General features: G+C 48.4%; 2 protein-coding genes across 4 annotated transcripts in view; one reads left to right on the forward strand and one right to left on the reverse strand.

The window, feature by feature from the left end:
• Positions 1 to 27,536: 27,536 nt before the first annotated feature.
• PHGDH (phosphoglycerate dehydrogenase) lies at positions 27,537 to 59,121 on the forward strand. The gene is made up of 12 exons (XM_021689956.1): positions 27,537 to 27,815; positions 35,603 to 35,754; positions 37,732 to 37,797; positions 42,005 to 42,059; positions 42,154 to 42,252; positions 50,277 to 50,409; positions 50,865 to 51,013; positions 52,508 to 52,660; positions 55,562 to 55,694; positions 56,652 to 56,782; positions 57,684 to 57,921; positions 58,816 to 59,121. Exons 1-12 carry the CDS (start codon positions 27,678 to 27,680, stop codon positions 58,968 to 58,970), a joined length of 1,602 nt encoding a protein of 533 aa, XP_021545631.1. The 5' UTR covers positions 27,537 to 27,677; the 3' UTR covers positions 58,971 to 59,121.
• Positions 59,122 to 62,088: 2,967 nt separating this feature from the next.
• HMGCS2 (3-hydroxy-3-methylglutaryl-CoA synthase 2) overlaps positions 62,089 to 70,612 on the reverse strand; it is a 16,821-nt gene continuing 8,297 nt past the window's right edge. For 2 of the 3 annotated variants that reach the window (XM_021690019.2, XM_044914120.1), the window contains 5 exons: positions 69,995 to 70,160; positions 68,215 to 68,385; positions 67,104 to 67,210; positions 66,361 to 66,486; positions 64,377 to 64,978 (listed from right to left, as the gene is read on the reverse strand). In XM_021690019.2, coding sequence (XP_021545694.1) covers positions 64,872 to 64,978; positions 66,361 to 66,486; positions 67,104 to 67,210; positions 68,215 to 68,385; positions 69,995 to 70,160 — 677 coding nt within the window. In that variant the 3' untranslated portion in view covers positions 64,377 to 64,871. Of the gene's footprint in view, positions 63,026 to 64,376; positions 64,979 to 66,360; positions 66,487 to 67,103; positions 67,211 to 68,214; positions 68,386 to 69,994; positions 70,161 to 70,612 lie in introns of those variants that run through there. The other variant, XM_044914119.1, reaches the window with a different exon arrangement.

Below are 70,612 nucleotides of genomic sequence, written 5' to 3' on the forward strand. Positions count from 1 at the left end.
AATGGACTCTTTAATAGTTGCTTTAATCATTAACACTTCTAGTTATTTATGGTGATTACCCACACCAGCCCACGAAATGGGAAATTCTTTCCTGGCATGGTTGTGTCTTACGTGTTTTGATCCTACCTGCATGTTCTCCTGCCTGGAACAGAATCTGTAACTCTAGAGATGAAATAGTGTGGGTTTTTTTTTTTTTTTTCCTGTGAGATTCTACTCATGGTCATTTGCTTTGGCTATTGAACATAAACAAACCAATTTAACAGCTTTAAAAGGTCAGCTGAAAAAGGAACCAGTCAATCTATGTACACATTAAAAATAAATGGAAGAGTTATGGAGAGTTATTATATATCTTATGTCAAGACTTTTTTTTTTGGAGGGCGAGTGGAATGCAATGCCAGGTGGGAGGTGGACAGTCCATTGGGATTGTGCCTTGAGACACATCTGTTGGGATATTTGGGTTGACTCCGTTTAAAGACGCCAGAAAATCAGAACAAGGGTGTGTGCCAGGCTGGGGTCTCGAAGTTAAAGATTATGTGAAAGGTTTTGAAGGCATAGAAACCAGGAGAATAACTATTCTAAGAATTCAGACAGTTACATATAGAATGCAGTCTTAACTAGAAGCCAGGGATAAAACCTCACAGTCACCAGAAAACACCTGATGGTTCCAAGGACCATATTGAAAAATTGTCTGACCGAGTACAGAGGGAAAGAGACAGAAGCTGTGAAGCCAGAGTTCAGTGAATCAGGCTGGATTAAATGCCCATGGTTAATACCAGTAGCTTCTCCATCTGTGTATTGCTTACATCAACCCAATTCCTCATCCTACAGTAGAGTCAGTTTTTATATCTGAAATCTCAAGTGTGTTCTGGACCAATAAACAGCTGAGGAGGTGTAGCGAAGAAAGGAATAGGTGGTGGGACTAACCTCCAGCCCCAAGGTAACAATAGAGCAAAAATGAGTTGCTGGATTCTCTTGGAGGTGGCAGATGAAGGAACCTATTGTTACCAGAGGGAGTTTCCTACCCAAGAGACCCTGAGGCATTACACCAGCAGACTAGGACGCATGACTGTTTCTCAACTCTGTCTCCAGTTTGAAACCACATGTCTGCTGTAAATGGTGTTTGGAGAGAAGGGGACGAGATGAAATATCTGTTTTTCTGCTTCCTGTGTCTCTATAAAAATACAGGTGCTGTGGGTAGGGTATTCATCATCTACTTTCTTGGTAACCCCTCAGATCGCCGTGGGCCACTTTGTGGTGCTGATGACACGGTCAGGGAGGATGGTTCACGCATAGCAGTGGGTGGACAGGGCCCAGTCGGTCCTAAATGTTTAGATCTGGTGCCCACCTCGGGACAGAGCTTTGGAAAATAATGGCCGGTGATTATTAAGAGCTTCATATGTGTGAGAGACTGTGCTAAGATATATCTTTAAAAGTATCTCCTCATCTACTCCTCACAACAAACCAATTAGGCATGACTGTTTTTTCTATTGTAAATGTGAGAACATGGAAGCTCAGAGAGGCTCAGTAACTTGCCCAAGGTCACAGAGCCGGTAAGTAATAGAGTTAGATTTCAAATCCAGGTCTGACTCCAGATCTCAGCAGCTAATCACTGTGTTGTCCTAGGAAAGGCACCTGAAAGGAAATCTAATAATGCAGTCCTAGATTTAAAAAATAAGGGAAAGATGCTTATTTCTCTGCAACTTCCCCCCTCCCCAGTTTTCTTCATTTGATCCCATTTTACACCCCATATCCAGATGGACCAAGATCATGCTTTCATTTGCATGCTGAGTTGTGTAGAAGGGTGAACAGAGTTTGTTTCCATGCAAGAATGCTCATCAGGCAAATGGACCTGCCATTCCATAGTATCAACGTGGATGACACAGTCTACCCGGGTGTGGAGCGCGGTGCAGACAATCCTCACGCTCAGGAAGTTTACAACCTCCTGTAGAAGATAAGACGTGCATATCTAAAAGATCATCCAAGGCAGCATACGATAAACGCTAAATCAACAGGAAGGAGAACTGCTCTCCAGGATGGAGGGGGGAGAGATCACTTCTGAATGTGCAGTCCAGGCAGGATTCCTGGAGACAGGAGCTGAAGAGCGAGGGAGGATATTTACCTGGAGGCAGTGATATAAAAAAATGGAGGCATGGAGTGAGGAAGCGACAGGTGTGTTTGCGAGCAGTGGGAGCACCTGCTCTACTCTCGCTACACTCACCAGGTAGGAGCAGGAGGAAGACAGGAAAGGCCAGCTGAAATTAGATTGTGTAGAGTCCCCGAAACAGTGCCAAGTAGTTTGGGTTTATTATAAGAAATGAGATCCACAAGATAAAACACCAAACCCATGTGGGCACTTGATAAACTGGGAGGTTGTTGTACACTTAGTGCAGAAAAGGCAAGGGATTTGGAAAGAAAGTTACCTCTGAGTCAAGGTCTAGGTGTGCCACTTACTAGTAGTATGACTTTGGCTAGTTACTTAATTTTTCTGAGTTTCCATTTATTCATCAGTGAAATGCAAATAGTCCCCATATCCTATGGCTATAGAGCAGGAATCAGCAAGCCCTTTCTGTTATGAGTCAGATTGTAAATCCTTGAGACAATATACGCCATATGGTCACTGCTATTGTCCGGTGAAGACACAGAGCAATACGTAGACAGTTGAGTGTGGCCGTGTTCCAGTAAAATCTTACTTACAAAAACAGTCAGTCAGTCAAATCTGACATGTGGGTCATAGTTTGCTAACCCCTGTTATTGAGGATTAAGTGAAATAATATCTGTAAAACATCTAAAACAAGATAGATTTTAAATAACCGTTCCCGCATCTGCCAATTACTTTTGCCCCCCAGAGTGTCTTGTCCCCCCCCATTACCACACTCTGATGTAGTTGATACATACGTATATATTCTTGATCAGTTCTTTTTCTGTAGTGCGGACCACAACATTTTCCCATAAAAATGGACTTCAAAACTAATTGATTATTTAGGGTATTATTTGCTAAGAGCATAAAGGAAAGGGATCTTTCTGGTCCTAATCATAAATGATAGCCATGTCCAGTCGCTAGGCTGAGAGGGCATGAGGTAGCACCCTCCCTTTTCTTGCCACTCAAGGCTAAGAAAAAAAAGCACTGAATTCCACCTGCTGAATTCGGAATAGAACTGCATGGAGAATTTGGAATAAACGGGTGCCCCCTGATGGAGATTTACAGAACTTGGTGGATTCTGTTTGACTATTCCAACTAGGATTAACCAAGGTGAAAGTACCTTGTAAGCAGTCTACTCTTTACATATCCCTGCACATATGACCTCATTTGATCAGCAACTGTGTTGTGGGATGATTCTGCTCCAGAGGAAACTGAAAAAGAAGTGGTTAAGGACTGGGCTAAGGTCACACTCCATGAGGTGGAACAGTAGAGAGACAGAGAGGTTAGGTGGTAGGGATGGACCCAGAGGAGGCTTACCAGAGCACATAGTGGGAGATTTGCCCACCCCCACAGTTGTACCAATTGCCAACACGGTGACAAATTGAACTACAGTTAGAAACCTTCAGCCCACCTCCCTGAAACCCATCCCACTGCAAAAGAATTCTAACTGAGCTTGATATGCTCTAGGCTAAGGAGCCTTCCAGCTGATAAGCCCAACTACACCACAGGGATGACCTTGGGTTCGTTACCCAAGTCATCAGTTGGAGTCAAGAGACACTCATTGCAGCTGGCTCATTATCCCCTTCCCTCCTTGACGACAAGTCACTTTCTTAGTTGCTGAGTGAGGTTTGTTGGCTGTGGGACCAAGTTACGGTCACCCCCGAGTCCTCAGGTAGTCACCCAGGAAAGGACTAGAAGCACAAGGTGCAAGAAGTAAGCAGGACCATGTTAAAGGGAGAGAAACCAGCTCTGTTCCCTACAGTAAAATCTCAATAAATTGCACATCTGATTCATCTTTGAACTATTTGAATAACAGGATTTGCAAGGTAAATGAAAAGCAAAACCAAGATTGTGGTAGAAAATGTTTAACTTAAGAAAACAGGTCTGGAAAAAAAACAAAACAAAAAAACAGGTCTGAAGCAAGTTGAAAACAAATCCCAAGGAGTCTTTTTTTTTTTTTTAAAGATTTTATTTATTTATTTGAGAGAGAGAATGAGATAGAGAGAGCATGAGAGGGGGGAGGGTCAGAGGGAGAAGCAGACTCCCTGCCAAGCAGGGAGCCCGATGCGGGACTCCATCCCAGGACTCCAGGATCATGACCTGAGCCAAAGGCAGTCGCTTAACCAACTGAGCCACCCAGGCGCCCTCAAGGAGTCTTATTTGTTCCTTAAAGTAGTGGTTCTCAAATTCAGCTCCTACTTTTTCCATAAACAGGAAGGTCTTTTGAACTGACTTTGAACCAAATGTTGCCATTTCCCCAGAAAAAAAAAAAATTAATGGGAAAATTCTCGATTCTACCCATAATTGTTTATCTTTCACTTATACTAGAATCTAGTATCAGCACAAAAGTATTCCAGGAGTGAATATTTAATATAGCAGTATATTATGTTTTTGTGGGGAGAGGGTGGTTTTTCACTGTTACTATTGTTTTCGGTTTTGGTGAAGAGTACTTTGACTTCAGGCTGTTCCTCGCCTGGGTATATTTAAGGATCACTGCTTAAAATCAACACGCTCCCAGTGTGTTATCTGAGAACAATGTGCTAGTTACTGTTTTCTTAATCTTGAGCCTTGTCTAATGACAAGGAGTCTCCCAATTGAATGCACTTTAGCCAATTCAACCTCTTGTTTACTTCACTCTGAAGCTAATGGAATGAGAATTTTCTCTGCTTGGTTGATACCCATTGTAAAGATTTGGGCCTTCCATCTGATCCCAGGATCTTTGCTGACGGAACACCAGAAAGCTCAAGCTGTCCACAGCCAATGTCCAATCACCTCTCTTTGGTGATGATCTGTGGCTCACTTTCTGATCATCTGGCTCATTTCCTGTGAGTCTTGCCTTTATGAATGTGACCTGGTGTGGAAAGTCAGCAGACTCTCCAGCTTTGGACTCTTCAAGAATTAGCTAGACATGTTTCCTGTTGGCCAGGAAGAATTGGGTCTGCCAAGTTTAGGACAGACTCTTCAGTTGACTGTGGGTCCAAGTTTCTTTTAATTCTCAATTTCTCAATTTTCTTGTCAAGATCTAGCCAATAGGCTTGCTTGTAGAGATAAGCAAAAGTGTCCTCGAAAGGTCCTGTGTGTGCTCTGGGCGGATCAGCTTCTTCTTCTTCTTCTTTTTTTTTAAGATTTATTTGACAAAGAAAGACAGCAACAGAGTGAACACAAGCAGGGGGAGTGGGAGAGGGAGAAGCAGGCTTCCCACGGAGCAGGGAGCCCAATGCGGGACTCGATCCCAGGACCCTGGGATCATGACCTGAGCAGACGCCTAACAGACTGAGCCACCCACGTGCCCCCAGATCAGCTTCTTACTTGCCATGGAAAATCGGGGGAAAATTAAGACGGATGTCCAGCTGTCTCTGGCAGAGCCCATTCTGGGTCCCAGGAGCCAGGTTGGCAGGGTGACCAATCATCTTGGTTTGCCTGGGACTGAGGAGGCTTTGGCAACATGGGACTTTCCATGCTAAAACTGGGAAAATCTTGGGCACACTGGGATTACCTACTGGTTGGAAGGAACTAGAACCTTGTCTGTAACTGGGGTTCAAAAACATACAGACTGGGCGCCTGGGTGGCTCAGTTGGTTAAGCGACTGCCTTCGGCTCAGGTCATGATCCTGGAGTCCCGGGATCGAGTCCCGCATCGGGCTCCCTGCTCGGCAGGGAGTCTGCTTCTCCCTCTGACCCTCCTCCTTCTCATGCTCTCTGTCTCTCATTCTCTCTGTCTCAAATAAATAAATAAATAAAAATCTCAAAAAAAAAAAAAAAAAAAAAAAACATACAGACTATCTAGGGAACTGGAGAATCCTGACGGAGGCAGAACAGTAGGGACTCTCATCCAGCCCCTAGAAACAAATGACCTAGAATAAGGAAGTATGTCTAGGATGGGGTCTGAGCAGTAGCATCTGGAGTTACAAGGAGCAGCTGTTCCAGCCATCATATAGAACAGTTATTTCTACCCTCCTCCCAGTCCCTCAACATTCCTAGGGTACCTGTGAGTCCTAAGAGGGTAGACATGCTAGGATTGTATATCTAAGGGCTCACAGAGTGCAACTGTGGGGGTCTTCCTAAAAGAACTGGACATGTGGATGTCCTGGCCAGAGAGACAAGAGCATAGAAGACTGGGACAAAGAGACTCTGATGTCCAGAGAAGGACAGCAGTGGCAAGACCAGGACCCAGAGGTGATCAAGGTGACAGTAGACAACAGAGGAGAAGGTCAGCAGGGGCTTTGATGATATATGAGGTGATGGTCTGACTTCTAGAAATCTCAGAGGGATTGACCACCAAAACCTGGTGATTCCGCTAAAGTTCTACATTTCTGGGGAATTCTCAGACAGAGTTGGAAAAATGAACAGTGAAAAAAACAAAAGCCTTCCAGCTAGTCAGCAGTGGTGGGCATTAAGGATCAAGATTTCAATTATTGGGCGCCTGGGTGGTTCAGTCGGTTAAGCGACTGCCTTCGGCTCAGGTCATGATCCCAGGGTCCTGGGATCGAGTCCCGCATCGGGCTCCCTGCTCTGCAGGGAGCCTGCTTCTCCCTCTCCCACTCCCCCTGCTTGTGTTCCCTCTCTTGCTGTGTCTCTCTCTGTCAAATAAATAAATAAAATCTTAAAAAAAAAAAGATTTCAATTATTACTATAAATGGGACCCTGGGCTATAATTACATAAAACTGCCTAATAAAGCTTGGGAGATACAGACTATAATTACGTTATATTTCTTTTTAAAAGTAAACTCTCCATTGAAGTGCATGTACTTACAGAAAACACACTCATCACAGGGGTACAGCCCAGTGAGTTTTCCTAAAGAGAACACATCTGTGCAGTCAAAATCCAGATTAAGAAACAAAATGTTATTAGCATCCCAGAAGCCCACCTTGTGCCCCCTCCCAGTCACTGCCCCCCTCCTGAGAGTAACTGCTATCCTGACTTCTAACACCATACATTAAATCTGTGTGTCCGTGAATTTTATGTAATTGGAAGTGCCCGTAACTCTTTTGTTTTCCTTCTTTCACCCAACATTACATGTATGAGGTCCACCCATGTTGTTTTGTGGAGGTTGTGGTTTATTTATTGTCATTGCTGTATGGAATTTTGTTACAAATATACCACTATTTATTTATCCATTCTACCTCTGTTGGGCATTTGGGTTATTTCCAGTTTGAGGCTGTTATGAATAGGGCTGCCATGGTCTTTCTACTACATGTATTTCTACTACATGCATGTAAATATATGATGCATTTCTTCTGAGTATTCACCTAAGAGGGGCTGCTAGGTCATTGGGTGTATATGTATGCTCAGTCTTTGAAGATACTCTCAAAACAGTTTTCCAAAGTGATCATGCAATTGACACTCTTCCAAACAATGTTTGAGAGTTCCAGTCACTTTATATCCTTTGCTGCACCGTTTTGGTTTTTTGTTTTTGTTTCGTTTCATTTTGGCCATTCTGGTGGGTGTGAAGTGTACATAAAACTTCGAGTTCCATTTTCAGATCTGGCAGATTCCCTGGACTGTGCCTCCCAATTATCAAGATTTTTCTGGAATTTGGCCAAATGGAGTCCTCACTATAAAGATCCAAATGACTCTCTGAGATATTCTCTTTCTGCATATGTCTGTAGAACATTTGGCTTATAGGAAAAACATGTCCTCGTTTTCAAGGCTTTAGGTCCTTTCACCTTCTTAATGCAAGAGCAAAACCAAAAGAGAACAAAACCAGGGGCAGATGGAAGGGTCGTCCTGGAAGAACTTTTCCTTTCCTTCCTGAGCTAGTTTTTTAATAAGACACCTGTAGGAGGGCTCAGTGCTAACACTTTCACTAGAGTGCACATCATCTCTTTAGATGTTAGGCTGCTATGGCATAACATATGGACCTTTCATTTAGTCTACACATCTCAGAGCGGAGAAGATTATTGCTAGAGACCTACAGCCAGTATTAGCTGAAGAGCCGCAGGCTTTCCTTGTAACTGATCTTGAAAGGAAAGACTGTTTTCTCATAGACCATATTTCTCCAGGGGCAGCTGTGTTAATTTAAGTGGAAAGCATCTGTTAGGACCAAATTGCAGACAATAAAACACGTCTGGGGTGGCATGGGGATTTCATGAGTCTACTCTAGAGATCAATATATAAAATGTGCATGTTTGGCTTTCTGTGTTTGTTACCATCTTTGGCCTAGGGAGTTTGAATTCTGCCAAACTGTTTTCCCCTTTACATTAATCACTGATTTAGCTGTCTCCAAAGTATTAGCATACTTGGGCTGGTATATTAGAGCATTGACAAGACTGGAAGGGAATGGGGCCTAAGAATAATATGTTGGGTTTTTTTAATAAATTGAAACCAGATTTATGCCTTTGTGCAAAATGGGCTTCACTCTTCCAGGCTAGTAACAAGGACAGTTAAGAAACTGTAAGCAAGGGGCGCCGGGGTGGCTCAGTCAGTTAAGCGGCTGGCTCTTGATTTTGGCTGGGGTCATGAGATCAAGCCCCACATCGGGCTCCATGCTAGGTGTGGATCCTGCTTAAGATTATTTCTCTCCCTCTCCCTCTGCCCCCCTCCCCAAAAAAACTGCAAACAAGAACAAGTGTTGGTGAGGATGTGGAGAAAGGGGAACTCTCTTGCACTGTTGGGAATGCAAACTGGTACAGCCACTGTGGAAAACGGTATAGAGGTTCCTCAAAAAGTTAAAAATAGATCTACCCTATGATCCAGTAATTTCACTACTGGGTATTTACCCAAAAAATAGAAAAACATGAATGCTGTTTATAGCAGCATTATCTACAATAGCCAAATTATAGAAGTAGGTAGCCCAAGCATCCATCCATAGATGACTGGATAAAGAAGGCATGGTGTATATATATTCAATGGAATATTATTCAGCCATAGAAAGAATGAAATCTCGCCATTTGTCACAACACGGATGGAGCTAGAGAGTATAATGCTAAGCAAAGTAAGCCAGCCAGAGAAAAATAAATACCACATGATTTCACTCATATGTGGAATTTAAGAAATAAAACTAACAAGCAACGGGGAAAAAGAGAGAGAGAAAGGGACAAACCAAGAAACAGACTCTTACCTCTAGAGAACACACTGATGGTTACCAGGGGGGAGGTGGGTGGGAGGAATGGCTGAAACAGGTGATGGGGATTAAGGAGGGCACTTGTGATGAGCATCAGGTGATGTCTGGAAGTGGTGAATCATTATATTGTACACCTGGAACTAATATAATGTTATGTTAACTATACTGGAATTAAAATTTAAAAAAAAACTGCAAGCAAAAACCATGACCATGTTAATGAAGAAGCATGTGAAATGAAATGGAAAAGAGGTTACCTGAAAAACATTTACGAATTATGTTGTTATTAGTATTTTCCTCAAGATCACTTAGGTATCATAAAGTCTGTTGGGAAACTCTGGGTTTGGCTGCAGGGAGCAAACTGGGGCCACGGTTACCTCGTGGTTATCCAAGGGACTGCCTCTTCGCACCTGCTAATGTCACAGATTATGTACGATAGACCTCAATAGGACTATGTCTCTGGGGGGCAGGGACTAGTTATTCACTCAGAAAAACTCATTAAGCACCTGCCAGTGTTACGGAACCTGGACTGGATCGCCCGACAGAGGAACCAAGCGGGACCCGGAGCTCTTGGAGGATAGGAGGTTTATTTAACACTGACGAGCTCAGAGGAGAGTGGTCTCCAAAGGTCTGAGCCCAGAGCACAAAGGGGGCAATTTATACACTTCTACTTCCGCATACTGGGCACTTTTGGCGCGTGCGCGAAGCAGGGCAGGGAGAAGAACCCGGAAGAGCCCTGGGGGCAAGGACTGGGACTCTCTCGCCGGCTCAGTAGGCCGTCTTAGGACACAGATTTTCCTTATCAGCAGATGCTGGGGATGGCAAGATGATGCTTCCCACTGTCACACCTTCCTAGTGCCACTGTATGAATCCTTGACTAGTCCCACTCTCAGACTCCTGGCAGCTCTTCTCCTCTGGAGACCCCCTATACTTTATTCCACAGATGTTTTCAGCTTCTACATAGTTCCAGGTGCTGTGCCAGAGGCTGAAGATACAAACTGTTTACAGTCGTTACACTGCTAAGGGAAACATAGGCGTGCGGACAAGTACATGCAAGAAAGTGTTACAGGTATCTTGGATGGATGTGTGTATGGCATTCAGTGGGGCACCAAGGAATAGCTGATCAGTACTTCATGAGGTTAGGGGTAAGCAGGTTAAGATTTCCAAGGGTAAGTGTTAGGTAAATTAGCTTTAACTAGACTTCTGCTCCTATAACAGTTCTTGACATTCTGTCCTGACCATGTTGCCCTGCTAGTCAAATCTCTGGCAGTGGTGGGCAGAAAGGAGGGCAAATAGATACACTACCTAAAGGTGCATCAGCCTCGTATCCAAGGGAATACTTGGTCATGGTGTATAATTATTCTTACATGTTCCTAGATTCAACTTGCTAGTACTTCGTTGAGGGTTTTTGTGTCTGGATTCATAAAGGATATTGGTCTGCAGTTTTTGATCTCTTTGATTTTGGTATTGGGGTATTACCCCATAGAAAGATTTGGGAAGTACTCCTGCCTCTTCTGTTTTGGTTTTGTTTTTGTTTTTGTTTTGGAAGAATTGTAAATAATTGGTATCAACTCTTTTGTTTTAATATTTGCCAGAACCATGAGAAAAGGCTTTGAACCTGAAAGGGACAAACTAATTGTTTGTCAGAAAAAGATCTTTTTTAATAGAAAAAAGACTGGCTCAAATTGAAAGAAAAATGGCTCAAATGTTCGGAAGGGCTTTTTATAGTCTGATAAGACAGAACACAATAAAAATTTACAGTCCAACCCATTTTATGAACTTTCACATGAAAATCTTCACCAAAAATACCAATGAGTCAAATGTGACACTACCATTAATCAAAAAAATCATGAGGACAAAGCAGTTTCATTATCAAGGATGCAAGGACAAAGTACTGTGAAAAAGTCCATTAATATCAATAATAGGTCAAAAAAGAAAATCATACCAACTCAGCTGATGCTAAAATAGCATTTGATAAAATATCCATTCTTGATAAAGGCCTTAAAAAAGATGTCATTCATAGACGGTACAACAGCAAGAGTGAACTTTAGTGTTAACTAAGGACTTTGGGTGATAATGATGTGTCAGTGTAGGTCCAAAGATTGTAACAAATGTACCATTTTGGTGTGGGGTGTGGGATGTTGATAGTGCGGGAGGCTGTGCCTGTGGGGGAGCAGGGGTCTATGGGAACTCTTTGTACTTTCTGCTCAGTTTGCTGTGAATCCAAAACTTCCCTAAAAAATAAATGTATTTCAAAAAAGAACTATACATAGAAGAATGCTTCTTTAAAAATGATTTTAAAAAATCTAACTTCAGACAAAAGCCAACAATGTATTCACTGGTGAATTACTGAAAGTCATCCCACTGTAATATCTACTATCTCTTGGATTGCTATCATCCGTTTGAAAGGTCCTGGCTAACACAGTAAGATAGGACACAAAAATAAATTTCCTTTTAGAAAGGAGAACACAAAGAATTACTATTTACAAATGATAATATCCACTAAAGAATTCAAAGAAATAAACTGAAAAAAAGAAGTCAAAATGAATAAGAACAGAAAGTACAGGGCGCCTGGGTGGCTCAGTTGGTTAAGCGACTGCCTTCAGCTCAGGTCATGATCCTGGAGTCCCGGGATCGAGTCCCACATCGGGCTCCCTGCTCGGCAGGGAGTCTGCTTCTCCCTCTCCCACTCCCCGTTTGTGTTCCCTCTCTCGTTGTGTCTTTCTCTGTCAAATAAATAAATAAAATCTTTAAAAAAAGAAAGTACAATGGCCAAACCCAAGGTAAATAGAATTCAATGGTTTTTTTTTTAATAATAATCAGAATACGCATATTAGGTGAGTGCATGTTACTTAGTAGATACTGTGTAAGTGCTTTTCGTGCACAATCTGATTTAATCTTAAAGCCCTTCAGCCATTTATTAATTAAATTTCATAACAACTTTTATGAGGCATGTACTATCATTATCTTCATTTTATAGAAGAGGGAGCCAGGACTTAGGAGGCAAATTAACTTGCCCAAGGTCACAAAGCTAGTATGAAGCAAAGGTACAATCAATTAAGCCTCACTCTGTATTATTATTGCTATTATTATTATAGTTATTATTAAAGAATGTAATAGATCCAGATATTCTGAAATGGAAAGATGACTAAGATGTGCTCATTAAATTTTTTTTTTTTTTTTAAAGCAAGTTGCAGGAAAGCATGTATAGTATGAAACCATGTTGCAATGACTGGATATATTTGGCGGGGCGGGGCGGGGGGGGGGGTATTACTCTAACAGTGGTTAGAGACCAGGGATGCTGTTAAACGTGCTACAGTGCACAGAGCAATCCTCCAAACAAAGAGTTTTCTGGCCCCAGATGCCAGTAGTGCCAAGGTTAAGAAACCCTGTTCTAGACAAATATATGCCAAACTCTTAACAGTATCTCCAAGAGTTGAATTTTATGTAGTGGAATTATATACCCTTTCTAAGTCATTCATTTCTCTCTTCGCCTTTCTTTTAATGAACTTATTATAATCAGAAAAACATGTTTTGAAAAGCTATAAGCAGTTAGAATAGATGACACATGAAAAAAATCAATATATTTAATCCAACGACACAGCAGATGAACAGAGACCAAGACCCGAGCAGCTATGAGAAGAGAGACGTGGCTTATTCCCAAAGGATGCCTCCGAGCTGGTTAAAGTAACTCAGGTAAGAATCAGCCTTCTATCCAAAAGGAGGTGTTTGCTCCCGAAGAAAGCACACCTCCCGGCGGGGCAGTTGGAAGGGCTCGGCTTCCAGAAGAGCGTTGGCCGGGCACCGGGCGGTGTGGGAGCTGGTGCTCCTCCCTGTCCAAACATCACATCTAGAGTCCTGGAGGTTGGGGAATGTAACAGCTGGAGGCTTGATAGGATGTAAACGTACAGGTGAAATAGAAGTCATGGTGCAATGTTCTTCCGCAGGGTAAATTTTGCTCCTTCGCCCGCCCCCACCCCGGCCATTCGCGTGTAGGGTTGTTACACTGGACTCTCCTGAGCGCCATCTGGTGGACAGATTTCTATTAACCCGTCAAACGTGCTCCCGTTTTCCCCACAAAGCTTTCAGTCACATTAGCCGCATGGCTACACTTCAAGCTCCTCAAATGGGACTATGTCTTGTCTTCAGTAAGACTATGTCTTGTCTGGGGCACCTGGGTGGCTCAGTTGGTTGGGCGACTGCCTTCGGCTCAGGTCATGATCCCAGGGTCCTGGGATCGAGTCCCACGTCGGGCTCCCTGCTCAGCGGGAAGCCTGCTTCTCCCTCTCCCACTCCCCCTGCTTGTGTTCCCGCTCTCGCTGTGTCTCTCTCTGTCAAATAAATAAATAAAAATTTAAAAAAAAAAAAAAAAGACTATGTCTTGTCTGCAATTCCTCAGCACCTTGTGCAATCGACAGATTATAGGCAACCAGAAATTGTTGAAAGGATAAAAATTGGGCGCCTGGGTGGCTCAGTTGATGAAGTGTCTGCCTTCGCTCAGGTCATGTTCCCAGAGGCCGGGGATCCAGCCCCACATTGGGCTCCCTGCTCTGCAGGAAGCCTGCTTCTCCCTCTCCCACTCCCCCTGCTTGTGTTCCTGCTCTCGCTATCTCTCTCTCTCTGTCAAATAAATAAATAAAATCTTAAAAAAGAAAGAAAAAAGAAAGAGTAAATATTGATGCAGTATAAGCTGGGAGTGGATATTGGAGTCAAAGTGGGAACCGTTGGTAGAAGAAGGAGCTGCAAATCAGGAAGGTGTCCTGGTTGTAAAGGGTGAGTGCAATGCCTGCCACGGAGGAATAAAACCAACTCCGGGCCAGAGAGCCTCTGCGGCACACACAGGGAGCCACCAAGGTTCTCCCAACTCTAGGCAACTTCTGACAGAGGGGACTCGGGCCCTCACGGGATGAGAGGCCCCAAGAGGCACCGCTCTCCCATGTGTGATTTAACTCGCCCCGCCATTTCAGCTCTGCCCTCTCAAGTCCCTGCTAACCCAACTGCCCCCCTCCAGACAGAGGTCCCCAGGGGAACCGGTGGGCACTTTCCCTGGTATGAGTGATAGCTGCCAAGAGTGGGCCCAGTGAGGATGCAGGGCTATTCCTGACCTGGCCAGTGTCCATCCTCCTGACATTACACATCACTTCTCCCTCCCATCCTACGCTCTGATGTTACTGATCGATTTGCAGTTTCCAGAACATGTCATGGTTTCTCACACACTGGCACTTTTAGGCATCCCATTCTCTCTGCACAAAGTGTGCTATATTTACTAGACAGCTCCTGTGGGCTTTCTTTCTTTTCTTTTTTTGGTTTTTAATATGTCATGGACATTTCTCCGTGACATAAAGGAGTTGTTTTTTGTTTTTTTTTTTAAGATTTTATTTATTTGACAGAGAGAGAGACAGCAAGAGAGGGAACACAAGCAGGGGGAGGAGGCTGACGCAGGGCTTGATCCCAGGACCCTGGGATCATGACCTGAGCCAAAGGCAGGCGCTTAACTGACTGAGCCACCCAGGGGCCCCTACTGTGGGCTTTTTTTTTTTTTTAAAGATTTTATTTATTTATTTGAGAGAGAGAGAGCATGAGGGGGGCAGGGTCAGAGGGAGAAGAAGACTCCCCGCCGAGCGGGGAGCCCGATGCGGGACTCGATCCCGGGACTCCAGGATCATGACCTGAGCCGAAGGCAGTCGCTTAACCAACTGAGCCACCCAGGCACCCTACTGTGGGCTTTCAATATTCAGCTCAGGGTCCCGGGCATTGGGACTTCCTCAGCCCAGCCCCATAACCCTGCCAGGTGATCTGGTTTCTAGTTGTGTATCTGAGACCATGTTCAAGAGAGCACTTCCCACACTTTTCTGCAAGAGAGTCACTGATTTACCCACTCACTGTCAGCTCCTCAAAGCCACAGAGTCTTTATTTGCATAGTTCCTAACATATTTTAATTGAACCATAAATGTGAATAAACAAATACCTAAACGAATAAATGAATATTTACACCATATGCTTCAACTCTTTGGTTTGTTTGACTTATAGTTGAGGTGACTTTTATAACTCTGTACAGATAGGCAAGGCAAGAAGAGACACTGGAGTAAAGGAAAGAACAATCAATAAAACAGCTACAAGAAAAACAGTTTCAGTGAAAATGGTTCCAAGACTAAGAGAAAATAAAGTCACCTTTGAACATATTTGCCTTTTTTTTTATCAAGTATGTACTCTTCAAACACACCCAGAACAGTAGGGGCTGTTTTTTCTCATCATGGAACAGTCATAACAAATAACAGTTGTTCAGCATGCTTGCGTTCAAAACATGTTCCCTTTATTTTTTCGGGACATGTTCACAGCGACTCTGTTTTCAGATGAGGACAATGAGCTACATAGAGGTGAAGCGATTTATCACAGATCCAATAGCCACTGTATGGCCAAACTGAACGTCTATCAACTTTACTTATCAGATTGCTGATTTATACCTTCTCTGCCTACCTAATGTCCTAAGAGTCTCTGTTTGCTTTCCAGAGAATACAGACACATAAATGCTTATGTACATATATCATACATTGTTTAATAACTTGTTATATAGATGGTTGGAGCAAATTGCTAATGAGCAAATAATCACGGGCTTGACTCTAGAATTTACCAGTTAGCTTATCTTTTTTCCCTCCGTATCAACAGCCTGAGTCCTGTGCCAATCTCTAAATTAAAAACCCCTCCGTGACATAAAAGGTTTTTCCATAACCTTTTCCAAACGAATCTCCTTTCTTTTGCAACAGAAGGCATCTGCTATAGGCAGGCCAGCCTCTCCCCTCTCCCACCTTCCTACCTCCACCAATCTCTAATGCACATTGCTGCTTCCACATCTGTGCTTAGAACCCTCCAGAAAGGCTCAGTCTACTTCACCACCTATCCTATCCTATCCTATCCTATCCTATCCTATCCTATCCTATCCTATCCTATCCTATCCTATCCTATCCTATCCTATTCTATCCTAACCTAACCTATCCCTTTTAAAGGCCAAACCCACCATTCCATGAAGTCTTCCAGAAATGCTAGCCCTCAGTTACATAGCCCACCTCTGAGCAAACCACCAAACATATGGTCCATTCCATGTGTAATCAGCGTTTATTGATTCATAAATGGCACACTGCTGGCCATGCACAGCTGCACATAGTGGGTAAATTGACCACGGTGTCAAAAGACCTGCACCAAGTCCCCGGTCTGCTGCTCTCTAACTTTGAGCAAGTTCTGCAACATTATTGTATTTACTCACATAATTAACATTTCCAGGGCCCCTCATTCCTTTGTATAGATCCAGACAGTATGTGTTCCTTCTACCCGAAGGACTTCCTTTCATATTTCTTTTTTTTAAAGATTTTATTTATTTATTTGACAGAGAAAGACACAGCGAAAGAGGGAACACAAACGGGGAGTGGGAGAGGGAGAAGCAGACTCCCCGCCGAGCAGGGAGCCCGATGCGGGACTCGATCCCGGGACTCCAGGATCATGACCTGAGCCGAAGGCAGTCGCTTAACCAACTGAGCCACCCAGGCGCCCCTTTCATATTTCTTATGGTGAAAGTGTGCTGATGATTAATTCTTTCAGCTCTTACATATCAGAAAACTTGTCTTCATTTTTGAAAAATGTGTTTGCTGGGTATTAGAATTTTTTTCCTTTCAGGATTTAAAGACGTTGTTACGCTTTCTTATGCCTTGCATCGATGGGAAATCTGCCATCATCCTCACCTTTGTTCCTCTGTATGTAACGTCTGTCTTGTCCTTCTGGCTGCTTTTAGGATTTGTCCTTTGTCACTTTTTTCGACTTACCTACATGATCGTTGGTGTAATTTTTTTCATGTATCTGGTGCTTGAGGTTCATTGATCCTTTGGATTTGTAGATTCAACAAATCAAACTTGGAAACATTTTTGGTAATTGTTACTTCAAATATTTTTTCTCTCCCCCTGTCCCTTCCCTTCCCTTTGAGGAGTCCAGTTACATTTCGATCAGGCCACTTGAAATTTTCCAACAACTCACTGATGTTCTGCTAATTTCTTCTCCCAGTCATACTATTCTATGAATTTCATTTTGGATAGTTTATATCGATGTCTTCAAATTCACCAATCTTCAGGGGCCTGAGTGACTTGACTGGCTGAGCATCTGTCTCTTGATTTCAGCTCAGGTCATGATCTCAGGGTCATGAGATCGAGCCCCACCTGGGGCTCCCCACTCAGCCAGGAATCTGCTTCCTCCTACTCCCTATCCCCTGCCCCTCCCCCTGCTCTTGTGCATCCGTGTGCTTTCTCTCTTTCTTTCAAATAAATAAATCTTCAAATTCACCAGTCTTTTCTTCTATAATGTCTAATCTGCTGTTTAGCCTGTCCTGTGACTTTCCATCTTACACACTATAGTTACCATCTCTAGAAATTTGATTTGGGTCTTATTTTTTACATCTTCTATGTCTATATTTGACATGCTCACTCTTTCTATTAGTCTTTTGAATATATGGAATACAGTTCTCCTACTTGATTTTATGTCTTTGCCTATTAATTTTAGCATCTGTGTCAAGTTCTGGGTTGATTTCCATTGATTGATTTTTCTCCTCATTATGGTCATTTGTTCCTGTTTCTTTGCATGCCTGGTAATTTTTTATTGAATTCTATACATTGCAAATTTTACCTTGCTGCATGTTGGCAATTACTGTATTTCTATATAAATTCTTAAGTTGGTCTGGGATGTGGTTAAATTAATTAGAAACAGTTCAATCTTTTCAGGTATGTCTTTTAAGCTTTGTTAGGACCAAAGCAGTGCTTAATCTAGAGCTCATTTTTATCTACTACTGAAGCAAGAGCCAGCATCTTGTGAATTATGAGGGTTTCTGGTCTGGCTGGTGAGAATAGCAGCTGTTTCTGGCCTGTGTGAGCTCTAAAGATTATTCCTTGTAGAGATTATTTCCCTGGATTCTAGTAGTTTCTTCACATGCATACAGTGGGCAGCCTCAGCTGCAAACTCAAAGGACCTCTTCTTCCAGATCTCCAGAATTATCACCGTTTTCAGCTCTCTCCTCTCCACTCTTCTCTGTGACACAGCTTCATCTTCTTATTTCAGGGAGACCACTGTGCTTTACTTGGTTTCCTCATTTCTGCCCTGGCCTGGAAACTCTCTCCAGACAGTAAGCTGAGGCAATCATAGGACTTACCTTATTTGCTTCTTATCTCTCAGAGATCACTGTCTTTTGTTTTAACATCCAGTGTCTTGAAAACCATTGTTTCATGTATTTGTCTTTTGTTTTAGTTATTTCAAGTAAGGGGTAAACCTGGATCCTGTTACTCTGTGGTGGCCACAAGCAGAAGTCCTATGCAGCTTCTTTGAGCCTTAATTGCTCATCTTTGAAATGGTGTTGGTAATATCAGTTTGTTCTACCTTATTGAGTCATCACTGTTTTACGAACTACACAATTCCTACATAAATATAAGATCTCATTTGGAGAGATGAAATGTGCATACAGATAACTGTGAGAGAAGTAATATTAAGATTGTATCAGTCATTTGCACATTAGTGAGAATGGTTAATCAGAGATTTTACTCAAACAGATTCAGAGTTGACAGTAGTATTAAAGATAGCAACCTGTTTTTGCCCCAGGCCTTCTTACTCTCTATAATACAAGAGAGAGATTTGGGGTCCTATATAGAAGAGTAAGTCTAGATGACAGTAAATCAGTCAATGAATTATTCCAAATTACCCTAAAATACAACATTATATGTTTCTATCAGAAGTTAAAGAACTGGACCTGGAACCTCAGTAGAAAAGAATACTGCCTCTTTGAAGACTTGAGGGCTTAGAGAGAGAGCAACTCTGTCCTGAAAATGTCAGAAGGTGACCTAAGAAGAGAGAAGAGTAATTCCAAGGTCAGGGTTATGAATGGGGAGTTTGCTGTCTGGAAGAGCAATGAAATGGAAGAACCAGGAAAAAACAAAGATTAATTCCTACAGTACAGCCAATGCAAACTGAATAAATGGAGACCTTGAATTTGTAACTCATGTCTCCCATATATATTTGTATTCTGAAATCACCTGGGCACTGTGCTGTAGAAGTAGGGACCCTTGGGCTTGATAGATGTTGAGGAAGCCTGACCTTGGAGCCCATGTTTTTGGGGGGTAATGCTAAGGTTTTGGAGCATGCTACAGACTGAATGTTTATGTCCTCCTAAAAATCCATAGATTGAAGCCCTAACCCCAAAGTGATGGATTTGGAGATGGGGGCTTTGGAGGGGGTAATTAGATTTTAATGAGGTCATGGGGACAGAGCCCCCATGTTGGGACTGATATTCTTATGAGGGGATAAAGGGATCAGAGCTCACTCTCTGCCATGTGAGGACCAGCAAGGAAGTAGCCATCTGTAAACCAGGAAGATGGCTCTCACCAAGAACTCAGCCATACTGGCACCCTGATCTTGGACTTTTACCTTCCAGAACTGTGAGAAATAAATGTTTCAGCCTTCCAGTCTGTAATATTTTATTATAGTAGCCTGAGTTGACTGAGGCATTTACAGGAAAGTAGCTCTGTCCTCTGATTCATTTTGATAATGACAGAACATGAAATGGGATAAAACTTTCTGTCTGGTGTCTACTTCGAGGTGTCCATTTCATCTTCAATGCCACTTCCTGAGTACATGGCAATCATCAAAAGAGTGACAATGCCAGGGTCCTCTCCCCACCCAGCTCTGCCCAAGACCCTAGTGGCATTGAGAGATCCAACTGCATCTTCTCTAGGCATTGGTCACAGTGCTTGAATCTTCAGAGGTGTGTCAGAAGACTGTACCTCAAGCCACAGAAGATTCTTTTATTTAGATGTAGCTTCGAGGTTCTTACATGACATTAACACTGAGAGGCTGAAATTCCCTGGTTCTTGCCCCCTTGCACTACTCTGCTGGTGCTCACCATGATGACACCAGAGTCTCTGCCACTGTTGCAACCAAAGGTCTGGGAGGCACTAGAGTGATGCCCGGCAGGCCCTGCTCTCCCATGGCTCACAATCCAGCCCTTGAACTGGTTGGCGGATGGGCCACACATTGTCCTTCATTTCCTCTTTCATCTCTGGCCTCAGGCATCCTTTAGCAAGGAACCATCCAGGAAATAGATGCTTGAGGAGTGGGGAAGAGAAGGTGAGAAATTCCTCAGGTCCCATCTATCCTGTCTCATTTTAGGCTTAACTAGGACTACCTAGGAATTTTGTGTATTTGTTTGTTTTAATGTTAAATTCCCTGCCTAATAAGAAGCAAGGTGGGGAGGGGTCCATTAATGTTCCTTCTACCCTTTCTGTCTTCTAAAATTTCTTTGTGCTTCACCGCTACTTAATCTCTCTGTCAGGATGAAATTTTGTTCTTTTCATTTTGCATGGTTTCCAAGTGTATTAGTTGTCTATTGCTGCTTAACAAACCATCACAAAATCGGTGGCTTAAAACAACGCACGTTTATTCTCTTGGAGTTCTGGAGTTCCAAAGACAGAAATCAGTTTCCCAGGCCTAAAGGCAGCACTGGTTTCTCCCAGAAGCTCTAGGGTAGAACCTGTGCCCTTGCCTTTTCCTGTTTCTAGAGGCCCCCTGTGTATCTGGCTTGAGGCCCTTCCCCCATTTTCAAAGCATATCATTCCAATCTCTGATTCCATCACCACATGGCCTCTCTCTCCTCCGATTCCCCCTGTGTCCCTATGAGGACCCTTGTGATTCTATCACCCCACCCAGACAATCCAGGATCATCATCCCCCCTCCCCCCTCAAACTCCTTAGCAGAATCACATCTGCAAAGTCCTTCTACCATATAAGGTAGTTCCAGGTTGTAGACATTAGGGTGTGGACACCTCGGGGGAGCCATCATTCTGCTTATCAGACCAAGATTCACATTTCTCAGTAAATACCAACGTCTTGGGCAATTCCTCAGGCAATGTAGAATCCTGATTTCTGCCTGTCATCAATAGTTACAACATTCGAGGGGTGCCTTGAAGAGGCCGCTTTTAGGCAACAGGCTTGAGCAATGGACATTTGAAAAAGGCAGAAGGGCCCACCATAATCACCAAGCTGAAGGCAAAGGGGCTCATTAAGCGACCACCTCAAAATGGCCATAGACCCTAACTGACCAATTACAACCAGGCACAATTCCTAGAATTACCAAAAAAATGGGAAATTCCATATGTCCCCATACTCCCTCACTCCGCCCTATAACTGTGGCCCCTCACCACTACCTGGTTACAGAGAGTCTCTCCTTTGCTGTCCTGCCCACGGCTCCCTTACAGTATATCCAATAAACTTTTATCTCTTTTGTTTTGCCTTCGGCAAATTCTTTCACCACCGGCGCTGCCGGCCCCAACCAAATTGGGATGCCCCACATTTGGTGACATCCCCCATCCAATCAGAGTACCCCACAGGGCTGACTGGCTCAGTTGATAGAGCATGTGACTCTTGATCTTGGGGTCATGAGTTTGAGCCCCACATTGGGGTAGAGTTTACTTTAAAAAAAATAGCTATAACATAAAAGCCAATTGTATTGTTGTTTCTTTTTTTTTTAAATTTATTTCTTTCTTTGAGAGAGAGAGAGAGCACAAGCATGCAGGGGAGAGGAGCAGAGGGAGAGGGAGAGAGAATCTTAAGCAGACTCCACGCTGAGTGCAGGGACCCACGCAGGGCTGGATATCGTGACCCTGAGATCACGGCCTGAGCTGAAACCAAGAATCAAACACTTAACCGACTTTGCCACCAGGCACACCTGTATTGTTTTTTCTAAATTGAGTATACTATTTTAGAGAAAGAAGGACTTTTGATTTTATTTTGAAAGATGTGAGGACAGCGCAATTAGAAGTCTGACTAGAGATTTAAGGAAATGCTGTAATCATAACTTTACAACTTAGTGTCATCTAAATTCTGGTAAGTCATTTTACTCCTCTAAATTGTAAAGGTGGGCTAAATATGTGTCTCAGATTTGTCATTTGTAAAACACAAATAATAGTGGCGCCTATATCATAGAATTGTGAGGATTTCCTGAGTTACACTTAGCTAGCCCTTTAAAATGATCAATAAATATTTGTATTATCATTATGACTATTTTGCACTTTGTTACCATGCCTAATCCATGTAAATATGGGCATCGAACAAGAGGTTCGTGGGATCCTAGGAGGCCCATGAGTAGGCTATAAAAGGTACATGAATTCCCAAAATTTATGCACAATTTAGAAGGTGAGTGGGTTTGTAGCTTTCCTCAGATTCTTATAGCGTTCAGTGGCCTAAAGAGGTTTTGAGACATTGTAGTTTAAGGTATTGAGAGGAGAGCCTGAGATCTCGGAGGGAAGCTAGTGTCGATCAGAGTTTCAGAGACTACCACTACCCTAACTCACAAGAGACAAGAATACAAACCTGAATTCTCCTACAGGGGAGGAAAATTTTTCCTCTACTCCTCTAGATTGTTTTAGCTGGCCTATTAATTAAATTCACGTAAGACGATTAACAGGAGAAAAACAAATGTAATTATGTATGTACCAAAGCCCCATTAGAATATGAGACCCAATGTCAAGCCAGGCGATAGGTTATATACCCTCCCGAGCTAAGGAATAGGATAGAGGCCTGGGCTTCAAAGCCGAAGAGGGTAATTCACAGGACTGTAAGAAGAGCAGATGTTTAGTAATTCGATATTTGTCCTCCCATGTGGATAGGTCTTTCAGATAAAAAGTTGTCTCTGGTAATAGTTCTTTTTCTTGAGTCTACTGGGTCTTGATTGCCTTTAGCTCCAAATAATCCACATGTCATAGTGCATATTTGGGGGTCACATACTTTGCTCCCCCTTACTCCTGTGTTTATGAATAGGGAGATTGTCCGTCTAGTGACCGTGCCTGATTCCCTCAACCCTTTTTGCTTGACAGCATTCTCCTGTTGATAGGAGCCCTTCAAAACACAGCCTTTTAGCTTCTGCCTGTTTCTCCTTTTACCACATGACCTGGCAATGGGATCTGGTGAGAAACAGATCCACTCAGCAACCCTTTACTGAAATCAGGGTATCTGGAAAATAAAATAGGTGCTCAGAAGAACAGCAAAGGAAAGGAGTTGCAGAATCAGAAGGGATATGTTTATACAGACTATGATACAATCTGGTGAATTTTTTTTTTTAAGATTTTATTTATTTGAGACAGAGAGAATGAGAGAGAGAGAGCACATGAGAGGGAGGAGGGTCAGAGGGAGAAGCAGGCTCCCTGCCGAGCAGGGAGCCCGATGCGGGACTCGATCCAGGGACTCCAGGATCATGACCTGAGCCGAAGGCAGTTGCTTAACCAACTGAGCCACCCAGGCGCCCAATCTGGTGAATTCTTGCTGTACCACATCGAAGTACACCTTGCTACTGACTACTCCTGTCTGTCACATGCAGTCTTCCTCTCTTTCTTCTGGAACAGTGCTGGGTAAAAGCCAAGACTCACCTTGGATCATCTTTTTGAACATGCAGACCAGCCTTTCCATTAATATATTCTTCCTGCAGAAAAATTATAATGCAATTGATTATATTAAGAGGGTTTTTTTTTTTCTTTTTAACATTTAGTAATATTTGGATGAAACAGTATTCTCTTAATTTGATCTGGTCGTTCCCAAAACTCCTTTTTCAGACATTTACCTTCTCTCAGGATGGGTTACTTTGTCAGGTGGTTAACTTCATCCATTATTCACTGATTCTTATTAGTTTCACAGTCAGAGATTTGCCTTTTCAAGTTCTGACTGTGCCTTACAGATGCCAAACAAGGGACCCACTTCTCTCCTAATCGTTATCATCATAGTATTCATTGTCATCATCATCATAATGATAACCAAAACCACACTGTAAAAAGGAGTCTTTTCGGTGTAAATTATAGAATGATCATTTTAAAACTTAGATAATACTTTCCCCTCCTTATAACTAAACTTCAATGGTTTCCCATCTTACTTAGAATAAAATCTAAACTCCTTAGCATGGTGGAGTGGTCGACTGTTGGCGTTACCAGCCTGTCCTCCAATCCCTACACCCCTTCTCTTGGCTTAGCACCCTGAAGTTTCCTTTAGGGACCCACTTTCCTCATACTCTTAGCATATATTCCAGATGGAACTTTCTTCAGTTCTGAAGTGGGTGCTTTCCTCAGGACTGACCAGCCAGCATATCCATTCCCCTGGACACAGGAATAGGTTCAGAGACAGACACACGACCCCAGTTGACCCAGTGAGGATCAGGTATTAAAATATTGTGGCAATTCTTAGAAAATGGGAGCAATCTTCTAGGATTGCAAAACTGCTCAGAATATACGACGGAATCTTATAGTCTTCACTAACTGGTGACATTCTTGCCACATCTTGGCTTTCTGGAAATGAAGCAAAGCCAGAGAAAACAGAGATGGGGAGAGAGACAGATTGCCAATGACACCAGTCTGAACTCATTTCTGTCCACATTTGATCTTCTTAGACACCTTGAGCCAGTTTAAACTGAGTTTTTAATTTGCATCCACAGAAGTCCAGACTATTCACCTGGCCTGAGTGGTCTGTCCCCTGTTGACCTCTCCACCTCATCTCGTGCCTCATTCCCCTTTGGTCTCTATATGACCAAAGGTGCTCTTTCCTACCCAAGTGACTTTATTCTTATTGTCCTCTTTCCCCTGGATATTCTTCCAAATGTTCTCCACTGGCTCTTCCTCCACCTTCAGATCTCAGCTTAAGCGCTACCCTTCTCAGAGATTTTCCTGACTGTCTGACATGGGCCGCACACCGCACACACGCTCACATGCTAGAACTTCCAGTCTCCAGAGGCCAGGCACCATGTGTGACTTGTTCAGCATTGTTATCCCAGGGCATGGCAGTGGGCCTGGCACACAGTAAGTGCTACAAGAATATCTGGGAGCAAGTTCCTTGAATGTGCCAGACTTGTTCTGCTTTGCCTTCTGCCTAGAATTCTCTTTCCTCTGTTCTTTGCAAATTGGCTTCTTATTTCAGTGTCAACCCCAGTATCCTTTTCTTGGAAAGCCCCTTCCTGGTTATAAAGTCTAACGTAAATGCCCCCACATCCGATCCTCTCTATCACGTCACTCAGTTTGTATTCTTCATCATACTTTCACATCCTGCAGTTATCTTGTTCCATTTTTCACTTATTTGTTTATTTTCTGGCCCCAAACAGAACATAAGCTCCGTGAGAGCAGGGACTGTGTTTGTCCCCTTCAAAGCTTCATTCCCATCACCCTCAGCAGTGCCTGGCACATCATAGGCTCTCAATAAATATGTGTTGGCTGTCTGACTGACTGACTGACTGAATGAATGAATGAAAGCCAAGCACTACAGATTGCACTCATTTGAGTGCTTTGCATATTGTCACAACAACCGTATGAAGTAAGCACTATCCTACTAGCCCCATAGTACAGAGAAGAAAACTAAGTCTAAGAGAAGCAATGTAATTTGCCCAAGGTCACATTATCAGTAATTTCAGAAGCTGAAATTCAAATTCAGATATGCCTGTTTTACAGATGACAATTCATCATCTACTCATCAAAATATCTGTTTTATGACTCCTAATGTGACTTTGGAGATCACAGCTGGGCTCCAAGTAAAAAAATAGGATTCCTACCTCTCCCCCTTCCCTCTCTCCCATGAACCTTATCCTCTACAGGGAGAGCAGCTGGACAGCTATGGCCCTTGCCCCCTCAGGTACATGGGGTGGGGCTGGCCCTGGTGGGCTCAGCACACACAAGGAAGCAGGGGAGGGCACCTTATTTGTGGGCTTCAGCTCCAAAAGAGAGAGCTAAGCAGGGGCTGGCCTGGGCTGGCCCTGGGACCTTTCCCCTAAACTGTCTCTCTTCCCAAGGGGCTAAGGCTCAGGGAGGGGAGGGAGTGAGGGGTCTCGAGAGAATGGCAGAATTATTTTCCTAATACTTCCAAGAAGGCCAAAGTTCCTGTTTTATGGAAGGCATAACATGGGGTGGGGGGAGAATATTTCCTCTGCTCCTAGGCTGATTGTAAAAGAAAAATCCTCAACTTGCAGTTGATGTTGGAGGTAGGGGTGAAGGATGGGAATGCGGTGAGTGGGGGGCAGTGCAGAGAGATATCATATCTCCATTAGCAGTGCAAGGGCTCAGCTCAGCTAACGTAAGCAGATCCCATCTAAAACATCACTCAGTGCCTCTGTACTACTTTGGAGTGCAGTTCAAACTCCTCCCCAGGGAAAGGCCCCTGCTGGGCAGGCTGGCCCTTCTGCACTTTGGTCTCCTGCACCCCTCGGGCATCTCCTTCAGCTATTCATCGCACCCTGGGCCTCTGTACATGTCACTTCTTCTCTCCCTGGTTATTTCGTATTCAGCTCTCAAGATTAGACAATTGACTAAGAGCAGCTTGAAGGCAGATAATGCCTTACTTATCACCATATCCTCAGGTCGCGGAGAGTGCTTGCCTTCGAGGAGCATCAGCGCATCTTCTGAAAGGCAGCACTGCTGGAGGCCTTCCTGGTGCTCCGTGCTAGTACCAAGCTGACGCTGGGTGCTTCTCAGGACCAGGGCACACGCTGGCTTGAGGATGGCTCGCGGCTGGATAAACTGAATTCTCATTCATCTAGGAGCATGCCCGACTCTGCTTCTGATCCTAGAGGGCCTTAAACGGATTTCCCCCCCAATATTTCTGGCAAGAGGGGCATGGGATAGGAACGTTTGTCGTGGGGTTTAAACATAAAGGAGTTAAGAGCTGGGAAGTGCCTCCTTGGTCAACATATAAATTAGATCAAACTGACATCTCACATTCCTTTTGTCTTTTTCATAATCATAGAGGAAGTGGAGGAAGAGAATGGGGAACTTGAACAAAAATTCTGGCAGTTCTAAATGCACCCAGTCCCTGGTCTCTTTCAAACTCATAATTCCCAATGCATCATTCATTTGTAATTAAGCACTGCTTTGTGAGGTCTCAGAAAGCTTCCTATTGCTTTTCACTATGTAACTTTCCGTGTCTGCCTTTGGTACCCTCGGTGTTAGCCCACCAGGGGATGTCCGAGCCCCTTCAGCATCCAGCACGGTGCCTTGCACATAATAGGCGCGTTCATTAAATTCTTGTTAAGGAATTATTGAATACGTTCTTCGGGAGAAAGAAGTGAACATGAAACATTTCTCTCAGGGTGAGAACAAATATTTCTGTGTGAGATATGAATCAGCTAGTCAGCGCAAATTGTGTTTCTATATGCTCACCAGGTGTAGCTTTCGCTGAGATTGAGAAATTCGTCGCTGGAGAATAATAAAGTGGGCGGGGAACTGAAGGCTCGAGCTGCGAGGAGGAGGCGGAGTCACCGAGAGTTTGAGTATTTTTGTCCAATCAGAAGGAGGCGGTAGGAGCAGAAGGGGGAGATAAAAGGGGAGCGGGAGATCAAGAATCCTGCCCAGTTACACCAGCCCGCCAGCCGGAACTACAGTTTCTCGGCTTAGGTGCTTCTGCCCCGCGGGAGCGGCCGATTCCGAGGCCGACTCCGGCAATGGCCTTTGCAAATCTGCGGAAAGTGCTCATCAGTGACAGCCTGGACCCTTGCTGCCGGAAGATCCTGCAAGATGGAGGGCTGCAGGTGGTGGAGAAGCAGAACCTGAGCAAAGAGGAGCTGATAGCCGAGCTGCAGGTAAGGCGAACGGAAGAGAGACGAGGGTTTGGTGGCATGGCATCATCCCCTGCCGAAACCGGCCGGCCGGCGCCGGGGCCAGCGCGCCCCACCCCCACCCCCGTCCCCGGTACCAGTCAATCCTGGGGCCTCCCGAGATTGGGGGCTGGGGGAGGGAGAAACAAACCGCGGCGAGCGGCGGGATGCAAACTTTGCGTTCAGTTTGCAACCGCGTGTTTCACGTTGGCTCGCCTCCCGCCAGCACTGCAAAGTACAGGCTGCTCCAACTGGTCCTGCGGGCTGCCCCGAGGGATGCCAGCGCGAAGGCGCACAGTGGCCCTGGCGGGGGGGGCGGGGGCGAGGGCGGGAAGGGGCGCCAAAGTGGGGAGCCCAGGGACCCGCGATCCTCCCCGGACTAAGTCCTGGCGAGCCCGGCCGAGTCCAGCTTTCCCCGGGGGTGGGGTGGAGCGTGGGGTGGGGTGGGGTGGGGTGGGGTGGGGTGGGGTGGGGGGCGCTGGCAGAGCCACAGCCTGTCTCGTGGCAGCTGGAGAGGCTGCAGACAAGGCGGCCCGGTTAGGGCAGCAACCGTACCCGCCTTTCGTCTGATGCAAGACTGCCGCGAGTTTTCCCCGCCCCTCGGCCTCCAGGGAGCCTTCACAGGAAAGGGGGGCGGGCGGGGGGCGCCCGAGGTCCCCGGGCCGCCCACGCGGCCGCCCCTGCCACCCCCCACCCCCACCCCGGGATCCAGGCTTTAGTTCCTGCCCGCCTGCCTCACCGTTGGCCTCAATCGCTGGTCAGGAATGACCAGACTGGATTAGAATCCGATCCCAAACGCCCCCAGGAAATTTCTGTTTCTTAGCAAATCCTTCTCAGGCACGTACCGGTTTGTTGTGCTGCATAGTTAGCGCCGCCGTCTACTTCAGATCTTTCTCTAGGGGTCGTTTGTAAGGGTCGTTTGTAAGGGTCCTGTGAGCTTTGGTGGCCTCGTGCAGGACATTTACTTTGTGAGCCCTTCTTGACTCTAGTTCCTGCACCCAGCATGCGGGGGTCGATGCCCCACTGTCCGAGGTATTCTCTCCCCACAGCCCCGCTCTGCCGCCTCCTACCAACCTCGCTCGACCCCAGCGCACATCCAACCCCTCCATTTTCTCCCCGGAGGGCCCCCTGAATCAAACCACAGAGCGGCCGCAGTTGCTGGAGCTGTGCCGGAACCACATGGTCCTGCAAACTGTCGGTGCTTCCTTGCTTGCCCTTGTATCTGCTGCTGTGTTTCTCCACGGCACGTGCCCCCCACCCCCTCCACCGCCATGGTGCTGTATCTGGGCACTCAGAGAGTAAGTCTCGTGCTGTCCCGGACTTAGAGAAGTGTCTGAGTCCCCGCCTTCGGGAAGCTTGTGGACTCCTTCGGGAGCCTGGCCAACACTCCAGGACATCCCAGGATTGACCAGATGGCACAGCACGTGAGTGCCAAGTGAGACCACCCAGCAGCCTAGTCTCTGCCCTGCTACTGCAAAAGTGGACAAAAGGGGGGTGATTAGCCTGAATGGGGTGGGGGACAGGGGCTCACGACCTGATGCTTGGAGCACGGTAGGACTGGATGGGAGGCAGGCACCTCCCGCTTGTCCCCTCCTCTTCTGTATGGGTGCTGTCAGTGGCCTTCGCTCAGGGCAATGGCCAGAAGGCAGTGCAATGGCCTCCAGACCCGCTTCTGACCCTCACCTCCGCCACAGCACCAGGTTGGGATGAGTGGCCTCACTTGGGGCTTTGTAGCTTTTCTGTGGAAATTAGAAATCCTCATTTGTAGGATTTCGAGGGAGGGGGGCAGGTGGGGTAAAGGCAGAATTGAGAAGAACGGGAGGCCTCTCCAGTTGTGGAGGGGTTCGTGAAGTTGGGAAGTTGGCCGGGTGGGTTGCTGGAGTCTGGAGCTGCAAGTTGGAGGACATTTTAAAGGCACTGAAAGCTCCTGGTGGGAGAGGAGGGAGGGGTGTTTGCGGGCTACTGGCTGGCTGGGGCGTGGCTGGGCTATTCGGGGAGCCCCCAGCCTTCAGGTCTGTCTTTCTAAAACATTCGCTTCAGAATGCCAGCTAGTCCACCTGGGCAGCCCACTGGAGGGGCCCCATGTCCATACTGTGTCCTTTTATTCTTGGTGGAAAGGTGTCCCAAGTTCGTACCCCCTGCCCTCTCCCACTGAAATCTTTAATTCTCCAGGACGCTTGAGCACATTGCCTGCCCAGGCCTGGCCTCTGTTCCCACGCCTTGGTATTCTGGGCAGACACAGTTTGCTCTCGTTCAGTCCGTGGTCAGGATGTACAATTACTCTGCAGCCCTCACCCGCCCCCGAGAATGGGGCTTTTCTGACTCCGAGCAAGTCAGTGCCCATTAGTGGGTAGTAAAGTCGGTTTAATGGGTCGTGATTAGCATTTTACAAAACAAAATAAGAAATATCTGGGAGCAAGGCAGATAGTCAGGCTAAGTAGTGTGTCATGAAATTTGTTTCAGTTATGTGGGCCGTGTTGCGACCTGTGCGGTTTGTGAGTATAAAACCACAACTTAAACATATATTTCTTACTGTAAGTCTTAGTCAAAAAAGTATGGAAAACACTGGCTTGGAATAGTAAAGCATCGTGTTCAGGACTCACAAAACTCTTAGACTGGGGACCCCTCTTCTATCAGCAGATGTGACATCTTAAATAAACCGTATACATAGCAGCCTTTAAATATTACCACGTATCCCTGGCTTTTAAACTTTGACCATGACCCACAAGAAGAAATTCATTCTGCATCATAACTCAGGATACACATACATATGTGTACACACACACACTAAAGTTCCATGAAATAATACCCTTACTATATGTGATACATATATTTTTCTTTGTTTTATTGAATAGCAGTGCTGGTCAGAAACCAGTAAGCCGCATGCTAGTAATGCATTTAACTTACTGAGCACATTTATATCTCTACTCAGAATTTTAAGAAAGATCGAGAAGGGGAAAATTTTCCATGCAAGAGTCCATCTTTTGAAAGGCTCTTTTAAAATAGCAAGTTCTGGGTGCCTGGGTGGCTCAGTCAGTTAAGCGTCTGACTCTTGATTTCGGCTCAGGTCATGATCTCAGGGTCCTGGGACTGAGCGCCCAGTCGGGCTCCGCTCTCAGCAGGGAGTCAGCTTGAGGATTCTCTTTCTCCCTCTGCCCCTGCTCGACTGCGTGTGCACGCACGTGCTCTCTCTCTCTCTCTAAAATAAAAATAAATAGGGGCGCCTGGGTGGCTCAGTTGGTTAAGCGACTGCCTTCGGCTCAGGTCATGATCCTGGAGTCCCGGGATCGAGTCCCGCATCGGGCTCCCTGCTCAGCGAGGAGCCTGCTTCTCCCTCTGACCCTCCCCCCTCTCATGTACTCTCTCTCATTCTCACTCTCTCAAATAAATAAATAAATCTTAAAAAAAAAAAAAATAAATAAAATAAAATAAAATAAAAATAAAAATAAAAATAAATAAATCTTTGAAAAAAATTAGCAAGTTCTCAGCCTTTGCACTAGGATTTAATTTGCAGAAGTTAAATAGACATCTACTAAATCAGAATCACACATATAGTGCCAAACAGCACCTTCCTGCATCCTCTAGCTGGGGAACAACGACCTGAAGAGTTTGGCTTTCTGTATGATTTAAGTCAGAGGCACCAGCCATGCTAGAATCACCCTCAAGGCCAAGCCTGCCCTCCTTGGGAAAGGAAGCGTGTTTGAACTTGAGAAATGTGAATGCTTTCTACTGCTGAGTTAGCATAGTTTTTCTGGAACAACTATAAATCCAGCAGAAGAGTGGCCGTTTTCCAGCTCTAAGACAGCTGCGGCGAAATGGGTGCAGTTTCGAGAGGTGGCCAAAATGGCCCCCACGACGCTGGAGAAAAGAAAGCTGTAGTCACAGCCGACTGCACTGAGGGCGTGGGAGGGTGTGCTAAGGCCTGCAGTTTGCATAAGTAGAGTAGAGGAGCAGGCTTCTTGGAGCCAAGTCTTGGAGGGGTGACTTGTGACCTGAGGAGGGGATGGTATCTAGGAGTGCTGGGGTTTTGAGGGGTCGGCAGGAGATAGGTCACCAGTAGGCTCTCAATCAATATGTGCTGATTGAACGTATCAATTGGTGATGCGATTGAATCAAGAACTGCATGAAATGGGGGGTAGTGGAGGGTGTTAAGAGACCTTGAAAGCTAGTGGACCCTGGCTCAGTGTGGGACCAGGGTCGGCTGAAGGGGAGTCTCCAAAGGCGGATTCCCTACTTGGGATAGGTGAGCTCTGAATGAACATCTGTACTGGTCGGACTGGAAACGCTTCAGACTTCTGGCTTCAAAGAAGGCTGGTCTGAGGGATGCCTCCCTTGAGGGAAAAGTGTGGAGAGACTACGGGGTAACAATCCTATGTAGACAAGGCTGGGCCTGTTCAAGGCTAATCGTGCTGTTTCTGTGCTTGTCCTGGGGTCTGCAAGGGTCTCCCCCGCCCGCCGTGGGAAGCAGATTCCTAAGGTTTGGGGAGGGTGGTGGTGGCTTTGGAGAAAGCATTTGAGGAGGCCAGATTCTTGGGGCCCAACGGGGTGATTGGGTAGAGCATCCGGAGCAGGACTGTGCCTCAGATTTGGGCCCAGGAACTTGATACTAGAGCGGCAAGGTGAAAAGACTGTGACTCTTTGGGTGGTCCCGCTCCAGGCCTGCTTCTTGTCAGTTGACCCTTGGTCCTGGACTGACCACTTCAAAGGAGGTTTGACTTCCTCAGTGTGTTAGCAGTGACCAGAGGTGTCAGAACTGGTGGTGAGGGAATGCACGGTGAAAATGTGCTCGCACGCTGCCTGATTGCCCTCTCTGGGTTGTGCAATTTATACTCCTTTTTCCCTGCATGCTCACCAATGTGGACTGTTTCCACTTTTCATTTTGCCAATATGATGCCTGAAAATACCACATTTTAAAATTTACATTTTCTTTTTTTTTTTTTTAAGATTTTATTTATTTATTTGAGAGAGAGACAGGCAGAGATAGCGAGAGAGAACACCATGAGTGGGAAGGAGAGGGAGAAGCAGACTCCCCGCTGAGCAGGGAGCCCCACGTGGGACTCGATCCCAGGACCCCGGGATCATGACCTGAGTCCAAGGCAGACGCTTAACCAACTGAGCCACCCAGGCATCCCCAAAATTTACATTTTCTTGATATCTAGCAGTTTAAGAGTCTTTAAAAGTTACTGGCCACTTTGTGTTTCTCCTGCGAATTACCAGCTTGGACCTTCACCTGTTTTTGTACTGGGTTCTTTGTCATTTAAGAAAATGATTCATAGGAAGCCTTGATTATTTTTGGTGATGAGTCTTTGTGCTGTCATATATGGTGTAAGGATTTTCCCCCATATTAAGCCTATCACTTGACTTTAACTTTGTTTATGGGATCTTTTCCATAAGAAATTAACATTTGAAAGTTGTTAAAGCACACGACTCTTGATCTTCAGGGGTCATGGGTCCTAGAGCTTACTTAAAAAAAAAAATTGACATTTGAAAAGTTATCAAATTTGTCGGTATTTTCTTTTATGGTTTCTGGGATTTTTGCCTTGCTTATGAAGCTTCCCCATCCTGAGATCATAAAAATATCCCCTTACATTTTCTTCTAATACTTATCTTTAAAAAATTATTTAATTCTTCTGGATTTTTAAAAATTTGTAGTGAGTTTTTTTTACCTAAATTTTCCTAATACCCTTTATCACATAGCTCTTCCTTTCCCCATCAGTTTGACATACATGGGTCTGTTTGTCTGTCCCAGACATACATGGGTCTATTTGTCAGGTGCCTATTTGGTTCTGTTGATCAATTTGTCAGTTTCAGAACTGAAACTCTCCCATCTCTCTCCTTCTTCTTATGCTCACAAAACTCTTGAGTGCTGTCAAGTAGATCTGATGCCTCCTTATCACAGTCAAGAGAAGGGATTTCCCATTGTGGATTTTTGACCATGTGACATGTTTGAATTATTTAGGGAAGGAAGGTGGTGGTGGGGAGAATGGTGAGGATAGGTTTCCACCGGCCTCTCAAATCGCTGAATTCATCTATTCAACGCAGCAGTGTTTTAGCATCAGCTATGAAGATAGTCCTGCTTTTGAGATGTAAAATATAGATGAAGAGACCAAATTGCAGGTCAGACAGAGGATACCTGAATGTAAAACAGATGATAGAAAAATAGGGGGAGGGAGTGATACTGAGTCCATCGTCACTGGCAAGGTTTCGTGGAAGAGAAGTTGACTGTGCCTTAAAAAGTTGGTAGTGGGTGGCCAGGCAGGGGAAGCCTTTTCTTTGGAACCAAGTGTAGTGGACTTGAATGTGGGACAGTCAGCAGTGTCCCCGTGTGCCCAGGCATTGGCTAATGTTCAACTAGGCTGCTTTAGAGAGAGGAATTCCAAGCACCCTCAAGATTCCCCTGGCTTTGGCCGGTGTTGGCAGTCAGCCCAGATGGGGTGGCTCCTATTTGGTTCCTCTAACCTTTCCGTGTCTGTGTGCCTTGGACACTCAGAAGTCACAGCATACATGTGTACTGGTGAGTTTTGGGGTGGCACAGTCTGGCACTGTGAGCCCCTTGAGGGGTGGGGCTGTGACTTCTTCATCTTGTCTTGACAGAGTCTAGCATAATGCCAGATACATACCTACCAGGCACCCGGTGGATGGAAGGAGGGCATGAAAAGGGCAGGAGGAGGGGACACGGGCATCCTTGATCTTGTTGGGCTTCAGTGTCTCATCTGTGAAATGGAGTTGGACAGTATTGCTTGGAGTGTCACATTTTGAGGTTCTGTTTTAGAACTGCAGACATAATAAAAGGGCTTGGGGAGCCTGGGAAGGGTCCCACATCTGGCTCTCTGTGGAAATTGCAAAGAGGTTTACATCATTGGTGTCAGATCAGATGTGGGAAGGACCCGGGGGAGCCATCTGTTCCAACCCTCTTATTTTACAGATGACGACCAGGAGTGGGGGGGACTTAGCACCGTGACTGGAACCCCAGCCTCCCGATCCCCACAGATTGCTGCTTTTGCAACAACAGCACTTACTTCCTTACCAACCCTGGACAGCCAGTTTGGGACAGAGCATGGCTCACTCGATCCATTTCTTGGGGACTCTCATTGGGTGTTTGGGCAACAATATCCTCATTCTGAGAAGATATCACAAGATTCTGGATGAGCCTAAGAAAGACTGTCTTGGGGATTAGCTTAGCCCAAGTGAAGCAGCTATGATGAATCCAGAAAGTATTTACTTTTTGCGTATGTATATTTGTAGCCCCAAATTGCCCGCGTTTTTGAGCAGCTATAGACCAGTTTGATTATTCTCCCGTCCTCCCCTTACTTTGGTCTCTATTTTAGGAAATGTCTTTCTTTCAACAGTTTGTCTTTGGTTCATGTCTTAGTCATTCAGCCAGCTAGCACTTACCGAGCGCCTTCTGTGTGCCAGTCACTGGGGCTTACAAAGTAGAATTCAGTCCCCCTTCAGCAGCACCATGTCCGATGGTGGAGGTGCTGGCCATTGAGCAGAGCCAGGGAGCATGTCGGAGGCTGTACCTCTCCTTTCTCACTTCCCCTCACACACTTGAGGAGGCCAAGTCTCAGATTCGTAGCTCATGGGGGATGGAGCTTGGATTTGACCCCAGGCCTACCTGCTGGTAGCCCCTTCCGGATGGGGATGCTATCAGCTTCCTCTCTCTGAAGCTATCCAAACTCAGCCAGCATGCAGGAACTCCCCCTTTGGGCAAAGAGGTGCTAGGAGGTCTTGAGGACCAACTGTGGACCCAGATGTTTCTTCTGTCTCAGGACTGTGAAGGCCTCATCGTCCGCTCAGCCACCAAGGTGACTGCTGATGTCATCAACGCGGCAGAGAAGCTCCAAGTGGTGGGCAGGGCCGGCACGGGCGTGGACAACGTGGACCTGGAGGCTGCCACCAGGAAGGGCGTTCTGGTCATGAAGTACGTCGTGGAGCCCCGGGGGGTGGGGGTGGGGCCTCACCACACAGGGGGAGAGGAAAACTTAGGTTAGAGAAGGCTGGGTCAGAGTAGGATGGGCTTCCAGAAGGATGCCTGGGCCAGGCCGAGTCCAGACAGGCGGTCCGCGCTCACAGCGTCGTGGTTCCCCAGGTTCTTGACAAGGAGGCTCTTGTTGTAATCTCGGGTCACTTCACAAACCCACTCCACGGACGTCTGAAGCACAGCCTGGTTGGGAATCAGAGGAATGTTAGCGAATTTATCTGCCTTTCCTGCCCCAGTGCTGCCCCTTTCCCTCCGTCGTTCTGGCTGGAACTGGATGTTCATTAGCTCTGCTTTGCTCGGTCCCCCCTCTGCAGGTGCACAGCCTTTGCTAGTTGAGTGGCTCTACATTCTTTCCCTTCCTCCCTGCCCGGCACCCTTCTGCAGCCAGGAACCCCAGTTTCTCTTTCACACTCCAGTGCTGAGAGGGAAAGCGTCCCCGCTAGAGCTGTTTTTGCAGAAATTCAGTGCAGAGGTCATGACTGCACGCCAGGACTCGGCCACACTTGCTTCTGGCCCCCGTCTGGCACTTAGATAGTGTGGCAAGGTGATTGTCGCCCGCTTCTTCATCCCCAAGCCTTTTCCCTTCCCTTGGGAAGTTCGGTGTCCTCAAAACCTTCCTCTCCCTTCCCTTCACTTCTCCTATAGTGCAGGGGTTAATTGGTCATCTGACGGAGGTCAATATCCAACAGAAGAAATGTTAAATGGTAACGCATCCTACATTCTTGCCCTGGACACGGAGGCATCGCCCCCCGCCCTGCACCCCCTTCTACATCCCAGTACAGCCTGTTTGCAGGGTTAGATCAGAAACTAGGTGGAAAGACAGACTCTGAGAATCCTTTTCTCTTGACTTTTTTTGGGGGGGGTGCGATAAGATCTCTTGACTTTTCCCTCCTTGTCATCTTCATTTCTAGAGATGAAAAGATCCAAAAGAGGAAAAAGGAAGGTGAACATGGGTGCTAATAAATTATTCCAAAGCCAAAAATCAAAAAAAGAGTCTTTGAGAAAAGAGGAATAGTTTTATGGGTTTCAGCTCTATTCTCCTTTCTGTGAAATGGGCCGAGTCAGCATGGCCCTGTGCATTAAGGTGTGAGGAAGCTGTCTCACTTCAGAACGTGTGGAGAGACAGGAGAAGTCAAACAGGTGGAGAAAAAAATCCTAGCTTTGTTACTGACAGAAGCCGGGCTGGGCAGCTTGATGAAGCTGTGTGGGCAGTGGGCTGACCTGAATTTGATAGGCTTGCGTGATCACCCATCTTGGTCACAGTCTCAGGAAGAGTGATGGCACAGAGCAGCGGGAATCCGTGCTTCCCGGAGGCAGGTAGATCCTGAAACGGGAGGAAAGAGAAATGCGGAGCCACACATATATCTTCCAATCGAGCGAGACACTTCTCTGCCTTGGGAGAAGAGCTTGGGTAGAGAGGCCAGGTGTGTCCCTCCAACTGAAGTCCCTCCTCGTGAAAGCATAAAGCCAGGGCAGGGAGGTTTCCCTCTAGCCCTGGGATTGGGCAGGAGTCCATCAGAGAGCCTAGGTGGGAGGCATGGGGTTGGGGGGTTGGGTTTTTTTTTTTTTAATTTTTTATTGTTATGTTAATCCCCATACATTACATCATTAGTTTTAGATGTAGTGTTCCATGATTCATTGTTTGTGCATAACACCCAGTGCTCCATGCAGAACGTGCCCTCTTTAATACCCATCACCAGGCTAACCCATCCCCCCAACCCCCTCCCCTCTAGAACCCTCAGTTTGTTTTTCAGAGTCCATCGTCTCTCATGGTTCGTCTATGGGGGGTTGGTTTTAAGAGCAGGTGAGCTGAGGGGGCAGGAGAGTGAGCTCATCACACTCTGGGCTTTCTCTTGGGACAGGAGTAGGAATATGGGTCTGGATCCACTGACGTCCCCTCCCTTCTTCCATCTTTAGCACCCCCAATGGGAATAGCCTCAGTGCTGCGGAGCTCACCTGCGGGATGATCATGTGCCTGGCCAGGTAAGTCCCTGTCTTCTCAGCAGAGCCAGCCTCTGGTGTGTCCGTGGTTATGACTCCCCAAACAAAGTGACCCGGAGAAGGGTAGAAAACTTCTGCAGGGCACCGTGCACACTGCCGAGAACCTTCAAGGGCACCCATCCTTTATGAAACATTTGATACACTGGTTCTGGCACACAGCGTTCAGGTGGCTTCTCGCCAAGGGGCCCGGTAGGGGATGGGCATTCAGCTTGGCTGCTTCTTACCCGGAGCAGGCTCATTGAGAAAATAACTGTGTGCCGTCTTCCTCTCCTCCTTAGTCATTTCCTGTGGTCCACGCCATCCTCTGGCTTCTCGAACCTCTAAGCCTCGAAAATGCGGTTCTGCTCCCTGGAATATCCTTCCCCATCATCTTTTTTTTCCTGAGTCTTTCCGGTATTTTATTTTTATCACAGTCATTATTAAAAATCCAACCGCACATAGGTATAAAATAGAAGCAGCGCTCAACATTTTTATTTAGTTCGGAACATTTTTGAGTGAATTAATGCCAAAATGTAACAGCCTCCATACCTCAGAGACCTCTCATAACCCAGAGGTTCCCAGACTTTGTTGCACATTGATATCATCTGGGATCTTAAAAAAAATACTAATGCCTGACCCGCGCTCCAGAGATTCTTATTTGATCAGTAAGGCGTGAAACTTGGCATGGGGATTTTTTAACAAACTTTTTATTTTAGGAGTTTTAGATATAAAGAAAAGTTGTAAAGATAGTAGAAGGACCCATATACTTCATACCCAGTCTTCCTATTATTAACATGGGACATTAATATGGTGCTTTGATCACAATCAGTGAACTAATATTGAGATATCGATTGATAACTTTTAACTAAAGTCTTCCCTATCATCTTTATCCAGGTGACTCTTATTCTTCAAGATTAAGCTCAAGTGTTAATTCATCTGAGAAGCTCTCTCTTGATTCCCTGGCTGGGCTGTGTCCCTCACTGATTGCCCTGGCCCCCAGGGCTTACCTCTGTACTAGGCTTACAGATCTTTATCATGATAGAAGGGAGTAAAAGCTCTATCTACTTGTGGGTTTTTTTTTTAAGATTTTATTTATTTATTTGTCAGAGAGAGAGCACAAGCAAGGAGAGTGGCAGGCAGAGGGAGAAGCAGGCTCCCCGCTGAGCAAGGAATCCGATGCAGGACTCCATCCCAGGACCCTGGGATCATGACCTAGAAGGCAGATGCTTAACCAACTGAGCCACTCACGTGTCCCTACCTGTGGACTCTTAACACAAGGGAATTCAAATGATCAAATGTCTTGCTCTTCCAGCAGGAATTCTGGGGGTGTGGGCCTCTTGAGTAGAGGGGACAGCCTAGGAACCACTGGATACAGCGCAGAATGGGCATGAATCTTCCTGTATTGGGTAGTAGAATGATTGTATTGAGTACTGTTGTTGAATAGGCAATTCGGGCACTTCTGTGGTCAGGGGGGAGGGCAAGGAGCCAATGGACAGGGCAGGGAATTCACTAGGTCCCTTCACACACCCTTGGATCCTTAAACCAGGGGACCCAGGCAGCCAAGACTCTTTATTTCTCTACTCAGGCCTGAAGCTTCTGGGGCCCAGAAATTACTCTTTCCCCCTCTCAAGACTTGTTCTCTCTTCTTCTGGGACAGGGTCTGGAGGAGTTGACCTTTGTTCTAACTCTTCCCCATGATTTCTACCTGAGCTCTTAAGTATTCATTGCTACTCACTGGCCAGTGAAGAGCAGAGGAGACTGGAGAAAGGGAGGAACAGGGACAGCGTGCGCAGCCAAAGGGACCCAGCCTGGAAGAGGTCCGTGAGCTGGCTGTCTGGATCTTCCAGAACATCTGGGCTGGACTGATTTCCCCTGGAGAAGCCTCAAGCCCTGTTTTCACTTGTGCTGTTAAATTCAGTGGTGTTTTTGTTTTTGTTTTTGAGTGAGGGACTGATCAGCTTTCTAGTTAATTAATTCTCTTACTCTTTTTCTGGAGGTGGAAGGAAGGGCTTGGGAGCCAGGAATAATTTTTCTCCTATTCCAAGACCAGCTTTATTTAAGAGAATAGGTAAAGGGGGTGCCTGGGTGGCTCAGTCAGTTAAGCGTCTGCCTTTGGCTCAGGTCATGATCCCAGGGTCCTGGGATCGAGCACCACATTGGGCTCCCTGCTCAGCGGGGAGTCTGTTTCTCCCTCTGCCTCTGCTTCGGCCCCATGCTTGTGCTCTCTCGCTCTCTCTGACAAATAAATACAATCTTAAAAAAAAAAAGAATAGGTAAAGTGGAGTGGTTTCAAGGAAGTGCCCCGTTTCCAACCTCTCATCCAACGACCTCGCCATCAAAGATGCATCAAAATTAAGAACTAAGCACTCTAGTAAGGAAGCATGGCCAGTCTCTCATATCTTCTTGTGTGTCTGCTCAGACTGCTTTTCCAGCAGGGCAGTGAGGGCAGAGTGGGTGCTGTGGACAGAAGGTTGGGAGCATTGAGCAATGTGGGTGGAGAGAGGGGGCCTGGACGGGCCTCACACTGGGGGACTTTGAACAGACGGCAGGAGCTCCTGAGGTGCAGGGGAAGAACAGTGACACAGAAAGAAAGAGAAGAGAATGCGGCCTGCATAGCTTTCATCTCGCCCACTTCACCTTCTCTTTTTGTAAGTCAGGATGGCTACCATTTGGTTCTCGGGAAGCCCCTCGCCCACATCATGGTCCTCCCCAGACTGGCCCGGTGAGGACCCCAAAGTGCTAAAGGCTGGAGAGGATCCGTGAGTAGCTGGTAGAGCAGCTGATCGGGGCTGGGATGTCCAGGGCCGCGTGCCCTCTCTCGGATGGCACTGTGGGGCCAGGAGGGTGGAGAGCAGGACGTGAGCCAGACCTGGGAGGAGGCAGGTGGGCTCTGTCTCACTTGGTCGGAGGCATAGGAGCAGGCTAGCTTTGCTGAGAAGGTAGCCCTTCCTCAAGGCAAGTCATTGTCCTTGGGACATTCCTGACACAAGGACCCTCTCCTGAGGACTGATGGGCCAGAGGAGCAGGATGGAGCTTCTTGCCCACGAGGCTTGTTACTGAAGCTTTAGGAGTTTGCCCGTGAGATCGCAGGAGCACAGATCGCCCCTCAACCTGACCCTCAGATGGAAGCGTGTGCTGGCAGTGTGTAGACACAAGAGAATGTTTTCTTATAAGAACTCGGTGAGATGGAGCTACAGGAACAGTATGTTGGAGTCTCTCCCTCCTTACACACGCACACACACGCTCGCGTGCACACACACACCACTCTGAGTTTTGTGGCCAGCAGGAAAGACTGCATTTAAATACTTAGAAGGCTGACTGTGCTGGGGATGTGCTGGGCTTTGAGTCCATTCAGCTATTCCGCGTGGGATGATGCTGTTCAAGGTGTTGAACCCCCCGGTTGTCTCTCTCCATGCAGTTGGGGTGAGCATGACATGTGCTAAAGCGTGTCTAAGCATTTCTCATGGAGTGTCTAAAATAGAGCAGGGACTCCTTAAACATTCTAAACATTGTTTTCTGTCTCCCTTCTTCGCTTCCAGAGAAGCCTGGGTGACCACCTCCCACATGACATACTCTTATCCTCTCACCTCTGACTCTGCCCTAACTTCCTCTGTCCCTTCCGGAAAACACCCCATGTTAACCAAGTTAACCAAGAGGAAGAGATAGGCTGGGGGGGGGGTGGTTTGGGACAGGAGGTGGTATGGACTTGGCACCCACCCACCCCAGTCTAGCCTGAGACGGCTAGGGCTTAAGAAACTCTCAAGGAAGAATAAGTACCCAGCTGTTCATTGATACAGTGGAAGGTATGGGTTGCAGCCTTGGATGGAAGAGGAAAACGAAAATCCTTGAACTTCTGGAGCGCTTGATGTTATCCGAGCCCCTCGATACCCCATTTCGTTATCCCTATGAGCCCCGGAGGATTGGCGCTTGCTTTTTACCAGCCTGGAGCCACTCAGCTGGTTGAGGCAGCTGGAGACAGAAATCAGACTCCTAGCTGGAGACAGAAATCCTGGGGCTCCCACATCAGGTCTCGCTGATGGATTTCCCTCTGCTGAACTCCCTTGACCCTCCTCGGTGTCTCTGCACCTGAGCTCCAGACCCAGCCTGAGCTTGGTTCCCCAGGGGAATGACCTTTAGAGGGGGCAGCTGTGCAGACCTCACGTCACACGCCTTCTGCGTGGGCCCACTGAGCCCGTGTCTGTCCTTGCAGGCAGATTCCCCAGGCGACGGCTTCCATGAAGGACGGCAAATGGGAACGGAAGAAGGTGAGCGGCCAGCCCTGCCTCGCCCCGCCCGGCTCGGCGCCCAGGTCCCTGGTGCTTAATTCGGCCACTTTGCCTTTTGCTTTTTTGGCTGCAGTTCATGGGAACAGAGCTAAATGGAAAGATCCTGGGAATTCTTGGCCTGGGCAGAATTGGGAGAGAAGTGGCCACCCGGATGCAGTCCTTTGGAATGAAGGTAAGAGGTTGGTGAACCCCTTTGACGTGGGGCTCCCTGTAGTAGTTTTGGGAGAGGCAGCTTTGCTTGAGAGAAGGTGAAGGCTTTGTCCTTGGAGGGTCTGACCCTCCTTTAGAGCCCCTGACTAAGTCGGCGGGGTAGCCGTTCTGGACACCTGAACTCAAAGTCTGGGCATGCTTGGTGGAGGTCCATCAGCTCTGGGTCCCAGTGGAGTGGCGGGGTCATGCATCCTGCTCAACTTTTCCTCCCCTGCCACAGGGGCTCTTTGATTGGCTGTGTCTGTTGCCTGTGATAATTCAGAGAAACAGGAGGAAATTTGCAACCTTCTAGCAGAGCAAGTCTCTATCCACCTTTTAGCTCTGCTCCATAGTGCAGAAGGGACGGTGCGGTGATTGTCTAGACGCTGCCGAGATGAAGTTAAAGCCTGCTGGCTAGAACACCTTGCATATTGCTCAGAAACCCTCCCTGACCCCTGTTTCCCTCCAGGACCCGGTTTCATCCTATTCTGGAAACTCCGTGGTTCTTCTGGTTGAGGGAGGGTTGTCATCCCCTGAGGCCGATCCAGGAGACCTTGCAAAGGGGGAGGCCACCGAGCCACAGGAGGGGACCCGTCAGGGCGGGTGACAGGGTGGCCAGGAGTGCTCGTGGACATTTCCTTGTTCACTCTTTGTTCGCTGTTTGCTGTTAGGGGCATGATGTGTTCAAACTGCTGCCAGGAAGGCTTTCATTAAACAGAAAGGAGAATAGTTTTGACAATCAGATCATTTCTAGAAAAATTGACATAGAGCTGTGATGGCATTTTCCCTTTTTCTCCTTCTTCCTCCCTTTCTCCATGTCCTCCTGGCTTCATAGAGTTAAAAGGAACCTTTGAGATGAACCCTTAATTTTATATTGATGTCTGGAGTTTGTTTTTGCTCAGGCCTCCAGCAAATGGAAGGTAGACAAGAACCCAGGTGGGCATCCCGTGATACCACATTGAACGTCTTCCTCTCCCTGCTGTCCCTGTTCCCCCACCACATTTATTTACACCAGCCAGACCTCTTTCCTAAGCCTCAGCACATTTTTCTAGATCCCTGGAGAGGGGGCGGGGGCCCGGCAGGATCCACTGATCATGAGAACAAACCAAAGCCTTGCCCTCCTGTGCAGGGCTGGCCAGGTGCCATACGCGGCAAGGAGCGCTTTCTCTTCCTCTTTTGTGAGGGATTAAGGCTTAGCTCACAGAGAATTCTGATCCTCTAAAAGCAGGGGCCTTGGGTTAAGTATGACTCAGAGTGAAATAGCCAAACAGGTGAGCGCCTCACTGATGATACAGAGACTTCAGGAAGGCTGTTCGTCCCCTTCCCATGGCTCCCCAGGGCACCAAAGCACACCGGCCTCTGCTAGCTCAGGAGCCTTGGTTATCATGGACTTGAAACTTTGGGGCAGTGACTTACCCAAACAGAAAGCCCCACCTCATTTCCTGAGTCATGGAAGTGATTGGTAAGCTTCTCTGCTCATCTGGCCCGGGCTCAGCTTCTCAGCTGCTGCCGGGCTGCTTCCGAGAGGCACGAGGGAGGTGGACCTTGAGCCCTTGGGCATGTGTTTGATTCAGAGATGTCCAGAGCCTGCTCATGAATGTGAATCCGTGCGTCCGGACAGACCACGCATGACACGCCCACGTTCCCAGCGAGGCTTTGAGGGTGTGGGTGGTTTTGCCTGTCACAGCACGTCGCTGCTTCCCTTGAGGGTTCTTCTGCCCGGCTGTCTCTGGAGGGTCACTGTAGGCTGTCTTGCTTCTGGCACATGATCTTTGTAAACTGCTAAAACATGCCTTGGAGTGGTCACCCCCCCGCCAAACCCCCCGGCCCTGGCCAGCTGCCCTGGTCATTTCAGAGTGGCCCAAATGGCCTTCATTTATATTCTCGGCTCACTTTGACTGAGCTTCCTAACCTATTTCTGGGTCCAGATGAATTTTGCCTCGGTGCAGATGACTGACCTGCATCATCCAAAGCTCCTTGGTTAATGTTTGAGCAGCTGGGAAGAGCAAGATTTTCTAAAGGCAAGGAGGGAAGATTCTTGAACAAATTGTGAAAGAGATGGTTTATCAGCATCCAGGCAGGAAACAATGATCAGTGTTTACTAAACACAGGTTGTTTTAAATTGGCCTTGTTCTCTCTTTGGAAACCGATATTAGACTGATTGATCAGGAACATCCTTAAGTGTCTTATATCTGGACGATTTAAAATTGTATTTTAATCATGTAAGAGGTGAATGAATCCTCACATATCTTGGAATATAGATCCTTATCTTCTTGATTACCACCCCAGTCCTGGTCTCACGGGTAACATCGGTTTGGTGTGTATCATCTCAGACTTTTTTCTATGCGTTTACATGGAATGCATACAGTTCTTGGCCTATAGAGGGATTCTATGCCTATAGAAAATAGAACATTGTACATGGTGTTAAGATAAAAATGTATGTCTTGGAATAAATAAATTTACCATATTTGTAAACTATTGCATGGAATTCTGTTGTGTGGACAAATTGCTTTTTATTTGACCATTTCCTCAAGGATGGACATTGGAAATGTGAACTTTAGTAAGACATTGGTGAGATCTTTTAGGATACCCTTGGGGTTAAGATGGAGACTGTGAGCTTGGTGCTAAAAGGTTTAGTAACTGGTTGAAGGATAGCTCTGTCTCAATCTGGAGGGACATGGTACAGGATGGTGCAGGGCGCTGCCTTCTCCATGATTCTCATCAATGGCCTGGGTGACAGGAAGCAGGGAGAGGTGGCTAACTTTTAAGAGTGTGGAATCAGATCCTAAAAGACAAAGGAAGGCTAGAATGGTTGGGCATCCTAATAGGAAGTTTAGCTAGAATCCCTATCAGTGCCCTAAAATGAGCCCCAAAGCAACTAAACACATATTGGATGTAGAAGTGTTGTTAAAAAGCTTTCCCAAGGCGGGGGACCTTTGGTTGACAAAAATGCAGTGTGGTTAACAGTGGCATGGCTGATAGAAAAGGTAGTGTGACTTTTGGCAGCATTAAAAGAACTATGGCTTCCAGAACAAGGAAGGTGAGATTCCTCATGCTCTGTACCAGTCAGACCCTCACATGCTCTGTGAGACTGAAAGCTCTGGAGATAGGATGATGGTTAAAGGCTCATGTCTGTACTTCCTAAGAAAGGCTTGAAGGCACTGGGGTCATTGAGCCCCATCATGACTTGGGAGGCATACCGGAAGGCCGTCAAATAGCTAACGGGCAGTCTATAGAAGAGTCATGCTGTCTAAAGAGTGGATCCAAGGAGGACCAACAGGTACAAGGCAGAGGGGACAGAACTACAGCCCGAGCTGGCCCCAGATTCAATGGGGAGAGCGAGTGTCCCACTACTGCAGACACCCACAGGAGACTGGGTGAGCACTGGGCCAGTGTGTGAGGACAAGGTGTGAACACTGGCAGGGAGGTAGAAGCAGGTGGCCTTTAAAGCTCTGATATCTCCGAGCACCCATTACCCGTGGGCCACGAGTTTCTTTATCTGTGAAATGGTCTTTAGCAGTGAGTTCACTGTGTGGCCATAGGAAATTGAGCAACATTATTAAGGACTGTGGTTTGTTACAGTAACTTGGGAGAACCCTGTAATTAAAGACAGAGTGTGGACCAGGAGGCATAGGGGACCCTGAGTGGTTCCAGTTGGGCAGCTCGGGCGGCGCTGCAAAGCATGTGAAGATCATCCTCGTCACCCCCTTCCCTCCCTGGTCCTGGGGTCTTACCCTGTGCTTTAATCTGTCACTCAGGTTGTTAATCACTAATGAGGCTATTAATGGATGATTAGCATCCAACCCCTTCCAGAGTATCGCGATTTAAGAGTTGACCCCTTCGTGCCACAGGAGTGATCGGCGGAGACACTTTTGTGCTCAGATGTTGGGGATGGATGCCCCCCTTACCTTTCCTGTCCTTTCTTTGTCACTATCTGGTCTAGCCACCCGGCTTCCCAACAGCATCTAGGGTGTGCGTGTTGGAGTTAGTTGGGGGAGAGCCCACCGAGGCTGCCCCTCCCAACCAGCACAGGCCTGGAAAGGGATCTTCATGTGCCACCTGAGAGCACCTGCTGACTTGCTCTGAACCACACGGCCCAGATGTGGGTTTCCAGAGAATTCCGGCAGTCTGTGGCCTGCTAATGGTCTGAGTCATCTGAGTCTTAGGCTCTATGGTGTTCCTTCTGCCCAAAGTTTTTCTCGATCATGTTGTTGAAGAACAGGTTGTACACTTTGGAGACACAACTCACTCACGCTCGCATGTCCCCCAGAATGTGCTAGCAGGCCCAAGCCAGCCAGGAGCTGAGCCTTGCACTCTTGCCAGGGTTTTCTGTGAGGAGCAGGCCAGAAGTTTCTTTGTGGCCAGTGTTGTGATGAATCTGAAGTTAGTCCGGAGGGATGGACATTGAACCTGAGGCGCCTGTCACTGACTCTTTCAGGCCCAGCTCATGTTGACTGAGGTCTGCTGTGTCAGATGCTGTGCTCGCAATGACCCTTGCGGGGTCAGTATCCTTACCTCAGGTTTACAGATAAGGAAACTGAGGCCTAGGACACTTATATGATAGGTTCAAGATAATAGGAATGGTAAATGATGGAGTACAGCTTAAAGTCCGGGTCTCCTGACCTCCAGTCTGGTACCTTTTGTCCTGCATCACCACCCTGTCTTCGTTCCTGATCCATGTTGGTTAAACGGTCACTGTGCTCGACTTTTCTCAGGACAAAAGCTCCCCAGGATAGGCAGCTCCTATCTCATTCTGGTGACTGGAATTCCTGCCGCCCTAGAGTACTGATTTTTTACGTTCTTCCCAGAGCCTCAAGTTCTAGAAAGTACCTTAGGAACATGGTTTCTGTTTAAGATTTCATTGTGCAAAGGAAAGAGAGTTCTGATCCTAAGCCAAATGATGGTTAGGCTCCTTTGTTGGAGACCCTTGACTGTGAAGGTCCCCTCGTTCTCCAGCATCTACTCCTAAGCCAGAGGGCCCAGGGTAGTTGTGGTCGGCCTCTCTAGGCTGCCTTCTCACACCAGCTAGGAGGTGGCCCTTGAGTACTCCTGGAAAAGCTAGGCTTCCCCTGCTGCCCAGCATCAGGAGTCTGTCCTGAGGCTAGGATTCAGGTGGGGAACCCCTTCGTGGGTCTCCCTGAGGCTCCTCTATAGGAATAGTCTTCGGACGGTATGTACCTGGAATTGCTCCAACTTCTGCGCATCGGGACTTCTGACCCTTTTTGGGACATGTCAGGACCCTACTCAGACACTGGTCTCCTGGGCCCAATGTTACTCTTTCTACTCCCCGTGACATGGTCTCCTGGTGTAAGAATCCCGACTCCTAGCTGAGTTCAGCTCCCATCTGCCCTGGTTATCTCCAGTGAAAAATGAAAACAGTTTTCTCAGCCAAATTCTTCCCTGCAGTTGTCTGCAGGTGAACAAGAGAAAGCAAGCTGAGTCAGATCCTGTTGACCACTGTGGGGGATGCACGTCTCCTCCTGCCCCATCTGCTCCCCATTAGCTGCAGGCACCCGCCACAGGGCCACTGGGCCCGGCTCAGCCCTCGGGACCCTTCCTCCCCGTGGCTCCATGCTGTTTCTTGGCTCCTGAGAGCCTGGAAGCCCCAGAGTAGTGTGGACTGGCCTCCATTGGGCTCGGCTTTGTGACCTCTGCTGGTGTTCGCCTCCGCTCCCCGCTCACATGAACAAAGTACATCTGGATTAGAGATGAACGGGGCCGTTGTTCCGGGTGGCCTCCGAGTAGCCGGCAGACAAAGAGGACTTGGAAGAGTACGGGCAGGGATCCTGGGGCCCTCTCTCCTCCCCTGGACACTTCATTGTCCCTGCCAGAACGAGTAGGTTACAGCCGAGGGGAATGGCCGTTGGGACTGTGGTGGTCATGAGCCTGTGATCCTACAGCCTCTCCCCCTAAACCTCCACCTTGCCTTTTCCCTGTTCCTCAGGCTGATGATGAAAAATGTGATCCGAAAGCTCTACTTCATTCATAACCATGTCCATTTCTTCTCTGGAAGGGCTGAATTTTACATAGAAATCCTCTTAAGATGCCATGATTTTCTGAGATGACTTTTCTCTTCCCCCGCAAAGAAATTCAGGGTGAGCAGGGGAAATGTTGCAAAGCATAGGAAAGCCTAAAGGAGGAAAAAATGAATTCCACCACACAGAAGTGACCACACTTAGAGTATCACACTTTCTGTTGTGTTTGTTTGTTGTTGTTCAATCCCCGGCCACCTCTGAGCATTCTTGGGTTCACCTGTAACTTTTCAGGGTTAAGGGAACTGTCTTTTCAAGGAATTATTGAATTGCTGAGTGTTGGCGCAGGGGATGACTTTGAAATCATCCAGCCAACTCCTTTACTTCAGACTGAGGACCCAGGTCCGGGCCTCCTGGTTCAGCATCCGTACCTTGGCACCTGAAGGTCTGTCTAGATCAGTTGGCTTTCCTGCCTTCTTGAGGACATTGATGCCTTTGAGTTGGTTATGGCCCCTACACCTCTTTCCCCCCAGTCAGTGCTGGTGACCTGGACCAAGCTGATGGAGAGAGCCCTGGGCAGACCTCCCGGGTAGACCACATAGAAAGTGGATTAAGTCTTTGCAGTGACCAGAGGTAGATGCTTCCTGGCTGGTTATGGATTCTTCCCAGCTGCTGGTACAGGCTTGGTAATCTCTAATGCCTTGCCCTTGCCGAGGAGATGTGTGACTGGCACCCAAGACTGTTTCCATCTACTCCGCTCCTGTTTTCTCAGGTGGGGTTGGGAGGGTCCTGACCTCACCCCACATTAGAAGGATGGGCACTTGGGGTGCAGGCTCTCGAATTCAAACACTGGTTCTTGTCCCCACTCGACCATCTGCCAGCTGTGTGACCTTGGCTAAATCGTTTCACCTCTCTGCCTTAGTTTCCTCATCTGTAAAACGGGGAAATCCTAGTGCCTAATCCATCGGGTCTGGGTTGAAAGCCCCTGACACACAGTAAATGCTAAAGGAATGTTTGCCATTATTAGCTATGACAACGCATCCTTTCTTCTTTCTTCTGAGCTTTGTCTTCTCTGACTTTCCTTCTTGCCCTCACCAGTATCTGATGACCTTTGGCAAGTTTCATGAGGCTGATGTAGTTTGTACCCCCAGAGTTCGCTGCCTGCCTCCCGATCTCCCTCCCTTTTCGGCAGCCTCGGAGCGGTCCCTCTGATTTGGGGACCCTCTCCTCCCCCGCCAGCCCAGAAGAAGGTCCTTTCTGGGTCCTTCCCCATCCATGGTGCCTTTATGCCTCACTTTTCCCTCCTCTTGATGTGCTCGCTCCCCATCCCCGTCAAACCTGCCTTATTGAAAGGATCTGTGTGGTTAGTCACCAAGTTAGGCCTTCCAAGACTAGATGCATTTGAAGCCTTATTAAAAGGAACTTCAGGAGGGGACCAGACTCTGCCCGCTGATGCCTCAGCAACCCCCCTCCCCAGCGACCGGTCTTGGTCTCCTTGCTAACCCTGCTCTGCACCCCTGCCCCCACCTGTTTCTTTCTCACTCTGTGGAAGTAGTCAGGGCCTGTTTTCTGGCCTTGAGGGTCCTTGGCTGCGGCCAACCTGCCCTCCCTTGCCTCGTCGTACCCTATGAGCACGTCACCGCTCCCCACACGGCTGTCCTGCCTCTCCTGGGCTCCCTGCTTGCTAAGGGTTTCTGAGCTCCAACTTATCCAACCTCACACATGCGCACACGCGCGCGCAAGCACGTGCAAGCACGCGCACATGCTGCTCTTGCATCCGTTCGTGGTTAAGAGCTTGGAGGTAAACCTCCCTTCGCACTTGGGCCTGCCCCTCCTAATGTGTGAGCCCCACTTTCTTCATTTCTAAAGGAGAAGAGTAGCAACCCTTACTGTGAGAGGTCAGCTGCATTTGGAAAGGCTTAGCAGTAGCGCTTGGTGGGTGTTCAATAAATGGCCACCATTATTAATAATACCAGTACTAATAAGGGACAGTGACATTCGCTTGTGTCTTTGTCTCTTTCTTGCTTCTGACCAGACTGTAGGGTACGACCCCATCATCGCGCCGGAGGTCTCGGCCTCCTTTGGTGTCCAGCAGCTGCCCCTGGAGGAGATCTGGCCTCTCTGCGACTTTATCACCGTGCACACACCTCTCCTGCCCTCCACCACAGGTAGGTGTATCCCTGCTTGTGGGTCGGCCACAGAAGCCACAGACCAGATAAGGGTGGGCCCTCGGTCTGGGCCTTCCGCACACGCTGGGGACTAGGTCCCTCGAGCACAGAGTGATGCTTGGCTGGCTGGCCCTGCCCCACACGGAGGAAGGATGAGCTAGCTGGAAATGCGTGGGGTGAGCTGGCCCGATGTGCACGACCAGTGACCCCATGGTTTCTTCCTGGGGCCGCTGCTTCCCTTTCTGGTTCTGGGACCTATTCGAAGCACTAACAGCTCAGGGGCTGCTAGGATGTTTCTGAACTGTGTTTGGTCTAAATCCAGAATAGGGACTCTTGCCGCAGAGCCGGTGAGAAGGGAGAGGTGAGGCCAGAGAGGCCATGGGCCTGTTGGGGAGGAGCCGGGGCGAGGCGGGGAGGGCCTCTGGTGCTGCAGGAGAGCTCTTCCCTCCTTCCAGGCCTGCTGAACGACAGCACCTTTGCCCAGTGCAAGAAGGGGGTGCGCGTGGTGAACTGCGCTCGGGGAGGGATCGTGGACGAGGGGGCCCTGCTCCGGGCCCTGCAGTCCGGTCGGTGCGCTGGTGCTGCGCTGGACGTCTTTACAGAGGTGAGTGCCTGGGGGAGGAGGGGAGCGCTGGGCAGGGGGGCCCAGGACCGAGAAAGCCCAGTGTGCACAAAGGCCTCTGGCTTAAGGGCTCTAGCATCCATGGCAAACAGGAGAAATTCTGTTGCCAAAAATAACGCCACTGTGGTTTTGGGAGCCCTTGCGGGCCGTACTGTGGAGGCAGCCATGTTGTCTTTTGCAAAACCCAGATTTCAAATAGGACCCAATTCCTGGTCTCAGGCTCCCTGGCCTGCTGTCATGTGGATAACTCCAGGGAGGACGGCGCAGCAAACCCGTTCTGAGGTTGAGGATTTGGGGCAGCATTTAATGTACTGATATAGGTCTTTGCTGAAATGAATCCCATTGCCAAGAAGACATTTCACGCAGTGTCTGTTGGCTTTCCCTGCCTTCCTTTCTTCTGGGGAGGAAAGGCAGCCTGAGGACAACGGCTAGAAGCGTTCCCTTGTGTCCTGTGTGGGCTGCTCCCCCTGCCTCTCTGTCGGAGCCAGAGACTCTGTCTTTGATCACCCGTCCCCCCACCTGCTCGTACACCAGATGGAATGATGGACAGCGCATTTCCACTCCAATGCTCTTGGCCTCTCTTAAAAGTCCTGCCACTGGCATCACAGATCCAAGGGAAAGAGCAGGGATTTTGGCTCAAGCCGTGGGGGGGTTGCTGGTGACCTGCAGTGGGGCCTTGGCAAGTCCCCGGCCCTCTCTGAGCCCTGGTGCCCTCACTGTGTATGCCCTGCCCAGAGCACACAGCTCATGGGGTTGGTACTCCTGGTCCTCTTTCTCACATAGATGGGACGCTTCCTGAAGGCAGATGGGCGCCTGGCCGTCATTGTACTGCCATTCCCCAGCTCCGCGCCTTCCCCTGTCTGTCTCTGGTCTTCTCTTGGCACTTGCTACTCACAGGCCCAGGTGGCCAGAGAAGGGGCCTGAGTGACCTTCCCAAGGGCAGTACCTTATGCTCAGCGAGCAGAAGGGGTGGAAAGGACATTGGAGGGTGGGCAGAGGTGCTCAGGTGGCCCACCTGTCGTGCTGAGAGCCAGGTCGGGACAGCTGTGCAGAGGGCCTGCAAAGAGTCTGATGCCGTGCGGAGCCAACCGTAAGTGCTGGAAGGATTCAGGGGCGAGGTGGAGTTTGAGGGAAAAACTGGTAACAGAAACAGTAGCTTCCACTGGCTGAGAACCTCCTGTGTTACTGGTGTGCAATCTGCACAAGGTATTATAAGGTGGCTAGTATTAACCCATTTTATAGATGAGGAAGTCGAGGCTCAGAGAGGTGCAGATTTACCGAAAGGCAGGGGGAGCCGAGAGGCGAATCCCATCCATAGCTCTGTCTACTCTGCTGTGAAGGGACATTGACGAGGAAGCCGGTTGTCGAAACCTGTGACGTCCCTGGCAAAACCGAAGTAGAAGGCGTCCTCACCCCTGCCCTCCTCTCTTTCAACTTCCCTGGGCAGCCAACTGAGAGGTGTCTCTTTCTGGGCAGGAGCCACCACGGGACCGAGCCTTGGTGGACCACGAGAGCGTCATCAGCTGCCCCCACCTGGGCGCCAGCACCAAGGAGGCCCAGAGCCGCTGCGGGGAGGAGATCGCCATCCAGTTTGTGGACATGGTGAAGGGGAAATCTCTAGCGGGCGTGGTAAGTATGGGCAAGTGGGGTTGGGGCCCGGAGGGCGGAGCAGGGCGGGGGAGGGCGTTTGGTTTTGGGGGATGGTGACAGTTCCGGGGAGCAGTGGTGTGCTGACCAGATTCAGCCCTGGGAGCAGGAGATAAGGACTCCCCTGGAGCCAGCCCTCCGGGTGGGGCGACAGGAACCACCCTGTCCCTAGCTTTGCTCACTGCGGCCCAGTGGCAGGGAGGCGGCTCGGCCCTGCGACAGTGTAGCCTTGCTGCAGAGATTGTGGCTCTTTCCAGGCTCTAGGCTCCAGAGAAAGGCTCTTTTGTTCTCCACATGCCTTGGGAGTGAAGGAGTGTGGCTTGGGCGATGCTGGATGCCATGGGGAGCGGCGGCTGGGGGACCAGTCTGTGGAGAAGGCTGTCAGGGCCCTCTCTCACCTCCTGGACCTGAGCGCTCCTTTTACTGTGTCCTTCCTAGACCCCTGGGCAGGACGAATCCCCACCCCCAGAATGAACCCTCCAGGCTCCCTTTCTGTCCTCAAATCATGGCCTAATGTCCCTACGTCTTGTCGTAGCTCACACTGGGCCCTTCCTGGAATGTTTCTCCCCCAAGCTTAACCTGACTTACACTTCCAGGCCTGCCTCCTTCATTTAATCTTCGGATGTTCCTTAAGCTCCAGAAGGTACCCGATGCTGTCATAGCCCTTTGGGGGACACAGAGATGAATAAGGAAAGCATAGCTGTCTTTCAGGGGGCTTGCAACCCCTTCACAAAGACTTGCTTGGCCTGTCCAGCCCAGTGTCAACCCTTTTGCAATGAACCACATTCTCTCTTGTTCCTAAGATTTCCTGAGTTTGTATCTTTAAATTCTGAATTCTCTGAGGACAAAAAAGCCAGGATGTAAGCTTCTCTGCAGCTCGTGTGGCTCTACTCTAGGAGAGAGGCAGCGAACAAGGCAGGGGCAGGGCCGGGGCCAGTCCCCGACCTTCTTGTCTGACCCTCTGCTGGGGATTTTCATTGCTGAGGACAGAACCGCAGCAGGAGAGACACAGGGTGTTTTGTTCGGCCTGCCAGCCCTGGTTTGATTGGCCAGCTCTCCGGGCCACCCTGCCTTCTACACCCTGAGAGAGGAAGGGAGCAGCTCCTCCCCTGAAAGACCCCTCAGCACCCGCCTGGTGGCAGCCACAGGATGGTAGTCGACGACAATGACAACGCTTGGCTTCTCCATCTGTGTGTCTCTCCCCTCTCTGTTCTGCGTCTCTTGGCTCCTCAGAGTGGGGGACACTTTCTCACTCCCTTTGCACCTCTGGCTTCTGAGCAGCTCTCCCCAGGTGACGCGCTGGGACCGAGGCTGAGACTTGGGCGGTGGCCAGTGCCGGCCAGTCAGGCTGGGCCTTTCCCTCCGCGGCCCTGTGCCGGGCATGCCTCCGCCCTCACTATTGCAGCCCTTGGGAGTTACCGTGGCGTCACTAGCTAGTGGTGGCATTCCAGGCCTCTTCGTGAAGGGGACTCCTTCCCACCAGCCCCATCAGATGGAACCAGACTGTTCCCATCTTCTAGCAGAGGTAAAATCTCTTGGTCAAAGTCGTTACACTTGGGCAAATTTCCGTCTCCACCCAAGGTGGCTGGTTGTCCTGCAGTAGGCTTTTGGAAAGAAAGACATTTGTGTCACATGGGAAATCTCTCCCTAATTCTTCTCTGCATCCTCTCCATTTCAGTTTTGTCGTAACCTTAGACACAGACGAACATTAGGATCAGGTTGGTGCTCAAGGGCGCCTGACTCTTGAAGCCCTTCCGTTGGTTCTCCTGACCTGCTGTGGGCACCTCGGGGCGGGTTCCCCGGGGGCTGCCTGGAGGGCACTTGCTTCCACCTGCTGCAGCCTCAGCCCAGCCCACTGGCGCGCCGCCCTTCATCTCTGCTCCCAGCAGCTGGCCTGCCCTCGTCCCACCTCCTGGTTCACTGCTGCTCTTTTCTGTGTCCTTCTGGAGAGGAGAGGGGGAGCCCGCTGTGGGAGCCCTCGAGCCAGGCGGCCGGCCACGCAGAAGGGCCTGCTGGGAAGCCCTGCCTCGTGGCCATTTCCAACGTCGGCAGCCTCTTTGATTCGTATCAAACCCTGTGTTTCGAATTAAATCCTTCTTAGATCCTTTGGTTCTCTTTACAAGCTGACTCACAGAAGTGGCCAAGACTTAATTCGAAGCCAGACCATCATGAACCACAAAATGGAAGTGCAGTTTTGACTGGCGACAAGCTGGCTTTGTTACCAAGCCCCTGGTGGGGATCCAGCTGTCCAGACCCTAGACTTACAACTTTAGAAGGACATGTGGCTTTTGTCCCCCTCGGCTGCCCAGCATGCCTCCTGGTGGACTCCCCATGGGCCGTTTGAAGAGTGATAGGATCGTTAAGAGTATGTTAGTCCAGCTTTATAAACTGTGCTGTTTGGTCAAAGTGATTAATGACAATGTAAACCCTCACTTTCTTTTTTTAGTTGATGTATAAAGTAAAAAGGAAGTCACCTTGGAGAGACCTACCGTAGGTCCCAGTGATCCGTGACTCAACATCCATCTTACGTCAGAGACCCACCTTCCTATTGTGCTGTCCAGACCTTTCCCCAGCACAGGAAAACCCAGTCTCCCGTGGAGGGGGTGAGGCAGGCACAGTTCAGTAGGTGGGAGAAATGCCTTTTCCCCCCTTCTGGCAATTTGCAATGGTCTTAGCCTTCTGTGCTCTTTTCTGGCTCTACAGCTCTCCCAAGCTAAAGGCACAAGTCATTGTCTTGTTGGTGGCTGATGGAAGTTGTCTCCACGCTCCCAACCCCCAGGCACTCAAACAAGGATGGCCCTGTGCCTTCTGCTCTCTAGGTGGAGCTGTGTTTAGGATCCCCGCCTCTTCCTGACCTTGGCTCTGCTCCCCCTTTCTGTGCAGGTGAATGCCCAGGCCCTTACGAGTGCCTTCTCTCCGCATACCAAGCCTTGGATTGGTCTGGCCGAAGCTCTGGGGACCCTGATGCGAGCCTGGGCTGGATCCCCCAAAGGGACCATCCAGGTGGTAACACAGGGTGAGCTGGGGACACTGCAGAGAGAGGGCAAGAGGGTTGTGTCTGCAGCAGGTCACAGACAGTGAGGGGCTGGGAAATGACTTGACCCTGGTCCTTGGGACTGCATGTCCCACGTTCTGTCTGCATGGAGTTCAGTTGCTACCCAGTGGGAACAGAGGGGAGAGGTACAGAAAATCACTGCGAAATGTGTGATTTTTCACAAATCACGTTTATATAGTATTTTTAAGATGTGCATGTTCTGGGCACAAGAGAAACCTCCACGAGAGACAGAGTTTCATGGGAGAGGCAACGGGTGGGTGGAGGGAGTCCCAGATTAAGCGACGGGACCTTGGATTCTGGGTCTGACCCTGTCGCTTACCTGAGTGACTTCCCTTTCTCTGAGCTTTGGGTTCTTCACGTGTAAAGTGAGAGTCGGGGCGCTGTGCTAGACCAGAGGGTGGGACAGTTTGTGCTCTGTGACATAGCGAGGCTGGTCCTCGGGCAAGCTGGTGGTCCTTGGGAGCCTCTGCTCAGCTGGAGAGCGGGAACGAAGACAGCGCCCGAGGTGCCTGTCCTCAGGGACTGGGCAGGCTCTGGCCACTTTTGCACTGGCTCCAGCCTGTGCAGATGTAGTTGAGAGACGGGAAGGCTCTAGTTCCCTAAACCATGCGGAGGCTTGTCCTCCCTATGGCCCATTGGGCATCTGCTCACTTGGGGGGAGCTCGGGGGCGGTGAGACCCTGGGCATTGCCTGTGATAGGCCAGGTCAGAGGTGGGGGGATGCCCAGAGGAAACAAGGCGGGGAACCGGGCGGTCACTGGCTCTCTGCCTTCCAGAGGAAGCGGAACTGCCCCGAGCTGGTTGGGGTTGGCGCCCCCAGGGCAGTGAGGAGTCCGTGACCCGAAGCTAGGTGTCCGTGATCTGCTGGCTCCTGTGTTGCTCAGCAAACAGCCACCCATGGTAGTTTCTCTGTCCCCAGGAACATCCCTGAAGAACGCTGGCAACTGCCTAAGCCCCGCGGTCATTGTCGGCCTCCTGAAAGACACTTCCCATCAGGCGGATGTGAACTTGGTGAATGCCAAGCTGCTGGTGAAAGAGGCCGGCCTCAATGTGCGTGTCCCCCTGCCCCCCTTGCCTTTCCTGTCTGCACGGTCCTTCTGTCCCTGTCTTTTCAGAGCAGGCTCCCAGCCCTGCTCTTGGGGTGGGGGCCGTGGGTGCAGATCCTGCGGCTGACACCGCCCACCCGTGACAAGCGGCCCGAATTTCTCCATCCGCCAAGCGGAAATAGCGCCTTCCTCTGAGCGTTGCTACGCGTGAACTACATGCGCGTGCAAGTGCTTTGTGTGCAAGCGCGCTGTGCACGCGCGGCGGTGGCACCCGCACTCTGCCGCTGGGGAGCAGGAGGCGCCGGGCTGTCTCGGCCGGAGGCGGGGAGGCGGTGCGGCACGCGCGGCTTCCGACTCCATCCAGGGCTCCGTTGACCGCGGCGCCCCGGCTCTTGATCAGCCCGCCCCCTCTGGAAGCTAGCAGCATGTCCTCTTAGCCTCTGCTGCCCTCACGCCGACCCTTCCGTGTCTCCCCCTCTGGCTCCCCTTGTAGATCACAGGCTGCGTCTCTCAGCCAGGGCGAGCTGCCAGGAGCGATGGGCCGCCCAGCTCCCCTGTCTCCCCTCCTCCGCTCCCCCCTCCACTAGGCCACTGACTGCGTTCAGGAAGCAGTGAGCAGGAGGGGGCCAGGCTGGGTCAGCCTCTGGGGCAGGCCAGCCTCCCTTCCTCCTCCTTCCCGGCTCCCAGCCTCCACCTGTCCCTGGCAGACCTCTCCTGGCCCCCCCTCGAGGGAGGCCATGGGCGGTCCCAGGAAGCGAAGGCTCAGGCGCACTAGGCTTGGCCCATTTGCTCTCTTTTCTGGCCCCGAATTGCTGAGCGTGTTGACCGGGCTGCAGCCCTACAAACTGGCTGTTAGGTGGACACAGAGGATGGCATAACTGTGCCTCTTTACCTTCTCCCTGCAGGTAACCACCTCCCACAACCCTGCTGTGCCAGGGGAGCAGGGCTGTGGGGAAGGCCTCTTGACCGTGGCCCTGACAGGTGCCCCCTACCAGGCTGTGGGCTTGGTCCAGGGCACCCTGCCTGTGCTGCAGGCGCTCAATGGAGCCGTCTTCAGACCAGAAGTGCCTCTCCGCAGGGGCCTGCCCCTGCTCCTGTTCCGGGCTCAGCCGTCTAATCCTGTGATGCTACCCACCATGATTGGTGAGAAGGGGTCTTGTGGGGCTTGCCTGTGTCCTTGAAGCAGGGGTGTGTGTGTGTGTGTGTGTGTGTGTGTGTGTGTGTGTGTGGCAGGGGAGGGGGGTCTCTCCTGGGGTTGGGCTCCATGGACCTTTGCCTTCTTTAGCCCCGCTCCATCCCTCGAGGCATTTCTGGATCTGCAGCATACAGAGGGTCTGTCATGCCAGTTTCCAGAACATTTGGGAAGGGGATACAGAGTTCAGAGGGGAAGCATCTTATCACAGGTGGCAGAGCCCCTATTAACTGGCCTGCTCGCCATCGTGAAGCACACAGTGCGGACCTGCCCGTAGGGCTGTGTTCCAGGAACTCCGAGCCTTTGAGTGCAGGTTTCCTTCTTCCGACCGCAGGCCCTGGGGGCCAGCCTGACTGCCACAAAGCACGTCAGGGCGTCTGCTCTGGCAGTCGTGGACATCTGGGACCTGCCCCAGGACCCTGGCTTTGGGCCCCTGGGAGTTTTGGAGCACTTGCAGGTTTGGCAGAATGTGTCCAGACCTCAAAAGGCCTAATTTCACCATCCTTGCCAGCTGACCAGGGGAACTTTCCCCTGCTTTTCTCCTTTGCTCTTGGTCTGGATGAAACTGACGACCAGCAAGTCAGGAGATTGCTCTAAGCAATTTGTGTCTGGATCATTCCTTCCCCGCCTGGCCTGACTGTCAGGGTGTTCCTACAGAGTCTCTGAATAGTGAGGGAAGCTGGGCAGGTGCCCTGTTCCATCTCTTCGCTCGTTGATTCTGAGACCATCACCCCCCATTGCAACTTTGATCACAGGGGTCCAAGTCTTCCGACCCCGCTCCCAGCCTCTTGCTTCTCCTTCCCCCGTGCCATGTGCCAACCAGCGGTTTTCCTATCTACTTCCAGGCCTCCTGGCAGAGGCAGGCGTGCAGCTGCTGTCCTACCAGACCTCAGTGGTGTCAGATGGGGAGACCTGGCACGTCATGGGCATCTCTTCCCTGCTGCCCAGCCTGGAAACATGGAAGCAGCATGTGACTGAGGCTTTCCAGTTCCACTTCTAAGCTTGGGTGGAGCAGGGGGAGGTTTCTGAAGAATCCTGCCCACTGTGATCAACAGAGGAGATCCACATTCCTTAGGCTGACGCTGCTTACTCTGCAGACCTTGGCTGACCCCTGTAGTGCCGTGATAACCACCCAATAAAGAGCCTACCCCAAATGTCCTTGCGTTTCTCTGTTATTACCCTGAAGAGCCACCAGAGAGCAGCCGCGGGCCATGGTGCCGCTGCAGGAGGGTAGGGGGTGTGGAGGGAGATGGGGATGGGCAAAGAGCATGCCTGGGTGTGTGCTCAGAAGAGGGATCCCTCTTGTCTGTCTCAGATTGTTCAGAGGCATTTTTACAGGAACATGACTCAGTATTTCAGATTCCTGTGGTGTTTCAGATCCCTTCCATCTGGGAATATACATGCACATTAATACATCAGCAAAGATGCACCACACTTCATGCCAGGCACCAGGCTGGGTGATTTGCACAAGAGGAGGGTTAAAACTCAGACTGTTCTCAAAGAAGCTCTCCTTCGGTGGGAGGGACAGCACATAGGCCCCTGGGTGTGGTGGGGTGTGTATGAATTCTGTTGAGTCCAAAGGAGTGATTTGAGCGGAGGATAGTGTCTGAGATGTTTGGAAGGTTCATAAGGGAGAGAAAGTGCGTTAAGGTATAAAGCATGAGAATATTTGCCTATTTCACAAAGCCAGCTTGGTATGGGTTGGACAGAATATTAGTTGACTTTTTTTAAAAAAAAAAAGATTTTCCTGAAACATGACAGAATGGCACTCACTGACCCTAAGGGTTTCACCTTTTGCGAGTTCTCCCCCCATTAGTAGGGGATGATCCATCCCTACCTTGGGCAGAGTAGCATCTGCTTTGGAGACCTCTGACTGGACCAAGAAGGCTGGACCAGGGCAGCTGATGGGCACTGGCGGGTGCGAACCCACCACTCTGGCCTCTTTGTGCTGTGGTTGAGCAAAAGGTCCGTGAGAACCACCAGGAATCAGCGGCTACAGCGTGTTTGCAGTGCTCTCGGAGAACAGGTGTGTTCTGGCCTGGCTATAGCAGACCTGGAAGGGGGAGGCCTTTTAAGGAATGTTTAATTCTCCTAAACCTTTGTTTCCTCATCAGTAAGAGGAATGGGGTGACTCAGAGCTCTGGTGATGATTGAAGGGATTAAAATGTGGTTTATAGGAAGTGCCCAAGGCACTTGGTGAACATGCATATCTTCATCCCTTTGAAAGTGGACAGCAGGTCTCCCTCAGTCTCTCACTGAACCCCTTGCACTAAGGAGCCCATCCCTTGAGGCTGCTGATCCTAGAAAAACAGGCTGAGACTGATGGAGTTAAAAATTCTGTTAAAATTTGAGCGCCATATTCGGTCTCTCAGCCTCTTTCTCCAAAATTCTCTGGACACACCATACTCGATGCTCATGGTCAGAACAAGTTGTGGGAGCTCAAGTTACTTGAGCATCTCCAAATAGCTTCCTAGCCTTGGTGGCCTGAGAAGGCCTGGGACAGTTTCTTTGCATCCCCCTGTCCCGCGGCTGTCCACATAACCCCCAGATCAGAAAGGGCAAGATTCTTACAATCCAGCTGGGGCCCCACAGAGAGTGTTCTTTCCTCAGTGTTGCTCTGCGGGTTGTGGCATCTCGGCCACACCTCACTTTAGAGTGCAATGTCCTGACGTGGACCAGTGTACCTCGGCTGGGAAGCAGAGCTGTGCCGGCAGTTCAGTGATGGAAACAGTGGGCTGGCCATTCTTCACGTCCGGTTTAATACAACATGTGACGCACTCTGGCTCGAGACGAGTATAACGTGGCTCAGTGCCCTTATCTAGTGATCCCTTCATCCTCTTTCTTCCTCCAAGTCAGCCAGGGCAATTTCTTGCCTCCGCAGGGAAATTCTTTTTTTTTTTTTTCTTTCTTTTTAAGATTTTTATTTATTTCCTTAAGAGAGAGAAAGAGCACTAGTGGACAGAGGGAGAAGCAGACTTCCCACCGAGCAGGGAGCCTGACACGGGGCTCGATCCCAGGACCCCAGGATCATGACCTGAGCCCAAGGCAGTCCCTTAACCAGCTGAAACCGCCAGGCGCCCCTGCAGGGAAATTCTTTACCTGCCAGTGTTATCTGGACAAAGAAACAAATGGCAGGAGCAGTCCCGAGGGTAACCATGGGATGGGGCAACTAGAAACCCTTCCCTCCTATGTTGTCTTTCCGTAGGGGGGAGGGCTTTGTTCAACAGCCAGCAGGAATCCATCTCAATGAAGTGCTCCCAGAGCTGCCAGAGGAAGGCCCAGGGCTCCGTACCAAAGTTGGTGAAGAAGGGGACCTGAGCGGGGCCAGGGACCTCTGTCTGTGCGGTGGAGGCAATGACCAATGGCATCCTGAGTGCCTCAAGTTGAGCCAGGGCTGGGGGCACGGGCAGCATCCATTCAACCGGTCAGCACCCTGACATCCTCGTTGTCAAATCTTTTTATTCCCACTGCCACATGGTGTCCAAATGACTCCTGAGTGGAGGCACTGGGTGAGATGGAAGTCCTGGTTGCTAAGGCCAATGGAGGTAGTTTCAGCACCAAGACCCCACAGTGAACTCCGTATGGGTAGAGGCAAGGCCCAGAGACTCTTATCTCAAGAACTCTGGTGGGTAGGGGCTTTTGCCCAGGACTACAGATGCCGCTCCGGAGATCTTACGAAAGGCTTATGTTGTCTAGCAGGAATGCCATCTAGACTAAGGGCTTCCAGACAGCTTGCAGAGAGGAGCAGGCAGCTAGGGCCGGCAGAGAGGGGCCAGCAGAGAGAGTTACACCTGGTGGAACAGGAGGAGCTCAGCACGCACCTGGAGAGAGGGCTGCTGATGCTGTATTAGCCGCTCAAATCGGGGTTTAGCTCGGATTTTCTGGTGAGTGTGGGGACATGAACAGCCTTGGGCAAGCAGTGAAGTGGGCTGGCTCTGCGTCTCATTCCCATGTGCCCTGTGCGCCGTCACCCCTAGTATCCCCCTCCCAGCCAGCCCTGTTCCCCACCAAAGGAAGCCAGCTTCTCTCCTGCAAAGCGGGACAGCTGAGGAAGCTTTTTAAAAGACCTGGTACCCTCCCTCCCCCTCCCAGACCCCTCCCTGGCTCAATTCCCACCCCCCTGAACCCTTGCTACTTTATAAGAGGGTCCTAGCAAAGGCAGTGCCCTAACCCAAGGGAGACAAATCAATCTCTAGCAGAAGAATTCCCTGCTAGGTATCAAAACTCTCATTTTTGGCTGGAGGAGTCAAAAGCATGCTGCATTAACCTCTGCCTTGTGTCTATTTGCCCAGAGAACACTGGCAAGGCCTGACCAAGGAGCTGTGGCTGCCCTTGAGGGTATTTCTGGCCCGGTCTACAGGTGGCGTCTCTAGATCAGGGAAGGGAGCTGGGCACAGAGGCTGTGTGTCCCCAACTTTGTTCCCCTGTGCTTCTTGGAGAATGGAATGGGATGGGGGAGGGGTGTGTGAGGTGAGCGCTCAGTGGTTTTACAGCGGTGGGGGCAGGTGGGGGGTCAGGAAGAGTGGGGCCCTCAGAGCCAGGGGGTCCGGCAGGCTCTGCGGCGTGTCAGCTGTGCGTGGTTGGTGCTCCGGTTTCCAAGCAATACAACGAGGGATTGCCTCCTTCTCTAACTGTTGCATTGTGTTATATGGGTTTAATACCTGCTACAACATCTAGAAATTGACCAAAAACCTTAAGAAAGGAATAGAGAGATAACAGCACAAAAATCTAATAATGATAATAATGACCACAAGGGAACAGGATAGGCAAAGTTATCTGGATTTTTTTCCCAGTTCCGGAGGGCAGTGATTCTGGGCTAGGCCTTCTTTGCAACCGCTTTTCCAGAGAGGACCCCTGCGCCACCATTAGCCCAGGACAGTGACTGCAGCTGAGAAAAGCAGGAAGGACCACTAAGGACGGCCCCTCACTCTCCAAGGCCGCTGCTTCTGGGGACTACGGTGTCCAATCCAATCCATTTCCATCTAAAAATGGGCTTTTTAAAATATGATCCATGAGCAGAAACTCTGCTAGTGTAGATTTCCCAGGAACCATGGTCTGTAGAATTTGAAGAGACAAAAGAAGGACATTCAGTGTGAGTCTCATCCTGGGCATCCCTCCGCCCTTGCTCCCAGTACCTGTGTCTTGTCTGAGGTAAGGCTATGTGGAGGGGCTCTCCTGCCTGCATCATGAGGTCTGAGGGGCTCCGCTGCCTGCCCAGCTCCACGCCTGGACACCTGAGCCACCTGTGCCCAATGCCACAGGAGCCAAGGGAGGTGGGCAGGGGCCCCGTGACACAATCTGCTTGACAGAAGAGCAGGCTGGACAGGCTGGACAGTGAAGAGATAGCTCCACAGAGTGCCACGCTGACAGAAAACCTTTCATTCACTTAAAATTTCATTGTTGTGGGTTCCTTGCTCATGTGAGCTATCAGGATGAGACAGGACAGGAGCCCCAGCTTTCCTCCTCTGAGGTACGATGCTTGTGGACCATGAGAGGGAGGGAGCCTGATTTGGAAACTCTCCCTTGAAAATCCCAAATTTCTCTCTGTCACTCTTTCTCTCTTCTTCTGATGACTGAATAGCTTGACACATCTAATTGCTTCCTCTTTGCCATTGACTTGCCCTTAAGAATCCTATTTCAAGCAAGCGAACAAACGACTCTGGGGCAGTGTCCAAGTCTGTGGCCCTGGGTGCTGAGCTTGCAGTCCAACCACACCTGCAGCCCCGGCCGGTCAGGCCCCTTGTCCACCATGCTGAGCACCTAACATCCCAGCGGAGGAGGCCAAGCACTGTGAACTGAGGGCTTCCCGCATATCCTGTGGTTTTCCTGCTTTATCTGGGTATCTCCCTTACCCATGGACTTCCTCCTCTTCCCTGGCTCCACATCCCACCCTTGGCAAACCTTCTACCCTTCATCTACCAAAGGAGGGAAACAATAAACACACACACACACACATAAAGGAAGTATTTGGGGACTGTATTTGTTGAGATTTATGGATTGTTGAAGAAATGGCTTCTCACTCCTCCATTCTGCTTATTTTAGCAACTTGGAAGATAAACTGAAGTCCATGAACTATAAGATTCTGATTCTTTTTTTTTTTTTAAGATGTTATTTATTTATTTGACAGAGAGAGAGAAAGCACACAAGCAGGGGAGAGTGGCTGAGGGAAAGGGAGAAGCAGACTCCCGGCCAAGCAAGGAGCCTGACACAGGGCTCAATCCCAGGACCCTGGGATCAGGACCTGAGCCGAAGGCAGACGCCCAACGACTGAGCCACCCAGGTGCCCCTGAGTCTCCTTCTGAATACTTGATTCTCCTTTAAAAAGAACCCCAAGAAGTCTTCCATCTCCCCCTCAGGCAGTCAGTCCTCTGGCAAGAAACCCTTCTCTCCTCCCCCTGCCCCCCATCACTGACTTTCCAAACCTCACTGCTATTCCCCAGGAGGAATCACCTGGCGAGACTCCCTCCTGCCAAGGCTTCTGCTCCAACAGAATCCCCAACACCGTGTTTCTTCATGAATCTGTAGATATCTTTTCTGAAGCCACTCATCTTTGTTCCTACCCTCCCCCCCTTTGGAGGAATGGGTTCTGTAGGTTCCCCTCACAGCTGCCAATTTGGTTTCTATCATGTTTCTAGGGAAGCTTCCTATCCCCAGCAGATCAGGTAAACAAGTTGACTTTTTTTCACATTCCACAGTTAAAAACGTGCGCCTCCACCAGCTTTTGTCTTTCCTGGGCAAAGAGCTCCACCAGTTCTGGGTGATCCTCATGGTACAAACTCCCCACCCCCGATCACTTCGCATCTATAGACCCTGTCTGGCCTGGGTACACTATCGGAACTGCATCTGTTACCCGGAGGACAAACTTGATGCCACCCACCTTGCAAAACGTCACTTACCACCTTTAGACTGGTCGCCGGGCGTACTTGCGGCGATATAGCTCATCCACTCTCTCTAGGTACCACGTGCCAGGGAAAAGACTGCTCGTGTCACCAGGTGGTGAGAAATTCACTGTGGAATGAGAAGAGGCAATACTTACAAAGGGGTTGGGGAAAAGAAAAGAGTGCCAGGGATGCCTTCACCATGAAGCTCTCCTGGCTGTGAGGCCACCTGTCCCATCCCCATCAGAGCCCTGGACCAGCCCAAGAACCAGAAGCAGCCATCTTGGATCTAGTACATAAGCCTTGGCTATGAGAAATTTTACTATAGGAGTATGAGGTTTTCCTACAGTAAACGTGACCTTCCTCTCTTGAAGTCCTCATCATGTCCTCTTGCCAATGGTACTTGGCTTGAGGTATGTATACATCAGAGCTTCCTGTCTTCTAATAGACACTTCCTTCCTAGCCCTAAGTTCTCTGGCTCAGATTCATTGTAGTATTTCTGTTCTTTGTCCATCAATGTTTATCTCAGAAGTCCTATTTTTATTTTAATTGTTTTTCCTCTTTACCCTAAGGTGTCCCTGTTCCAGAGGAGATGGATGACTACTAGACCTAGGTTTTCTGGAACATTCCCAGTTCCGTGTATTCTGTCTCCCTTTCAGACCACACTGCAAGCCATGTGTCCCAAGTCTTGCTTGAGAAAATAACTTTTGTTTGGTATTGGTTTTAAAACCACCATCTGGTCTCTCCAGTCATAACTTCAGCTTTTGTCTCCTTTTCCTTTGTTGCTTTTTGGGGCAATAATTTTTTTAAGATTTTATTTATTTATGAGAGAGAGAGAGAGAGCACCAGCAGGGGAGAGGCAGAGGGAAAAGTAGGCTCCCCTGCTGAGCAGAGAGCCCAATGCGGGACTCGATCCCAGGACTCTGGGATCACGACCTGAGCCGAAGGCAGATACTTAACCCACTGAGCCACCCAGGGCCCCCATTGGGCAATATTTTGTTTTTATGTTTGGTAGGGAAAGGGGGCAGGTGGGCTGTCGATAACTTATTTATGTACATTAACTCATTTAATCGCTTTTGCAATCTTGCAAAGCTGGTATGATTTTAGAAATAAGACAACTGAGAAAACGTCAATAATTTTCCCAAAGATAAAGAGTTACTGAGTGTCACAGGTTGGTTTAGATTTGAATATCTAGCTCCAAAGTCTGGGCTCTTTCCATTGTTGCATAGAGAGCAGTTTTCAAGACCACAGGTCTGATGTCCTTGGGACTGCATTGTCCAGTATCCTGTTTTGAGTGGTTAGCTACAATCTATACTGGGAAGCTACATGCTGCTTCCCACCTCTTCTCCACTCTGCCTTCTGCTTCTCCACCCAATTCTTGCCCCTTTGGACCTAACGGATTTTCTCCCAATCATATCTCATAGATGTCTTTGCCCTGGCCCACTGTAGTCCAGACTTCTGATGAATCCCTGGCTCTCTTTCCTTCTCCTCTCTTCTCGTCCTTTTTCTTACCCTTATGGTAGAATTGTTCTCTTTGGTCCATTATTTCTGTGAACTCCTGAGGAGACATACGCTTCCGGGAGGCAAGGCGTTGTGGCAGGTCTGACATACTAGACACCAGCTTCTCCAGGGGGGATCCTGGGAAACCCAAAGGCAAGATTGTTAAATCTACTTGACTGTCATTATCATTGCTACCAATCGCGAGTCCGATAGAGAGCCAGGTTCTGTGGGGGCTCGAACCCTGGAGGAAGAAGGTACTGTGTGTGGCTTGGAATGTCGAGAAATGATAGAGGTCAGCAAACATAATGTTAGTGAAACCGACTGGCAGACACACTCTTTTAGTCAAGGAATGTCCCACAGAGTGCTTAGGTGCGCACCCTTGATCATATCTGACATAAAATAATCAACAGACATTTATTGAAAATTTCAAATCCATCAACTTCCCTTTAACCAGTTGTAACCAAAGGGCCATTAACTCCCTCCTCCCTGGACTTTTTGCTGGAACAACCTGACTGGTTTCCCACTTCCACCTTTGTTTCTCTTCAATCTAGTTTCAAGTAGTAGCCAGGCAAATGCTTCAACTCCATAAATTAGACAAACTGACTCCATTGCTTAAATCCCTTCAGGGAGTTCCTTTGTTCTTAATCACAACACAATTCTGTCCAGATGGGAGCCTCAGTAGTGGTGAGGCAGAGAGTGGTTTCTTTTACCCGATGAATCTTACCAGAAGTGCCTGATAGAAAGACAGGACTCACCTGGAGAAGCATCCTTGGATGCTCGAAATGAAAAAAAACTTGCTGCCAAGCCAGAGCCATAAGAGAAGGCCCCAATCCTGGAGCCAGCCAAGTCCTGGGCAGAGTACCTGTGGGGAAAGAAACCCAAGAAGCACATTGGCATTATAGTCTGCCCTTCAAATAAACCACCAACCTATTGCCCCAATCTAGTCAACCTCTTGCAAGTAGAAATGGGCTCCAGGGACTCTGCACAAAGAGGGGCTTTTGGAAGACCCTGGGGATAGACCTAGAAAGAAGAAAACTTGCCAGGAGGAGAGTGGCTAAAATCCAAGATACAGAAGGCACATTGAGCATAACAGAATTTGGGGTATAAAAGGAGCTTCTCGCCACCGATGAGGACAAGATGAATTCAGTAAACTCTGAAGTTTGGAGGTCAGACCACTTCAAGGCTTCCATGTTTTCTGGTAATATTTCAGCAGTTTTACCTTTTTTTATCATCCCCTCATCAGTAATCATTTGCTGAGTTCATATATATATCTCTTATGTTATGCGCAGGTACTATAGTACAAGTATTTCCTTACAAAATCCAGAAAATAGAACATCAATAGAAATAACAACTAGTATCTGAGAGCTTGCTGAGCACTAGTGTTTTAATTCCTTTACACATTTAACACTCATCCAAACGCTAGAAGGTATGTATTGTTAGTGCATACGTTTTATAGATGGGGAAAGTGAAGCACATGGAGGTTAGGCATTTTTCCAAGAGCAAAGCTAGTAAGTGGTATTTAAACCTCGGTTGTGGATTCTAAAGCTAGACTCTTAACCACCATGCTTTACTAAGGACAGAGATTTCAAATGGATGAGATAAAAATATGCATCAAAGTTCTATTATGTGCTTGCTACATCCAAGCAGATATTACACATTCCTTGACATCATACATCGTCACTTTGGAGACTGTTGTTTAATAATGATGGTAAATCTGCCTATACATGTACCTTTGAAACAAGTTTCTTTCATTATCTTTCCTTCCTTAAAAATTTCTGAACTGGAAGAGGAACCAAATTTGGTTGACCCCTCCAACCACAACCATGGGGTGGAGGGGTAGAAGGTGGGGCTAGGTGCAGTACTCACTGGGACAGAAGGGAGGCCAGACACCCATATAGGGATGAGGTGTACGTATTCCCGTTGTGAGTGGAGAGGTAAAGGGAGGCCTTGGTTTTCTTGTTGAACATGTCCAGGGAGGCCTTTTGAAGGGCTTTATCCATGTCCTTGTTGGTGTAGGTTTCTTCCAGCGTTAGCCCCCTGGAGGCAGCCAGAGACACAAGCCAGGTGAGAGACCCAGAAGGGGCGGGAGGCAAAAGGGGGAAAAGTAACAGCTTCTGGAGAGACTTTTAGGCACATGTTTTTATTACAAAATATTTGGAAATACAGACCAGCACAAAGAAAAACAATGTCACTAACAGTCCTACCATTCAGAGAGAGCCCTTAGGTCAATTTTTCTTGTGGAATCCATCCCTGCTTTCATAAGGTTAACTAGAAAATAAAATCATGCTCTATATTCTCTTCAACATGCTTCCCTAACTTATTTTCTCTATGACATTAAATCATCTTCTCTAGCAATATTTTTAAAGGCTGCACAATTGACCATGAAACGATGTGCCCTACTTGAACCAATTTCCCCATTCCTGTCCTTACCAGTTAAAACTCTTCATGTTCCCTCACACACGTGGATTTGTTGAACCAAAAAGTGTGCACATCTTTAAGGCCTTTGTTTTGTGTTTTCCTATTTCTCCCCAAAGCCCTTGTGTCAATTTACACATCCACTGTTGTCCTTTTTCACAGAGCCTCATCAATTCTGGGTATTCTAATTTTTAAAAAGGCTATGTAAGGAAAATGGTAACTTGTTTAAATTTGTTACTAATGAGCAAGCACATTTGAAAATGGGATCATGTGCATTTCTTCTTTGAGGAAATTTCTGGTGCATATCTTTTGCTCATTTTTCTATTAGGGTGTTTATTTTATTATCGGTGAGACCTCCATATATTAAAGATATTAAACTATTATCTTTGGTATATGTTAGAATTTTCTTTCATGGGGCAGGTCTTGTAAGTAGTGTTTGTGCTCATTTTGATGTTTTAGTTAGTGGCAGGGTTAGTAATAGTTAGTAGTGGGGGCAGATGTTGGTAGAATATTCCAAAACTTGAACTAAACAGCTACCAAGAAGAAAAGGGAATATTTTCTTCCCAGTGGGAATTGTGTATTGAAGATTCTTTTTTCTAAATGTCTTGGAGTAATGCATCAATAAACAGATTCTTCTAAGGTGGGGAGCTGGACTATCTCCATTTTGTAGATGGGGGAAATTAAGGCAATAGGCCAGACATTAATTCAACAATGGCAAGTGAGAAGGAGGCTTGATGCTCCCAAGTTGCCATCCTGTACTGTGATTATTTGCTTCTAGGTGTTTCTGTCCATATAGACTGTAAGATCCTTTTTTTTTTTTTTTAGACTGTAAGATCCTTGAGGCAGGGATCATGGAGTCACATTTATTTTGGTGTCCCTGGAGTTTAGTATGATGCCTGACATACAGTTGATGTTCATAAAATGTTTACCGACTGAATGATTTAGCCACACTCCCTTTCCCCTTTTTCTTATTCTCTGAAGCTTCTGATAGCCAGCCACTTGATCTAGAGGTGCTGGCAAACTCCCTGTGCTCCCTGAGATAAAAGGTGGGGGCCCCTATGTAGACCATAACCCAATAAGTCATGTATAGACTTGGTGTCATTTCTGTTGTGTTGGAGGATTGTCCTTTTCTCACCCCCAGGGTTGGCTGGTGGTACAGACTCAAGGAGTGAGGAACCCTCCTCCTTCCTCAGCCCTCACGAGCCTCTAGGTTTACCCGAAGAGGACCCACCTGAAGGCCTCTAGCCCCTCATAGAGGGGGGTCCGCGTGTGGTTGCTGTCTGACAGGAAGTCACTGAACATCAGGCGAGCCAGGGATTTCTGGACCATCTTGCAGAAGGGTGTGTGAAAGATCATAAACTGCAAGTCATCAAGAGTGAAAGGCCGATCGATGCCAGCTGGAAGAGGAAGTGTGAAAGCGAGGAGGTGCCATGGCAGATGAGCCATTTAGACCTACACCCCAAGACCTAAGTATTCTGAGTGACTTGAGGCATCCCAGAAAACCAGCTCCTACCTCCAGCAAACACATGAAAGTTTTGTTCATTCACTTTACAAGGATTTTACTAAGCACTCTACTTATAAAGAAAGAAAGGAAAGAAACATTTTCTTCCTGTCTACTATTGCCAACATTTATGACAGATAATTCTTCCAAATCAAACTGGTGTTGTGTTATTTTCTCTATTTTTCAGGGGAGGAAACAGAGTCTCTAAAATATGAAGCTAGGTCATGTGTCCAAGGCTACCCAGCTTGAAAATGGCTGGCTTTGGATTTAGGTTCTGATGTCTCTGACTCTATAGACACCCTAGACTGTCTCTTAGTGCTGAGAACCAAAGCAGCACCAATCAAATTC

The sequence above is a fragment of the Neomonachus schauinslandi genome, chromosome 4, assembly GCF_002201575.2.
Source record: "Neomonachus schauinslandi chromosome 4, ASM220157v2, whole genome shotgun sequence".
NCBI classification, from domain to species: Eukaryota; Metazoa; Chordata; class Mammalia; order Carnivora; family Phocidae; genus Neomonachus; species Neomonachus schauinslandi.

Coding starts and splice junctions, on each gene's coding strand:
- PHGDH (XM_021689956.1), top strand. CDS start 27,678: ATGGCCTTTGCAAATCTGCGGAAAGTGCTCATCAGTGACAGCCTGGAC. Junction 27,816..35,602: donor AGCTGATAGCCGAGCTGCAG/GTAAGGCGAACG, acceptor CTTCTGTCTCAG/GACTGTGAAGGCCTCATCGT. Junction 50,410..50,864: donor TCTCCTGCCCTCCACCACAG/GTAGGTGTATCC, acceptor CCCTCCTTCCAG/GCCTGCTGAACGACAGCACC.